General features: G+C 37.4%; 4 protein-coding genes, 2 long non-coding RNA genes and 2 pseudogenes across 10 annotated transcripts; 4 read left to right on the plus strand and 4 right to left on the minus strand.

Moving 5' to 3' along the window:
- The first annotated feature begins 3,288 nt into the window (after window positions 1–3,288).
- LOC103951969 (cold-responsive protein kinase 1) lies at window positions 3,289–7,272 on the plus strand. Of its 2 annotated transcripts, none has more exons than XM_009363471.3 (7): window positions 3,289–3,547; window positions 4,158–4,300; window positions 4,445–4,557; window positions 4,686–4,896; window positions 5,112–5,346; window positions 5,902–6,052; window positions 6,586–7,272. In XM_009363471.3, the coding sequence occupies exons 2-7, from the start codon at window positions 4,228–4,230 to the stop codon at window positions 7,027–7,029; spliced, it is 1,227 nt and encodes a 408-aa protein (XP_009361746.2). In that variant the 5' UTR covers window positions 3,289–3,547; window positions 4,158–4,227; the 3' UTR covers window positions 7,030–7,272. The 2 variants fall into 2 exon arrangements, with proteins under 2 accessions (XP_009361746.2, XP_009361745.2); XM_009363470.3 differs by having other exon boundaries at window positions 3,290–3,547; window positions 4,442–4,557.
- Window positions 7,273–11,086: 3,814 nt separating this feature from the next.
- Window positions 11,087–19,425, plus strand: LOC103951968 (dnaJ homolog dnj-5). Of its 4 annotated transcripts, none has more exons than XM_048569754.1 (10): window positions 11,087–11,360; window positions 11,525–12,181; window positions 13,871–14,000; window positions 14,869–15,356; window positions 15,577–15,657; window positions 15,780–15,884; window positions 17,485–17,598; window positions 17,726–17,809; window positions 18,290–18,361; window positions 18,751–19,425. In XM_048569754.1, exons 2-10 carry the CDS (start codon window positions 11,861–11,863, stop codon window positions 19,015–19,017), a joined length of 1,662 nt encoding a protein of 553 aa, XP_048425711.1. In that variant the 5' UTR covers window positions 11,087–11,360; window positions 11,525–11,860; the 3' UTR covers window positions 19,018–19,425. The 4 variants fall into 4 exon arrangements, with proteins under 4 accessions (XP_048425711.1, XP_048425712.1, XP_048425713.1 ...); XM_048569755.1 differs by having other exon boundaries at window positions 11,538–12,181; XM_048569756.1 differs by lacking the exon at window positions 11,087–11,360 and adding an exon at window positions 12,432–13,118 and having other exon boundaries at window positions 12,040–12,181.
- Window positions 19,426–19,826: 401 nt separating this feature from the next.
- LOC103945942 lies at window positions 19,827–21,647 on the minus strand (annotated as a pseudogene).
- Window positions 21,648–22,507: 860 nt separating this feature from the next.
- Window positions 22,508–25,863, plus strand: LOC103946056 (G-type lectin S-receptor-like serine/threonine-protein kinase At4g27290). The gene is made up of 7 exons (XM_048569731.1): window positions 22,508–24,024; window positions 24,147–24,281; window positions 24,398–24,552; window positions 24,630–24,840; window positions 24,921–25,158; window positions 25,252–25,402; window positions 25,567–25,863. Exons 1-7 carry the CDS (start codon window positions 22,683–22,685, stop codon window positions 25,861–25,863), a joined length of 2,529 nt encoding a protein of 842 aa, XP_048425688.1. The 5' UTR covers window positions 22,508–22,682.
- LOC125470530 lies at window positions 24,430–27,756 on the minus strand. The gene is made up of 3 exons (XR_007252823.1): window positions 27,686–27,756; window positions 25,691–25,941; window positions 24,430–24,541 (listed from the first exon to the last, which is right to left on the minus strand). It is a non-coding gene; the product is annotated as an uncharacterized LOC125470530 (long non-coding RNA).
- A 3,988-nt stretch (window positions 27,757–31,744) lies between these two features.
- On the minus strand, window positions 31,745–32,321 carry LOC108867152. The gene is made up of 2 exons (XR_007252924.1): window positions 32,137–32,321; window positions 31,745–32,026 (listed from the first exon to the last, which is right to left on the minus strand). It is a non-coding gene; the product is annotated as an uncharacterized LOC108867152 (long non-coding RNA).
- A 58-nt stretch (window positions 32,322–32,379) lies between these two features.
- Window positions 32,380–33,840, minus strand: LOC125470550. The gene is made up of 3 exons (XM_048569776.1): window positions 33,825–33,840; window positions 32,462–32,994; window positions 32,380–32,418 (listed from the first exon to the last, which is right to left on the minus strand). The coding sequence occupies exons 1-3, from the start codon at window positions 33,838–33,840 to the stop codon at window positions 32,380–32,382; spliced, it is 588 nt and encodes a 195-aa protein (XP_048425733.1).
- Window positions 33,841–37,763: 3,923 nt separating this feature from the next.
- Window positions 37,764–46,572, plus strand: LOC103946058 (annotated as a pseudogene).
- Window positions 46,573–53,486: the final 6,914 nt, after the last annotated feature.

Below are 53,486 nucleotides of genomic sequence, written 5' to 3' on the forward strand. Positions count from 1 at the left end.
TTTTGAACTTTTGACATGTATCATTCTTCTCCATTAACGTGGATGCTATTCAAAGTCATGAGATTACTTTTCCAAATATAAAGTTTTCAGATTCCTTTTTTGGGTTTTTCATTCGTCAATATCTTGTGTATTCCTTTTTCAAGAAAATAAACAAAGGTTTTTGACATTCATCATTCTTCTCCCCCACCCCCCACCCGCCCAAAACAAACATGAACAACATGCTCCTGTTCAAACTTCGAAATCGTGTGTACATATATAATCATCATATGGTGATTCAGTAGTTTGAAAACAAATTTCAGATACATATTTTACACGTGTATATCTTGTGTTCGATTCCTAAAACTAATTATAATTATATTTTTACTAAAAATTGATTTCAAAACATTTTCGTTAGTAGCTTTTACGTCATTTAAAGACACTTCCTATACGGCTGAAATGTGAACGATGAAGCCTTCAAGAAATAGAATTCAAAGTCTTCATATAAAAAACCCTTCGACATAAAGAAAAAGTCTCCGCTAAACCCACTTGATCATATTTTGTACAGCTTCTAGGTGGGACTGGGACCCGGTACTTGTACGGACAATACAAAATGTCATTATGCAGATTCCATGACACTCAATACAGGTCCCATCTCGTTCATTTTGAGGATTTATAAAGACCAAATGTATATTGATTATAAAATTATATTAGTTTACACTAGAATATGAATTCATATAAAGTGTGCGAGAAAATTTTTTATATTTGTTTTTGAAATAGAAGGAGAGAGGAAGGGAGTGATAGAAAATGTGAGAGGGGGAAGTGTTTTTTTTTTTTTTTTTCTTCCAATTTATAATTAGAGATATGTTAGGATCACATGTAGATGAGGCTTTGAAAAAAAAAAAACAAAATTTGCTTGTACAAAGTTACATTTCTGCCCTATATTTCTTATTCATGTTCTGTTTTAATTAGAGGGTTAAATTGGTAATTTCATAGGGTTTTGGTTGGCAATAAGTGTTTTATTAATTAGTAGAGATTCAAAGGTTTGAAATATTTTAAGTTGGTTTTGTTTTATTAAGTTGTCAAATATGTTAAGACTTTGAATCTAAATTAATATAATTTTGTAGCTAATGTGCATTTCATATGTTCGCAAAATAAAGACCTTAGGAGAGCATGACCCTATACAATGAAGTCCACTTAAACACGGTTGGTTCAACAAATTCTCTCCTTATTATATCTTTGACAATTTAACCATAATGAAACCATCTATTTATTTTAGATGGCTATCTCTGATATTATGTTTTTTTATTTTTATTTTCTTTTAGGAAACCTTGAGAATATGAGCGGATGTAAGCATTCGATTCAAAACTAATTAAAAATAAATGGAACTATTTATATTAGGTAGGATTTCATCTTTAACGTTTGCATGTGGGCCAATATTCTATTGGATAGGGTGTTGGGTTTTTATGCATGTGTCCTGAATTCAAAACTCCCTCCTCTTCTAAATTATTATAATAGTTTTGAACCCTCCCTCCTCCTCTAATAATAGTAAAATTTAAAGGTTACTCATCAAATACAAGACACATAATAGTATATAGCCGATGAAAACGTCATTGTCTTTGTGTGCTTTCGCACACGTTAAAAGTAGAAGCCTATAATAAAGAGCTCAAAGGGTTTTTGATCACTTGATTCAATGCAGGGTTGTCTCTAAGATTTTGAAGACTCTGTGTGAAATTAATAAAAGGGCCCCTATTTAAGATAGGTTAAAAAAAAAAAGGTAAAATAATGTATTAACGCTAGAAAGTAATCACTTAAATCAAAACAAAGTTTAGCACTCACTAATTGCAAGTTTAAAAATATCATTAATAATAAATAAAAAGAGTTACAGACATAACGTTCACTAAATAATCAAAAGCAGTTCAATCTTAAATAACCAAACAAGAAAAAAAAACTTCAAAAACTCTAACTTTAAAGTTTCACTTGAATATATAACGTTATTATATAATAAATTGAAAAATACCATTTTTTAAGGTGTTATTATTGCCATAAAAAGTATCTCATTGTATTCCAAATTTTTATATTTAGAAAGGAAAAAAAATTAAAGCTTATAAGGAATGCACGATGAGAATTTAAAGTGCTAACAAAAATAATTTTTAAATATAAAACATTATTACATATAAATATCAGGTGACAAAAATTTTAGGGGCTTCTTTAAATTTGGAGTACTGTGCGATTGCACCTTTCGCTTCCTCTCAATGTCCCCTCTGATTCAATGTCAATTGTATTGGGATTAATTTTGCTCATATTCTTAACTACTTACTTGTTCTGAAGGCTATTAGAATAAGGAGGTTGGATTTGGAGCCAACTCGTTCAGGTTGGGGCATGGGGTGAAAAGATAGGCTTGCTTATGTAAGTTCTATTTGCACGTACAGTCGGTGTAAAGGAGGTGCACCCATGAAATGCTAGACAAAATTACTATATTATATCTTCTTCTCAGATTTTAAACCATTCTTTCTGTACAGTTTAATAAAATATCGCTTTTAATAAATAAAAATAAAAATAATTTATTATTATTATTTTTGTTCACACACGATATTATCAACACTAAGTGGGTTGGGAAGTGGACTAAGCTTTACACTGGGCTAGCTCTAATAATGTGGTTCAAATTCATCTTTGGCAAGAATCCAACGATAGACCTCTTATCTATATGAAGAGAAATATCACTAAACTGCAATACAAGTGACAAATAAAGTTTTTTAGTTAAAATAATATCTGACGTTGACATAACTATTCACTTTAGTCATTAAGATTTGAAATCAATACAAGTAATCTCTGAGTTTGTTCACTATCAATCATTTTAGTCATTATGTGAAAATTCTCCATTAATTAAACGACAAAAATGTCCTTAATTTTTGTCAAATTATTTTGGTCTATTGTTTATTAAATTGTGTGTTTTTGTTATTGTTGTCCTTATTTAACAAAATTTTTCATGAAAATGTTAAAATAATTGATGGTAAACAACTCAGGGTTATGCTAATTTCAAGTCTTAGGCACCAAAATAAAGAGACGTCTCTTCCCTCTTTTTTTTTCCTTCTCTTCCCTCTCTTATTTGAACGATCACGGTCAAATTACGTTAATGTTTTATATTAATTTTTTTTTATAAAAAAAAAATAAAATAAGGAATGTAAGAGGATAAGATGGAAAAGGACCAGCGCTTGAAGCTTGACTTTCTGACAATTTCCAATCTTCTTCTCTTGTACTTGTTCGGTTGTTCCCATAAAAAATTAAAAGTAAACGGCACCAGCAATAGCATACACGCCACGTACATGGCGAATGCCATTTGGTTCATATTTTTTGACAAAATTGAAAATTCAAAGGCGTACGCAAACCAAACCAGACTCTGCCGAGACTTTCTGTGTCCTCACCCTCTCACATTCATTCACCGTACAAAAAAATCCAAATATTTGCTTTCTTCTATTTCATCTTCTCCAAACCCCACAATTCTCTTCCAACGCCAACGACTAACAAGCAGCCAAGATCCTCTCTGTCCTTCTTTCTCTGAGCTCCTCAGGTGATCTTCTCTCCTGGGTTCTTTTAAATTTTCGATCTTTTTTTTTTTTTTCTGGATTAATTATTTGGGTAGATGTTGATCATTTGTTTTCTGGGTTCTATCTGTTTTAACTATTTGAGGTGTTTATTTTGCTGTTGCATTTTTGTTAAGTTTTGGTTTTGCTTAAAGTTGAAACCTTTTCAGTCCATCAAACATCCAGATTGACTGAACATCTTTGTCATAGTTTTGATTGATCCGAAAGGGAAAAATGATTTCAGTGTGGATGCATTCTTGGTTCTTTCTTGTATGCTTGTTTCATTCTGTTCCTGTCAACTCCATGGCTTTTCGAATTCGAAACACTGGTTGTAGATTGTGTGTGTTTCATTTTTATCTTGTTTTTGCATTTCTTACTGTTATGGTGTTATGTGAAGCCATACTTTATCTAGTTCGATCGAGACAAGGACAACTCTTTATTTGTCGAGATTATTAGTTCAATGTTAAAGTTTTTGGATTTGGAGCAATAAGTAATGTTGTTTGAAAGTTTATATCCTACTCAAAGCCTTTGATATTTCATTTCGATCCAATTGTGCTTCTGTATAACATGTGTTCTTACACCGGTTCAATGTGGCAGGTCCTGAAGTCGTTTTGTTTGAAGCATCTGTTAACGGTTGACCTTTTGGTAATTGGCGTCTCTTACATTTATGGGTTGTTTTTCCTTCTTAAGCGGTAGAATTGTGAACAAATCAAGAAAACCCGGTTCTGATATTGATGAAGGTAAGCTGAAAGCTTGATAATTTTAGGTAGCATTACTCTTATGAGATTATTGTTCATTGGCATGGTTATCAGAATCAAATGTCCCAAAGTACTTTTCTTATATGCCTGCCTTAAGTTCCTGAATAAGGTTTTTTGTAACAGAAGTTTCTGGCATTCACAATGTTAAACTATTCACTTACAAAGAGTTGAGAATCGCAACTGAAGATTTTAGTCCAGCCAATAAAATCGGCGAAGGTGGTTTTGGTTCTGTCTATAAGGTAAACTCGGATTTACTGTTTTAATATATGTTTTGTATACAAATATTGCATTTGGTACATAATTGAAACATTCTTTCTCCCCGACATTGTGAGTGACGTCCATTTGAATTGTTATTGTGAATAATCAGGGCCAACTTAAAGACAGAAAATTTGCTGCTATAAAAGTTCTTTCAGCTGAATCAAGACAAGGGGTGAAGGAGTTTTTGACTGAGATTGACGTGATCTCAAAAATAAAGCATGAAAATCTAGTTGAGCTCTATGGCTGTTGTGTTGAAGGAAACCAAAGAATTCTGGTCTACAACTACCTTGAGAATAATAGCCTTGCACAAAATCTTATTGGTAAGTTATTAGCTTTGTTCTTGAGCTGAAATTGGCATTTACATTTGTGCGTGTGAATGCGTGAATGCGTAGTTAATGTGCTTGGGTACGATAAAGGATCAGTTCTGCAATTTCTGTATCTTACATCCAGAGGTGTATTTCCATCAGTATTGAATCAGTCCTTTCCTGAGATCAATTTATTCTTGAAACTTAGGTTGTTAAACTGTTCATTCCAGGTGGAAGCAGTAATCTCCAGTTTAGTTGGCGAACTAGGCGTGAAATATGCATTGGGATTGCATGTGGGCTTGCCTTCCTTCATGAGGAAGTACGTCCACATATTATTCATAGAGATATCAAAGCAAGCAATATTCTCCTCAATGAAGACCTAATGCCTAAAATTTCAGATTTTGGTCTTGCAAAACTTATCCCTCCCAACATGACCCATGTTAGCACACGTGTTGCAGGAACAATGTAAGCTGTGATGTCTCTCTTCCTTTTAGAATTGAGCAATTGAAATTCAAACCTAACATCTGTTCTATAAGCATAACTACAAATTTTGCCTTCCTTTGTGTTTGCAATTGTGAATCGCATAAAACAGTGGCCAGTTAGGAAATCAATAGATCTTTTGTCCTCCACGAAATGTGATAAACAGAATATCATCTTGTTTACAAGTTTACAACAACTTCTTTATTCTACTTTTTGGATTTTTACCGTTCTGGAAAGAAAATAACTTTTGAATAATAGTCATGCTATATCATTTCCTTGCTAGTTTTGTAGCAGATTCTACTTGTATGACCTTCCTTTTGTTGGTACAAGAAGCAGACGATACCATAATAAGTAAAAATAGGCTTCAATTTATCTATAACTGAGTAGGTTTAGTCATTCGCTTCAATGTCCCTACAAACTACTCGTACTATTGGATTAGGTGTTTAAATCTTCCTTTGGATGTCTACCTATCTCTTTGTTGATCTATTATAATCAAAAAGATTTTCTGTCTTGTAATCAAATCTATATTTCTGGTTTCAGAGGTTATTTGGCACCAGAATATGCAATACGTGGGCAATTGACAAGGAAAGCAGATATTTATAGCTTCGGAGTGCTCCTAATGGAAATAGTCAGTGGCAGATGTAATACAAATACACGACTACCAATTGGCGAACAGTATCTGCTTGAAAGGGTATAAATTTCAGATATATTCAGTCCTTACAAGTTTTTGCTTTCAATCTTGTTTAAGTAAAACGCATTAAATGAAAACTGCATGTGTCATGTGATTTTTGGTATTGTTTCTGGACATTTTTGTTTGTCCGATAAGGCTTCTGAAGTTTATTGTTTGCATTTGCCTTCAAGTTGTTTGTTGACAATGTTGGTGGACAATGTTGTATGATTGTATGAAATGAAGTTGTTCTACAAGTTCTGTGTTTCTGTGAGTTGCGTGTTATAACATCTTCATTTCATACAATCATAGCCATGTTGGCCTTGTATTACCAAGGGTACTGCAAGGGTTTGTGATGAGGGAAAAAGCTGATTTTTTTAATAAAATGCTTTGTAATAACTCATTGTTTTACTTGTTTCACTCGTTGATTCAATTATATCATATCGATTTCTGCCTAAAATTATGCTCGAATTCTTGTTTGTATTGAGTTATGCAGTGCAGATAACCAGTCTATTACCTTACACCCTATTAATGACAAGTGCCTTCTTGTGTTGCAGACATGGAAACTCTACGAACAGAGGGAGCTTGTTGGGCTAGTAGACACATCACTCGGCGGTGATTTTGACGCTGAGGAGGCTTGTAGGTTTCTAAAGATCGGTCTCCTCTGCACCCAAGACACTCCGAAGCTCAGGCCATCCATGTCAAATGTGGTCAAGATGCTAAAAGGCGAGAAGGTTGTGGACGACAGGATAACAAAGCCAGGCTTAATATCCGATTTCATGGATCTCAGAGTACGAGGCCCTCATGACACCAAGCCTAGCGCAGAGACGACAACATCTTCCTATAATGCGTCCGCTGGCTCAGGCTCAGACAACCAGTACAATTCAACCTTCTCATTAGCATCCTCAGCTGCTGCTACCACCACCACCACCTTAATTTTGAACTTGTCATCGGAAACCTCAGCCGCTAATACCAAGAACTTCAGCTTCCGCACCATATGACACATCCACACAAAATTTGATTTCATGGATTTTTATCCTATGCAGTTTTTTACAGCCGGCTGTATTGTGTTTCTCTCTTCTTTTTCAGCTAGACCCATCGAGCCGGAGATACTCCTTTGTAAATGTGATCATGGCTTGGTAAGCCAAAAAGTTTTGTAATTTGTTCTTGAAATGTTGATTATTTTAGTTTCGGGTGTCGTATTTTGACTCGGTAATAGAGTATACGCAAGTACTCTCTCTTTATTAGATTGTCTTAACGTTATATTTATCGAATCACGTCCAAATGTGCGGTTCTAATTCACAGTCTAATAGTATCACACGAGCTAATCTTGCTCTCTAGCCCAATAATTCTCAAAATACCCTTCACATGACGTTGTTCTAAAGCTGACAAAAAAATTAAATTAATAAAGAGACGGTAGGTAAGACAATATAATTATTGAATGCAGATTGTAAAGAAACATGAAGTGGTTGGAAGAATGAAAACCCAACCAAACAAATGGAAGAAGATTGAATACTAGACGAGGTTCACCAAAAATAATAGGTGGTTACTGAAAGCGAAACAGCTTGTGTAAAAACATTCGGACCATGAGATACGAAACTCCCAGTATTTTAATCTTACCTAATTTCATGTTAGTCGTACTTGTAAGGCATGCCTACTAAGACAATTTTATTGAAATTTCTTTCGCTCAAAGCACCCTCATGTACTTCTAAATCCATGCATGAACTAAAATCACATGCCTAACTTACCTAAACATCCTTTGTAAGTATCAACCCGCTATTGTCAAATAGATTTCAACACTCAAATCTCCCATGGCGAACAACAATGACGATGGAGATGGCGACGACTTACAACATTGGTAGTGTTAGCTATGAACTTGCGTTTGACATAAAACAATACAAAATGTCAATGATTTTTTGTTGTTAGCTACTGAATACGCGTTCAATATTTGCTTGTTAGCCATTTTTTCAGTACAAGAGATATTGTTAATCTATTTCATACTAAAGAGAAGGGAGGAGAGTTTGAACCTTATACACAGTGAGTTGAAGATAAATACCCTAACCATCAATATAAGAGGTGTAATTTTTTGCCAAATTACCATACCAACCGTGCCATACTAAAGTTGTGCCAAAAAATTTGTACCATTGGTAATGATACGGTATTTGTACTGTACCATACATTTTCGGTACAGTAATGGTATTTAAAACCATTACCAGTGGTATACCGTATCGTACCACTATTATTAATATTATACCATTTATTTATTCATTTATATATATAATTAAATATTATTATCATTATATATGCACTTTATATATATTTTTTAGTCATTTATCCAATCATCTCAACCTCTAACCTCTACTTTTCCAATAAAAAAACCTAAGCTTTCTTGTTCTGCGACTTTTCATCTTTTCACTCATCTAGCTATCGGCTTCATCTATGTTGCCCCCCTTCTAGCAACTCTCTCTCTCTTCGCAATCCATCTCATCTTCTCCTTCATCAAATTGGGATGTTTTTCTCTCTGGCTTTGTCTATCAAGTTAATTTTTGTATAATTTTAAAGAATGTAGAGATGAAATTTAGGAATCTTTGTACTATTTTTTTTAAGGATGTTTGGTTCTTTCAACAATTCTTCCATCTATTTACTTCTTGTTTCTTAAATGAATTTTTATAAAATTCTCATAATTAAATTAAAATTTTTTAGAAACCCAAAGAGAGTGGCCGAAACAAGTTTGGGCCTTGAATTGGATTGAAAAAAAATCAAATTTTGGCCTAAAAGAATGGTCCAAAACAAAGTGGTAATTACCATTACCATACCATTCCAATCGAACTATTTGTCATGCCGAAATTTGGTATACCAAAAATTTGATATGGTAATGGCAATAGATTTTGTTAAAAATTTAGTATGATAATTGATATATAAGTTTTGGTACGGTAATCATACCAACCCAATACAATCCATCACCTGCTGTTTGTTAGCCATTGAATACGGTACAATTTTCGGTTGGTTCCTAACTTCCTACTGAATATAGACGCCTATGTTGCACTTTATTATTTTTCATAAGAAAATAAATATTAAATAAAGTGACTACAGTCAGAACTGCAGTCCTACAAGATTTAGTTTTACTCTGTAATTCAATTGTTTAGCCAAAAACAAGTGTGTGTTTTGATTATTTTCAGTTGCCACCAAATTTTAAAGACCTAAATATTGATTTCATGGTAAATATACTAAATTTTTTAACTAAGAAAATTTAAGGGTTTCTTTTTTCTTCTCTTGTTGAAAGCAACTATAGAACCAAAATTTTGAGGAAAAAATTGGATAAAACGATAAGAAATAAAAATTTTCAATTTTTAAACTAATTAAAGTAATATCTAACACATCCACTGCATAACAATAAAAATACTAAAATAAAAATTAGAATATCTTCAATGTAATTGTTAATTTGATAGCTGACGTGATAATGTCAAATTTTGTCTTCTTCCAACTTATATGTTATTTATTATAAATAATATTTGTAGCATTCATTTTAAAAAATAATTAATTAACATAAAGGGAATTGTTATTGGCACTCTAAAATTCTTATTCTACATTCCAAATTTTCTATAGTTTAAAATTTATAATTGATACATCAATGAGACACATACTATAAAATAATTAAAAAATTTATTTAAGAGCACATTACTCAATCTCATATGTTAAAGTTGACACCCTCACTTAGTACTACGGTCTAATGATATTCATCTTCATTTGTAAGTGAGAGATTTTAGGTTCAACATTGGCCAAAGATGAATTTGAACCATATTATTGCTAGCTCATTATGAAGCTTAGCTCATTCTCTCACCCCTTAGTGTCGATAATATCGTTTGTTAAAAAAAAATCAACATCAAAAAATTCATTTGTTGCAAGTGATCTTTTTATCACAGTGATGAAAAGAAATTGAACCTTCGCATATCAGTAGGGATGACAATTCTAACCGTTAAACCCGATAATCGTGGATAACCACCCGAATGGATTGGATTTGGATATGAAAATTCAGGTATGATATGGATATGAGGAAAAACCATGAACTTTATTCAGTTAGGGTTTTGGATATGGTTATAGGGATCCCCAATCCGTATCCGTCCCTGAATATATATATATTTGATATATAATATAATTTTATTCAATTTACCGAACCTTCCCTATACTAATTCATTATGTATGCATCGAACCCTATACTATCTTTATTATGCACCAAACATCATGCATGGGGCATACCAACAACCTCATCAATTCAATACACTTATAGTTATACTCAATCAAATTAATTCATTGAATCATGTTATATATCAATTATTAAATATTACAAGTTTATCATGAACAACTTCAAATATATTGTTAGTTTTTTGTAATTGAATGTTGCTATTTAATGACGGTAGTATCTACTAAAATTTATAACGTGTCAATTGGATAAATATAATTTTTTTTTTTGTTTTTTTTTTTGATGAAGATGGATATAACCGATAACCGATTGAAAATCCGTTATCCAATGGATATAGTTATGGATAATCACCGATGATTAATTTGCGGTTATGAATATGATTAATTTTCATGGTTATATGGATGAATATAGTATTTTCGTCCCTAAATCAAACCGTTACAATCTCTATATATCAGTTAAAACTTTTTTCTACTGCGTTCCATTCAATCAAAAGATTTGATACCTTCTTTGAATATAAACCACACACTACAAAACCTATTTTTTTCTTTGAGGAATAAAAAACAGTGGCGTCAAGTGGGTTCGAAATTCCAGTGGGTCATAATAATTATGATAAAAAAAGAGGTCACAAAGTGACGAAAGTGACACAAGACAAGTTCAAGTAGGAGAGTGTCTTCTCCTTCTTCCTGTGCACCCTCCTTCACCCCCTCTGTCTCTCTCCCTCTTTACCTTTTCACATTTTTTTTTTACTTTTTACATATTTTTTATTAATTTTTATTTGTTGATTTTTTTCAATTTCTTTGATGAAAAATTAAAAAGATGTGGAAAAATAGAAAAGGGTGTGTCACACCCCTTCAAACTATTTCTTTTTCACGAGCAATGCCTGCAAAAAGATAGGGTTTATCTCTCCCTCTCTCCCTCTCTCTCCACCCCTCTCTCCCCGAATCCCCTAAAGCATCCGCCTTTAAGGCTCCAACCCCCTTTTCTCCCCTGTCGGTGGTTCAATCAACTCCCTCTCTCTGTGGGTTTCCGCCATAGCCAGCTCTGCAGCTCAATCTCCATCTCCCCCATTTCAATTTGTTCCGGAAGTGACTGATGCAGCAGCAGCAGCAGCAGCACAAGCTTCTATTTTTGGTATGTGAATTGGGACTACTTGCTGTGGGTTTTCATAGACACAGATATTCGCGTCTGAAAAGCTAGTGAGACATTATTTCAATAAAGCGGAATATTTGCGAATTTTCTATCCGTGCTTTTTAGCTTTTGAATGTCTGGTTTTTGGTTGCCTTATTTATTGTAAGCTTGCATGTGAAGCAATGCGGGAGCTGACTCACTTACTGAAAGAAGAACGTGATTGAATTTACTTGTTGGTTTTGGTTCGGGAGGTTGGGGATTCTAGATCTTGCTCCAAACCCGTGAATTTCAGCTGATTTTACCGCTTTCCAGCTTGATATTTTAGCGGATCAGGATTTGTGTTGCTCTCGGTTCTATGGACTCCATTGATGATTTAGGATCCCAGAGTTTGGGTTGTTACCAATTTCGGTTTCCAGTTTCGAATCTATGGTTATAGATATCAGGGTCTGTATTCGACGATAATCTGCTTCTCTGGTGAACCCACAAGTTCATAATTTGTAGTGATGGAGGATATAGGGTTGTTTAGACAAGCTTGGAAATGGCTGCAGTCACAGAAACACATTTATTCACGATCCGGAACTGCGATCGGTGGGTGTGGAGATAAAATCGGGATGTTTGTAGAGCGGCATTGGCCGTTGGTGTGCAGTGGGTGCGCCAGGACAGGGAGGTTGTTGATCCTGTTGTTGATTTATTGGTGGGACTGCATCATAAGAGGTTTTCAATCCTTTATTGGGTTGGGTTCTGCAACATTGCTCCTTATTATGTGGAGTTGCTTTCTCAGTTTGACTTCAATTTCTTGCCTGGTTTATGTACTTCTTAGTATGGTATGTTTCCCTGGTATTTCCTTTTTTACTCTTGAGCATTTAGTTGTTGTTTTTTATTCAATGCTTCGTCTTCTATTACAGCCGTTTAATTTGATTATTAGATGGGAAAGATATGCAGCAATATCAGAGCCATAAAAGAATTATGGATCCTTTAAAGTTATAACTGGTTATAAAGTCTGACAGATGTTTTCTTATAAGGGTAGCGTAGAAGTAATGTTTTTCATGGACAGTTTATGATGTGCAACTTTAGTGCTTAGGTGTTTCTGGAGAAGATTTTAGGAGTGCAAAAAATGATGAAAGGATAGGCTGCAACACTGGTGAATGTTTGCTCATGAGGTCAACCAGGACACGTAAATATCAAGGTTGTAGGGTATGTAGAATTGCAGAAGCTTGGTTTAAGAATTCAGGTTCCAGGTGTATTGTGAACTGAATATTTCAAGTTTGACGCTGTCTTATCGAAGACTTAGCAGAAAATACTTAAGGTTGCCAGAATAGGGTCTTAAATGGAAAAAAAAAAAAAAAAAAAAAAAAAATACACAAAAGAAAGTATTTATCAAAGGGTGGTGCTATCCACACGCCTATTTTTACCTCTCACACACCCATCTCAATTGCCGGTGATCAAATGAATTGAAGAAGATCAATTGATGAAAATTAACAAGGGTGTGTGAGAAGTAAAAATGGGCATGTGAATAGCGCTACCCTTATCAAAAATCTAACGAATAATCTAGAAAATTTTCATACTTTAGTGCTTAGGTGTTTATGATGTGCAGTGTAGACGTAATGTTTTTCATGGACAGTTTATGATGTGCGACTTTAGTGCTTAGGTGTTTCTGGAGAAGATTTTAGGAGTGCAAAAAATGATGAAAGGATAGGCTGCAACACTGGTGGATGTTTGCTCATGAGGTCAACCAGGACACGTAAATATCAAGGTTGTAGGGTATGTAGAATTACAGAAGCTTGGTTTAAGAATTCAGGTTCCAGGTGTATTGTGAACTGAATATTTCAAGTTTGACGCTGTCTCATCGAAGACTTAGCAGAAAATACTTCAAGTTGCCAGAATAGGGTCTTAAATGGAAAAAAAAAAAAAAAATACACAAAAGAAAGTATTTATCAAAGGGTGGTGCTATCCACACGCCTATTTTTACCTCTCACACAGCCATCTCAATTGCCGGCCGTCAGATCAAATGAATTGAAGAAGATCAATTGATGAAAATTAACAAGGGTGTGTGAGAAGTAAAAATGGGCATGTGAATAGCGCTACCCTTACCAAAAATCTAACGAATAATCTAGAAAATTTTCATACTTTAGATACCAATATATAGTACTTGTGCATTGGATTAGGTTTGTAACTTTGTGGAACATGCATAGTGTTTTTTCCTAGAATTACTTAATGCAGAGCGACATAACTTAGAATAATGGATAGCCATGAGATGACAGTAGTGAATTTTTTTCGTTAAGTTTGTGGAACCATCATAGTGTTCTTTTCTTAGAACTACTTAATGCAGGGTGACATAATTTGGAATAATGGATAGCTATGAGATGATAGTAATGGTTTTTTTTGTAACTCAAACATACATAATTATGGTATATTTACTTATTTGACAAAAAAAAAAAAGAAGGTATATTTACTTAAATTATTTACATTGCTACAGAACAAACTGTGACTTACAGTTGGGTCCAATATTTCAGGGAGTTGCTGGAGCTGCCATCCAGTACTTGGGTTACACTCCAGGACTTTTTATTGTAGGGATCTTCGCTATTCTGATTTTATGGATGTACGCTAACTTTTGGATAACAGGAATCTTATTTATAGTTGGAGGTATGCTAATTTTTTTGTGAAATCTGAATTATAACATGATGCAATACAATATCCTTTTGACTTCTATGTGGCTATCATTGTTCTCACTGTACCCATGTTGCCGTTATTTGTGCTCTATGAAATATGCCAGGGTGCATATGTACCACACATAAATGAATATGTACCTAAAAGAAGAACATGAACAAAAACAGTTCTGGCATCCATAGTTGAGTTTAGCAGCCATGCTGCAATCTGTTGGATGATAAATATGTATCTAGGAATAACGCAAGAACTGAGGAGATATCCTTAGCCTTCTGACCGCATCAACCTAGAAGATTGTAATTTATCTTAGAAATCATCCTACCAAAACAGATTATAATAGAAAAAGTTTTTAAGTTCAATTATTTATTTTATTAGAGAAACTGTCGACGAACTCTTATTAATGTTTCAATTTGAAATAGAGGATGTGTGAATTGTATAAAATTTTGAGAATTAACTCTCTTTTAACATAGTGAGAGATTCATAATGCTGATAAGATTTGTCCCTTGATGTTCTCATGTTGCTGAGTAGGTGGCTAATGATATAGAAATAGATACTTGTGATTGTCATAGTGGGGAAGGTAATATAGCAGAGGGGAGGCACCAGGCCTGAACAAAGAAGTCAAAACTTTAAAGCTCTTGTGTTCTTGTTTTAGAACATGTGTCTCGTGCTTTTGCTATTTCCTTCATTTAATAAGTGTCCTCATGTGTGGGCAGTTTTGTACTAAACAATCTTGGGCAATAGTTCCAAGACTTAAGCATTTAGAGGTCATATAAGTGGATCAGCATTCTGATATATAGTGGCTTTTCTATTGATTTTGAAAATACTAAAAACTCTATTACAAATGCAGGTTATTTGTTCTCCCTAAATCATGCACGGTTGCTGGTCTTGATGGCAACTGTTTATGCTATTTATTGTGTCAAAGTTCAAGTTGGATGGCATGGTGTAGTTCTCTCAATAAACCTTGCATTTTTCTCTAATGATGCATTAAATTATATGCTCCAATGGTGTGATAAAGTGAGCGAAAGCACACACTTTGAAGAGCAAAAGCAATCAGAAACAATTATGGAGGATGATTTTTCTGGGGAATGTGAATACTCTGTTCCTACTGATGAACCTGAAAAGCTGCACTCATGTAACTCATCTAGCACGCCAGCTACTTCAACTGTTATAAATGACCGAATAGAATCTTTCCCTATTAAGGTGGTCAAAGAGGAAAAAAGTTCAGCTGATGAAATGAAAAAGATTTTGGACAGTATTGATCATTATGAAGCACTAGGATTTCCTCGCCACAAAAAAATTGATGCAGCAATATTGAAAAAAGAATACCGGAAGAAGGTGGATATTACCTTTCCTTTCTTTCTTCTGTTTCATCAATGGGAGCACTCTGTTTTTCCCTCTTATTCTAATTATGAATTGTGAAATTGTTTATGTGAAGTAGAGGAAGTACTTTATTTTTACTATTTGACTAAGAAGTGGTAGCGTTAGTGTCTGAATACAATTTTGAAGAATCTGATGTGCAATTGAGTTATATTGTGTGTGATTATCTCTTGTATAGGCCATGCTTGTGCATCCTGATAAAAATATGGGAAGTGCATTAGCAAGTGAAGCGTTTAAGAGAGTTCAATGTGCATATGAGGTAATTATACTTGTTATTCGAGTTGTATAGTAATCATTGCATGTCTGAAATGAGAATTATAAGACCTAAATAATGTCTTCCTTGTGATTCTGTATGTGCCTGTCACAATGACGCATTTTTAGGTTCTCTCTGATTCCACAAAGAAAAGAGACTATGATGAGCAGTTGCGGAAGGAAGAATCCAAGACTAAGAGTGTGTGCCAGAAGTCCTATAGTACTTCACATCAGGTGAGCTATGTTATTTGATTGTAGATTTAGAGCTTGTTTGGATTTGCTTTTAAAATGACTGAAAGTGCATTTGGTAAAATTATTTTTAGAACTAATCTTTGGTAAAGATGCAAGTAAATCCTGAAAAATTACTGAAAGTGCTTCCTAGAAGAAGCACATAACTAATGCTTCTTACAGAAAGCACTTTTAAGTGCTTTTGGAACCCAAAAATATTTTCTCGAAAAGCGCTTTTAGTTATTTTAAAAGCACATCCAAACGAGCCCTTAGTTGTTTAGTGTCATGCACTTTCCTGAGATTTATCTGATTGTCATTTTGATGGAGGTCATCAATAACTAAAGATACGAGAGCAGTTATAATATTTCTAGAGTTAATCTCAGTTTACTACCCTGAAGTTTCTTGGTTTTCAACATTTGGTACATTAAGTTTTTTTTTCATCCCAGAGCGGTACTAAAGTCATAATTTTAGGACACATTCATACATTTGGTGATGTGGTGTCCATGTGGAGAATGACTGGATACCATGTGCCAATTTGGGCGCATGTAGCTATTAAAAATTAAAAAATAAAAAAAATAATTTTATTTTATTTTATTTTTTTTTTTAAATCTGGGCAGCGCTGAACTCCCTTTTTATATCCACCCAACCCTTTTCACTTTATTTGTCCCTATTTGGCACCTGGGATCTGAATCCACAACAAATGCAGAAAAAAAAAAAATCCAAATCAGATCAAATCTTGCATAACAGATGGCAGAACGGAGGCCATGTTAAACACAAAAATCGAAAGAAAATTTGAAAAGATTAAAAAATGGGTTTGGCTGCTGGGTTTGTGCTCCCCACCACCGTCTTCTCTGGCCTCTGGGTTTTGTTCTTCACCGCCGTCAAATCTGGTAGGTGTGACTCTCCGGCCGTAAATCTGGGTTTTGTTGACCACTGGCCGTCAAATGGGTGGGGTTGGGGTATGGTGGTGAGGGAGAGGTGGTTTGAGTATGGAAGGATCAGGGGAGAGAAGAGTGGAGTCAAAGAGGGAGGGGGAAGGTTGGATGTTCGGGGGATCGAAGAGGGTTGGGTGGGCGCAGAGGAGAGAAGGGAGGGTTGGGTGGGTGCAGGAGGGAATGGAGGGAGGGTTGGGCTGCCCAGATATTTTAACCCTTTTTTTAAAAATATTTACATGGGCCCATATTGACATGTGGCGTCCAATCAGTGTCCATATGGGTGCCACATCACCGATTGATTTATCAGTAACCTTAACGGATGTATGAAAGTTTCCCAAATTTATGACTTCAGGTACCACTCGGAATTAAAAAAAAAAAAAATTTGATGTACCAAATGTTGAAAACCAAGGGTAGTAAATTGAGATTAACCCATATTTCTATATTGTCTTAGTAATTGCGAATTCAAAATATATTAATTAAATTTTCTGTGGTGCATAATTTCCAATTTATATCAATTATGCAATGTAGAAGAAGCTATCTTTTTTTGTAGCAGTCTGCATTGTACTTCCGCATCTTATTGCCCGATGATAAATCTGTATTTCACTGGGTCATTTTTCTGAGTCAATTTACTGCTTTTGGTATATAACCCCTATTTAATTGTGTATAAGCAGGATGGTCCAGATTATTTTTCTGAAGAGTCGAGACGTATACAGTGCACTAAGTGTGGAAATTCGCATATATGGGTATGCACAAACAGAAGCAAAGCCAAGGCTAGATGGTGTCAGGTCTGACATTATTCTCTATTTGTTGCTGTTCTTTTTAACTAATTTCAGTGTCAAATATGTTACTCTTCTCATTTTTTTCGCATCATTGCTGTATGCATCTGATGTATTGGATCCATTGTGCAATTAGGATTGCTGTCAATATCACCAAGCAAAGGATGGAGATGGATGGGTTGAGTACAAAGGAACTCTAGTATTTAATAGGCCACATAAGGTATTTTACACAGTACTTTTCGTGTTATTTTTCCAAGCTTAATTGTGTATACCTTGAGAGTTTTTACCTGAACACCTTTTTCTCACCCTATGCAAATGGTTCTGCTGTCCTCACATGCATTTATCAATGCGTTAAACAACAAAACAATTTTTCACTGAAGTGTGAGTTGCATGTCAGAACTGCAGAAATGACTATATAAATAAGGGTAGGAATTTGAGAGTTAGAAGTTCAGAATTCAAATGCTTAAATGGTGCTCTCGTGACTTTCAGGGATGAGATCCATCTTTCAAGGGCTCTTGTGACTTTCACATGGTTTCCCTGTTTCTATAATGCATGTTAATATCTTCATAACACTGATTTGCATGATTTGTTAAGCTGAATCATTTCCCTCGTTGCAGACATGTACATTTAAGCATCCCTTGTGATTTTTGTTGTCTTTGTTGGTTTTTATTTTTTTATTTTTTTTTCTCTTTTCATTTAGGTGGAAATACCGCGGGCCTTTGTCTGTGCTGAGAGCAAAATCTTTGATGTGTCTGAATGGGCTATTTGTCAGGTAATGGTTTTAATCAGGATATAATATCTAAGTTCTGCAAGCTTGTCCTTGTTCTACTGTCTGCATGTTTTGTACCCTATACAGCGGTGGAACCGCAAAATTACATGAATCAGGCAAATTGCCTGAAAAGCATCATTCTTATTTAAAACTTGATCTCTTGAAAGTATTCAAATTTGAGTAGAACAGTGAGCGAGCGGACCCAGTTACCTGGCAGACATCCTGCTGAACCTTGTAGCACAGAAGACACTATATTGGAAGGACTTTTAATTGTTCCTTGGACTAAGAGAACAAGTACCCTTGATCCATTATTATGTTTTTGGTGTGCATCTCTACTTTGTGCCAGGGAGAAACGAGATTGATATCTTATCGCTTCAACTTGTTCCATGCAGGGAATGGCGTGCAGGCCTAACACTCATAGGCCTAGCTTCCACGTTAACATGGTTGGTTTGGAGAAAACTCAAAGATCCAACTCAAGTAGATTCCCATGGGATTTGGATGCTGAAAAGATGGATGAAGATGAAGAAGAATTTGAGGAGTGGCTTCAGCAAGCTCTGGCCTCTGGCCTCTTTTGTGAGTCCTCTAAACGCCGAAAGAGCTGGAGTCCATTCAAGTTGCCCCAGAGAGTGAAGAGGCAATCGCGAAGAACGTCATGCTGAGCAGCTTAAGAGGGCTATGCCGGAAGATGTTCCCATCTCAAGAAAGAGCAAATGATTTTTCAGGATGTAGTGAGGATTTGTCAAGATACTGATTAATAGGTTTGTTGCTAGTGTCACCAAACGAAGGTTGGTGCTCAACAAAGAAGGGTAATGGCTTAGTGTCTTGAAAATTAAGACCAAAGATTGACACGCTTTGTATCTCGACCCAAAGGGTTAGTGCCCGATTTCCGGCATAAGAGCTCAGGTTTTTGTTGCTCTTGTTGCACGTTTAGTTTAACCCCATACTTCCAATCACATCTGACATATGTTAATCTCAAAGTGTTCTACGGATGAAAAGCCACCACCAACTGTTCCCCTTTTTGTACATATTTATCTTGTCAAATAAAATTTGTACTCCGTTTAGTTTAAGTGTTACTTTCATGGAATGCGTAATGGAGTTATTCTTTACTTTCATTGTGTTTGATAACACATTCGGAAATGAAAGTATGTGGGCTCTACGTTACCGTGCATAAAGGAGTTATTCCGATTTTTGACTTTTCTATCCCCAACTTGTTCAGTACGCGATTTTTTCCGTCCAATTAAGTAAACATGACTTTTCCTATTCTAAATTCGTCAACATGTTATCATTTCCAATTTTGGACTTTCCTATCCCCAACTTGTTCAATTTGCGATTTTTTCCGTCCAATTAAGTAAACATGACTTTTCCTATTTTAAATACGTCAACATGTTATCATTTTATCGGCTATTCTCCACCAAAGAAGAAAAACAATCTATATCATTGTCAAACAAATAGGAGATTGTGCTAGCAATGTAGGAAACTTAGAACTTATAAAATTAATGATCTGTAGTACTAGAAAACTAGCGTATAGACATAACACTTCCGCCTAATCTCAATCTTACTCATAAACAAATTTGATTATTTCTTGTTTATATCTATGATTCAAAGAAAGGGTGACTCGGATTCCAGGTAGGAGATCATACTTCATATCGCTTGCGTTCGGAATCCAGTAACAAATCTATTAACACCAGCAAAATCGGGAACTACGTTCAAATTTCAAAAGCTGCCTCCAGCATCGTTTTCCATGTACTCTACAAGATACTTGCGCACTGCTCCTCGCCATTTGTCTGCAACATCATAAGATTGAAGGGGAAGAGAGTTTAGATCAATTACAAACTAGCTGAAAACAGTAAATGCATATCACGATGTCTTTCTCATGAGGCACCTCGTAGTTGCAATTTGGAAACACAGAGTGTTTTGCTTTCACTCGGACCTCATTTTTACTTTCTAAAGTTCTAGCAAAGCGAGGAATGGACGGGATCTGAAGCATAGACTACACAATTCACGGCATACAAACCAGTTTTTAACCGTCTATTTTGATTGTAACTTCAGCTGATCTCTATCAACATATAAAGTACAAAATAACTAACTTTTGAAAGGCAAATGATAACACTTTTAACATTTAGCAAACGCAAAAATAGATACCTCGAACGCAAAGAATCCACCAGGTTTCAACATAAAAGCAGCACCTTTGCAATGATGTAAAGGATCATCCATGCCATTGATACCACCGTTCAATGCAACTCTAGGTTCTATTGAAAGTTCAAATATTTGGAACTTCCATCTTCAAGTTACTTGGCAATCAAAACACACTTGTTACCCAATTCACATGAGTTGATAGTATCATTTCCTTATAACTTATCGAATGTTTAAGAGCCTATAAGTCGCCACTCAATATTTCACTTCATAACACAGCATGAGATGTAAATAGATAGCATATGAACTCAACTATCATTCTTGTGAGTTTGTAATCTATCTAAAGTCTTTAACATTGACCAAAATATGGAAGTTGACGTTCATTTCTAATTTCAAGTACCTTGAATCTCGTGAGTTATCGGTTATCAAATCCAAGCTAATCATATGAACCAAATGCATCCCCAGTACATTAGCACTAAATCTTTAAACACTAACCTGCAAACCATACCTCTGCACATTAAAAGCTGCAAACCCTAATTGCCGCGGGACTCAAATCTGTAGCAATGACTCTCCCACCACTCCCCAAAACCCTCGCAATCCCAATCGCAATTGCGCCGCTCCCCGTCCCCAAATCAGCCCACAACCCCTCCCTCAACCCCTCATTCCCCAAAACCACATCCCCAACCAAACCAACAATGAGCTCAGTCCCCGGCCTCGGAATCAAAACCCCTTCTTCAACACACAACACCAAGTCCCTCCAATGCTCGCACCCGACAACATACTGAAAAGGCCTCCTCTCCTCAACCCTCTGCTTCCACAACATATAAAGCTCCTCAATTTCCACCCCCAGCCTAACGCTTCCCCCATTGTTATCAACATTTTCGGGTTCTTCAATTGCGTCCTCCATGAGCCGTTTGAGCTCTCTACGCAGAAGGGTCGAGTCCGGACCGTTGTCCAAGTCGACGAGTTGACCCAACAGAGGAAGCGAGGGTGTTGGCCCAGTCGTGTCGGAGGCGGTGGCTGAGTGGGTGGGCGGCCGTAGAAAGAGAGGGATTTGGGGTATTGGGGAGGTGGGTGGTGGTGGTATTGAAGAAGAAGAGCAAACGAAGCGGTGGAGGTTTGTGAAAAGAGAAGGTTTAAGGAATTGTGATTTAAAAAATTTAAATTAATACGCGTTAATAAGCGGACGATGACTTTCTAGGCAAGAAACGACATGCCCCGTAGGTTTATTAGCTTTATTTTAGGCATGGAACGACATTCCACCCGATTGCATTTTATGCTTTGTTTGTTCTTTTTCCTTTTTGTAAGACTTTGTAATAGTCAAATAAAAGATAGTTCGATCTTTCGATTTACGTTCTCAAAATTTTAATGTTTAATAGAATCACAATTTGTTTATTTATTTGATAATTGTTAAATGACTAAATGATCTTAAAATTGGTTGATTTTTAGTAGATTTGACCTTTGAAGAATGACTTAAAAAATCTACAGTATGAACCATTGTGTAACATTGCACGAGGAAAAAGAGAGTCAGTAATGTAGAATAAAAAATTTTCAAATAAGAAGATTGTTGACATTCCTGTTTAAAATTTGAACACATTTCTCTTTTGAGATTTGAACTCGTAACCTCTTCAAATAAACTGAAGACAAGATGCTATCAAATGATGGTTTGCATAACCCTATGGTTTGAATTTCAACAATTCACCATGGATGTCATTTATTTTTAACATGTAGAACTTTGACATGTATACAAATACATTATTTATATTCTCATATTTAATGACTAAACTTGGTACAAAAAAGTTGGTTCCCTTTACCCCAATGATACGGTTACGTTTGTCCTTTTTAGATTCGACGATGAAAGATTTAACGGTCATGAGATTTTATGAGCCGGTCCATTATATAATTTCCGTTAATTGATAATAAATGAATAATAGTTTCATGTCAGCCGAGAGAGAGGTATTTGTCATATGAATTTCTTTGATTATCCACCGTTGGAGATGTGATCAGTGTTATTATCAACCGTCAACTCAATTTAGTCTAAATTGTCAATAGTCCATTACTTACTTTCCTAACCAAAGGGGTTGGGTCAATCACGAAACCCAAGTCCTTCAATTTACTTCGATATTTCCATTTCTCTGCATAATTTTTTGTATTAATTTCTTTGGATAAAGCATGCAATCTCAGAACAACGATGCAAGCCTTGACAAGTTTTTTTATGTGCTTGTTCTTCTTATTCTCCCTCCTAAGAATCTCAGCTGCAACTGCACTTGTCACGATCACTCCGAGTGGATATCTAAGAGATGGCGAAACTCTGGTTTCAGTAGGTGGAAGCTATGAACTGGGATTCTTTAGCCCTGGTAAATCGAAAAGTAGGTACTTGGGAATATGGTACACTTTTTCTACTGATGCAGTTGTGTGGGTAGCCAACAGAGGAACACCACTTGGTGATTCTTCAGGACTTTTGAAGCTCACTGAGCAAGGAGTTCTAGTCCTCCTGAATAGCTCAAACAGCATTGTGTGGTCATCGAATTCATCAAGAATTGCGGGGAATCCTATATCGCAACTATTGGATTCTGGAAATCTTGTGGTACAAGATGGGAAAGAAACTAACCCCGATAACTTCTTGTGGCAGAGTTTTGACTATCCTTGTGACACATTCCTACCGGAAATGAAGCTTGGTTGGGACTTGGTTACCGGTTTTGAGAGGTCTGTATCGTCTTGGAATAGCACAGAAGATCCTGCTCCGGGAGAGTTTTTGGCACGAATGGATCAGCATGGCTTACCACAATTTTTTGTTATGAAAGGAGCTAAGATACAAGCCAGAGGAGGGTCATGGAATGGCCTTTTTTTTACAGGATACGGATACGGTGTCAGAGAACCAAATCCAATCTCTGGGTCTGAATATTTGACAGAATACGGATATGGTGTCAGAGAACCAAATCCAATATCTGGGTCTGAATTTGTGATGAACAAGGATGAGGTCTATTATGACTACAGGCTCGAGAACATGTCAACGTTCTCGAGATATGTATTGAACACATCAGGGGTGATAGAGCGGTTCACATGGTTGTACCAAACACACAGTTGGGAACTTGCCTTATTCCTAACAGGTCCGTGTGAAAGTTATGCCTTGTGCGGTCCATTTTCTAGTTGCACTATCAACAGTAACTCTGCAATATGTGCATGCTTGAAGGGATTTGTACCAAAATCTTTGAAAGATTGGAATTCGGGATATTGGTCTGATGGATGTGTTCGAAGGACTCCGTTGGCCTGCAGCGATGGAGATGGCTTCGTAAAGTATAGTGGGATTAAATTGCCAGACACATCTTCCTCATGGTTTGATAAAAGCATGAGCCTGTCGGAATGCAGGGGATTATGTTGGGGAAACTGCTCATGTACTGCGTGTGCAAATCTAGACATCAGGGATGGAGGAAGTGGCTGCGTGCTTTGGTTTGGTAACCTCACCGACATAAGAGAATTCACTCTTGGCGGTGGTCAAGACCTCTATATACGGATAGCAGCTTCAGAACTAGGTACGTCTTCGACCTTTATCTCCAATTATGCAAAGTAGGGTTTAAATGAGTTAGTGTTAGAACCACAGTTACTACAACACTACGAGATCACATGAAAAGTTTGTTTTATACGGATATTTCAGATCATGTTAAGAAAAAGAGCAATTTCAACAAGAGGCAGCTACTTGCAATTCTCCTCAGCTCTGCAGTTTTTCTCATGGGATTGCTAATAGTTGGAATAATATTGTACATACGGAAGAAGAAACTCAGATGTGAAGGTAACCATTTTCAGACACATTAAAAATGCATTAGACAAGGTAGTATTTAATTTCGATAGTGTAGCTAACTGTTCGCATCTTTTTGTCCACGCTGAAGAGATCTCCTACTATTTCAGGACACAGAAGAAAGGATTGCAGAGACGAGTATCTCAGAGAAGACGGGGAAGAGATGGAGTTACCACTGTTTGACTTGACCACCATAGCTAAAGCCACTGACAACTTTTCAAGCTGCAACAAGCTGGGAGAAGGTGGCTTTGGACCTGTGTACAAGGTAACATAAATTCATGCAATCAAAATTAGCTAAATTACTGTACAAATTTTATGTCTTTTCGAAATGATGGTCCACAGGGTACACTGCTAGGAGGAAAAGAAATTGCAGTAAAGAGGCTTTCAAAGAATTCCGGACAAGGAATGAGAGAGTTCAAAACTGAAGTTATACTCATAGCCAGACTTCAGCATCGCAATCTTGTTAAGCTTCTCGGTTGTTGCATTCAAAAGGACGAAAAAATTCTAATATATGAATTCATGCCCAGCAAAAGCTTGGACTTTTATATTTTTGGTATGATCCTTCATTTTCAACCTTATTTACCTAGGATTCAATGTGCCATTGAAATAACAGGCTTAAAGTTTTTTTTTCAGATCAGGAGGGACAAAAATTGCTCGACTGGCCTAAGTGCTTCCACATTATCGGTGGAGTTGCCCGAGGGCTTCTTTATCTTCACCAAGACTCTAGATTAAGGATTATACATCGAGATCTGAAACCTAGCAACATTCTGCTAGATGATAATATGAACCCGAAGATTTCAGACTTCGGCCTGGCTAAAACATTTGGTGGTGATCAAAGTCAAGCCAACACAAACATAGTGGTTGGAACCTAGTAAGCATGCTTAGATTTGTTTTGTGATTTATAATTTTCATTGTTCTGTTTTTGAAATTCTTTCTGACTGGTCACTGCATATTTATCTGGCAGTGGTTATATGTCTCCAGAATATGTAGTAGATGGAATCTTCTCGATGAAATCTGATGTGTTTAGCTTTGGAGTCATACTGATTGAGATGTTGAGTAGGAAGAAGAACAGGGGATTTCGTCATCCAAATCACGACCACAACCTTCTTGGACATGTAAGTATAACAAACAAGGTGATGGTATTTTACTTTAAAAAGAAGAGTGAATTAGACGGTGCTCTTCGAAGCACGGTCTTCTAATGACATGCATTTAACAGTATAGAAGGTCTGCAGCAAAGCCCCGCCACTAACATATCGTACATGTTTCAATTTGTTTGAAGGCATGGATACTATGGATTCAAGATAAACCACTAGAACTGATCGATAAAACGTTTTGTGATTCGTGCAACATGTCTGAAGTGGTAAGGTGTCTTCACGTGGGGCTATTATGTGTGCAAAGAGTACCTGAGGATAGACCAAGCATGTCATCTGTGGTTCTGATGTTAAGCAGTTGTGATGTCTTGCCGCCTCCAAAGCAGCCTGGTTTTTACACTGAACGAAGCATCCATGAATCACCAACAAGGACGCTTCCATGTTCAGAGAATACTTTCAGCACTATGATGATAGAAGCTCGGTAGATCATCATTGAAGTGCTTGTTAGTCCTTCAGTCTACCATCACAAAACGTGTTCGGAAGGTTGACATGAAGCTTAAAGTCTTTGCTGGCAAACAATGAGACATGCAATTATAACTCTGCAAGAAAAGTTTAGCGATTCCCAAATCATAACAAAGAATTGATTTGGGGTTGTTAGGTTGTTGAAGAAAATTGAAGTTATAGCTAATGTTGTGTTTATTATTTATTAATTTTAAAATTGTTCCTTAGAACAATGTTAGCAATGGATTCTTATGGTGCGTTGAATCAAGAGAAATCTAGTTGTGCATTGGATTTTTCACTCTTGGGACAATCAAAGAGTGAATATTTTCCCACGTTTTCTCGTGAACCAAACGGAGCGCTTCGAGGTAGCCTAAACTCACAATTTGGGTTACACTTGGGCTGTTTCATTTCGCATTGGTACTTCTTCATTTAGCATCAATATGTTTTAATTTAGGTTGATATGATTTAGTTTGTCTTCGATAGCTTTCATTTGGCAATGGTATGCTTCATTTGGTAATCGATATTTTTTTATCAATACACAATAAAAATATGATTGACATAATATATATGTACCAATCAACAATACATATAAAATTGCTTTAAAGAATATGTATAAAATCAAATGTACCACAACCCAACAGAAATGCAACAATCCATGTTATTTACGAAATCTTTACAAAAAAAAGTTATTTACTAAATCATACATATTACCAGACCAAGATATAGATTAAAAATGAAAAAAAATAGTTTGATAAAAAAAATATAAAGACGTCCATTGTCACGCCCCGATCCCAAGATACATCTAGGATCGTGACGTGACTGGTACTTGTACATCTATTATGCCTTGCCTCTGAGACATGACCGAAAACACAAATGAAAGGTTCAACAACGCAATAACTTTTTCTTTTATTTCATGGCTGCATCTAACCTTTGTGTTAGACTACCTACGTACCCAAAGACGGGATCAAACCATTCGTAATTCACTTTTTAATTTAATTTTGTCTTTCCAAGAAGAAACCACAATTACCAATATCCACCAACCAAATCTATTCAAACACAGCCAAATTCCATTACCTTTAATTAGCAACCTAATCGATTTCTACTAAAGTTACTCAAAACGGGACTTGAATTTCCAAATTCGATGTCCGCAACCCACATTCACTGCCGCACATATTTTTATTTTATACACTAGGTTGGAGTGCAAAAGACATTTTCAAAGTGCTAAACACACTACTTTTAATCAAACTACTAATCTTTTCCTTGATTATGATTTTTTGTCAGGTTACTAATCTTTTCCTTTTCTTTTGGTGGTTTTCTTCGAGTTATCAAAAGTCATGCCGCCAAGCTGCAATATCATTAAATTCTAACTCTAATAAATTTTTGCTAGTCATGGAGGTATCATGTATATTAATTATTAACGAAGCATGCAAAAACTGAATGTACTTCACCATATTTTTCTTGACATTACATTATTTTGTCAGAGAAATCGATCAAGTATTGGGCTTACACAGGATGATCAAATATGATATATATCTCCTTCATGTAAATGGTAAAAGACTCTCCAACTTACCGAGCATAATTGGAACGAACAACTGAAAAATCAAACAATTAATTTCCAGATACTCGCATCCAAGAAAGAAAACAACGAAAGGAAAAATAGAATGATCACCAACCCAGATAGTTGAAATTATCAGTATCGAGTGAATTATGCAAACAAATGATCGTCATGCTAAAAATCTAAACGAAATAATAAAATTTATCAATTAATTTAAGAGAAAAGTAAAGGGGAATGGAAGAATTGCCTACCTCCTGAGTTTGGAGAGAAAGAAACGCAACAGGGGGAGAGAGAGCAGCAAGTTAGATTAAGGAACTCCCCCGATCCTTATATGTATATTCCACATCGTCCAGGGGAGTGATCCTTATATGTATATTTCCATCCCTACCTAGCACGAGGCCTTTTGGGAGCTCACTGGCTTTGGGTTCCGTAGGAACTCCGTGTAAGCAGTACTATAAAGAATCAAACTGCAACTGCCTAGCAAACCAACACGACACTAGGATTACCATAAACATATACGCATCAGCAACAGAAAGACCATCCCGTGCAGTGCAAGAAACCAACTTACCTGGAGGTATCGCCATTCTGAGATCAACAGATGAAGTCTTCTACTTCCAATACTCGTTAATGCTTCTCTCTAAGTGAATAGGGTTTTAGATCTTTCGGAAGCCTTAGTGTGGAAGCAGGGACTTCAACTATTTATACAGTCATTCATCGATAGAGATCTACTCAGTCCAGCCTATTAACAGAAGGAGTGTTGATCTCTATCTCTAAGAGTTTTAGTCCCATCATGACTTGATATACTAGTGTATATCAGATAAGGATCGAAACTAGGACAGCTGCAATACATGTAACTCCATGACTCTTATCGCATTAGGGCTCTCAAACTTCCTGTGTTTCACATAACCAGTTATGCGCCACACAAGTAGTTCAGTTGTGATCTCATTGTCATTCAAACAAGGTTTTACATTCTCCCACTTGAATGTCAATGATATGCCTCAACACAATAAGAATCACGATGATCATTGAGTTCACAAACAAAATCTGCAACTGATCCTACTCAGTGACTTGTCATTTTTAAGAAAAATATAGGACCACAGAAAACAAAGCACGCATTGCTTGCACTTTGCACTCTGTGATCACATACATATTTATCATGAAAACACTATGTCACCTTTACGAGTCATGATGTTGAGAACTGATAATTTGTACCGTCAGATATCAGTTCCACATAACAAACTGAAATGATTCCAGTACCAAAGTAGTTTGTCAAAGCATAATCAGCTATTCAAACAATTCAATAATAAATAACAACTGTCACAATAACAATAAAGATAACAGCAATAAGACCTACGTAGTTCATGGAGTGCTTACTCCCACTCATTAGCAGAATCAAAGAGTTCTTTCACTCCCATGTTGAAAACATGTTTCTTGAATACTCCCACTGGTAAGGCCTTTGTCATCGGGTCAGCTACCATTAAGCTTGTGTGGATGTACTCAATTTCGACAGTCTCCTTCTTCACTTCATCTCTCACTTTTAAGTACTTAATATCCATCAATCTACTAGCATATGACCTTTTGTTATTCTTTGAAAAGAAAACTGCAGCTTTGTTGTCACAATACAACTTGAGGGGCCTGTCAACATTGTCAACGATTTCCAATCCTCTCACCATGTTTTTGAGCCAAACAGCTTGTTGAGTTGCTGCATAGCACCCTATAAACTCAGCTTCCATGGTTGAAGATGCAATACTCTTCTGTTTTGCACTTTTCCACGATACTGCACCATTAGCCAACAGGAAAATGTAACCATTTGTCGATTTTCTGTCGTCCACACATCCTGCCAAGTCTGAATCTGTGAATCCCACCAACTCCAGCTTGTCCACATAACTGTAAGTTAACATGAAATCTCTTGTTCTTTTAAGATACCTCAGTACCTTTTTCGCTGCAACCCAATGTGCTGTACCAGGATTTGATTGAAACCTTCCTAGTACACTTACTGCAAAAGCCAGGTCCGGTCTTGTGCATACTTGGGCATACATAAGACTCCCTACAAGAGATGCATAGGGCTTATCCTTCATTCCCTCCTTCTCTAATTCATTTTTGGGACATTGATCACTGCTCAGTTTGTCTCCTTTGCCAATAGGCAATTCACCATTCGAACACTTGTCCATATTGAATCTTTTAGTGACTCTGTCGATGTACTGCCTTTGGGAGAGACCAAGAGACTTCTTAGCACGATCTCTAACAATTTCTATTCCCAAAACGAATCGAGCTTCCCCCAAGTCCTTCATGTCAAAGTTTTGAATGAGCATACTCTTAGTTGTCTGTAGTAGAGACATATCGGAGCTAGCTAATAATATATCGTCCACATACAACACTAAGAATATAACCTTTGACCCAAGAACTTTCAGATAAATACACTCATCCATTTTGTTTTCTTGAAACCCTGAAGCTGCCATTACCTGATCAAATTTCTTATTCCATTGCCTCGAGGCTTGTTTTAAGCCGTATATAGACTTATTCAACTTACAAACCATCGTTTCTTTCCCCCTTTCAACAAATCCAGGTGCTTGTTGCATGTATATATCTTCTTCAAGGTCTCCATTCAGAAATGCCGTCTTGACATCCATTTGGTGAAGCTCTAAATCAAAGTGTGCCGTGATAGCTAGGATTATTCTCATGGAATCTTTGGTTGAGACGGGGGAAAACGTTTCATTGTAGTCAATTCCTTCCCTTTGTGTGAAGCCCTTCGCTACTAGCCTTGCTTTGTGTTTGTCAATGTTGCCTTGTGAGTCACGTTTTGTCTTGAACACCCACCTGCAACCAATGATTTTTGTTGTTCCAGTTGGCTGTGGAACTAGACTCCACACATTGTTTTTCTCCATAGATTCCAGTTCTTCATGCATGGCTTGTTTCCATAACGTTGATCGTGCACTTGATATTGCTTGATTGTAGGACAAGGGATCATCTTCATCACCTATAGTGTGTTCTGCCTCATTTAGATATACGAAATCAGGCAATAATACTGCTTTACGTACTCGCTGTGATTTGCGAATATTCGATTCCAACCTTGTAGTGACTGGAGCATTTATGAGATCTTCTTCAGTTGTTTGTACAGGTGCATGTACTTCACTTTCTTGGACATTTGCACAGGCCATGTGTCCCTCATTTGCTGTCTCATCTTCATAGGACATATGTAAGCTGCTATGAAGAGGACGTGGCTGCATGGGAATACTGAGAGTGGATGCGTGCTGATCAGGCAACTCACTGTCAAGTGGGATTTCTTCAAAATCTGGGGATAGAGCTGCTGAGTTACTGTAATCAGTCTCATCCTCATCTTCAAGAAATCGTGCATTATGTGTTTCCATGACCCTCGAGTGACTGTTAGGGCAATAGAATTTATACCCTTTAGACTTCTCAGAATATCCAATGAATTGGCAACTGATGGTTCTTGGATCAAGTTTCTTCTCTGTTGGATTATAAAATCTGGCCTCGGCATTGCAACCCCATACATGAAAGTGGTTAAAACTCGGTTTCCTTCCAGTCCAAGCTTCGAATGGAATCTTGTCCACTGACTTGCTTGGTACCCGATTCAATATATAGTTTGCAGTTTTCAGTGCTTCTCCCCAGAGAAACATTGGAAGCTTTGAATGTGCAAACATGGATCTGATCATGTCCTTTAGGGTTCGATTTCTTCGTTCAGCAACTCCATTTTGATGCGGAGTCCCAGGTGTAGTGTACTGAGCCACGATGCCATTTTGTTCAAGATAAGTTGCAAAAGGTCCTTTGTGTTGTCCTGCCTCAGTGAACCTGCCAAAATACTCACCACCTCTATCGGATCTTACAATCTTAATGTGTTTGTCCAGTTGTTTTTCAACTTCCAAATGAAAAGTTTTAAAACATTGCAAGGCTTCAGATTTTTCAGAAATAAGGAAAATATATGCAAAACGTGAAAAATCATCAATGAAGGTTATGAAATATGATTTTCCACAGATGGTTTTAATTGGGAAAGGTCCACAAATGTCAGTGTGTATGATTTCTAATAGACATTGGCTACGGTTTGACCCTATTTTCCTAGTATTAGTGAGCTTTCCCTTAAAACAGTTAACACACTCTTTAAAATTGCTGAAATCAAGTTGTGGCAACAAGTCTTGCTTTGTAAGTGTGATGATCCTTTCCTTAGAGATGTGCCCCAACCTTTTGTGCCAAAGCATTGAGGTTTTTGCATGGGAGAGCACTTGTTTAGAACCAACACTTTGAACATTAAAACATTCAATCTCATAAGTACAATTCATTTGCCACATATCAACTTTGAGATTAGCTTCACCAAGCAATTTATTCGAGTCATTTGAATGGAAAAACTTTACACTTTGACTGTCACCCACAAATGTAAAGCCGGACTTAACTAACTTAGATGCAGAAATTAAATTCCTTCGCATGGAAGGTACATAAAGTACTGGACTTAATTCTAAAATAAAGCTAGAGGAAAGAACTAATTTGACACTTCCTATGGATTCGACAGCAACTTTGCTCCCATTCCCCACATAGACATTGTAGACTTCATTGTTTATCACCCTTGTTTTTGAGAAGCCCTGCAAGGAATTGGTTATGTGAATAGAACAGCCCGTGTCAAACCACCAACTATTAGGAGGAATATAAACTAGATTGGACTCAACACACACAAAAACATTTATTTCATTACCTTTCTTAACAAGCCAATTCTTGAAGCCATTGCAATTCTTTCTTAAGTGACCTGTTTCTTTGCAAAAATAACACTCCTTTTCTTTCTCAGTTTCGACATTAGCAGTTTTAATTTTATAAGATCCTTTAGAGATGATGTTAGCATTTTTAAATGAAGAAGAAATTTCTTTCTTCTTCTTCTTACCAGCAGCCATGGTTGAACCTTGAGCGAAGTCCCTTTTGCGTTTTTCTCCTTGTACAAAATTCACATCAACTGATTTGTCACTCCTGAGCCGATCTTCTTCTTGTGCACACATAGTGATCAGTTCATCAATGCCCCATTTAACCTTCTGAGTGTTATATGAAACTTTGAGCTGCCCATATTTTGAAGGCAGGGAGTTCAAAGCCATATGAACTAGGAACTGATCAGTCATGGGTACTTCAAGGTCTTTCAACTTTTGAGCAAGATCAACCATCTTCAGAATGTGTTCCCTGACACTTCCCTCACCATCAAATTTCATTGAAGTAATTTGAGTTAGAAAAGTCCCAGTTTCTGCCTTGTCAGACTCTTTAAACTTTTCCCCAACTGCAGCCAAGAAGTCTTTTGCATTATCTTGTTTTGGAACACCTCCCTTAACTGATGGAGCCATTGCTTTCCTCATAATCATCAGTGACATCCGATTTGTTCTCTCCCACTTCTCAACCTTTGCTTTATGATCTGCCGTGCTCTCTGCAGTGATAGCTGCAGGTTTTTCCTCTCTTAATGCCAAATCGAGATCCATAAGCCCAAGGACCATTTCAACATCCTCTTTCCACTTCTTGTAGTTAGAACCGGTCAAGGTCTCAATATTGTTGAAATTGAGGGATGTCATGTGAGGAGCTGGAAAAACCAAACATTAATTTTAACAGTTGTTAGTCATCTAAGTGTTAATAAACAGATGGAAAATGATACTTAATCTTTTCCTGACACATGATCGTATAAGCACAGCATCATCTTTGGACAGAAGCCATTCATACTAGATTTGCATAGCCAAAATATTGAATACAAGGGCAGTTTACACAACTTCAACACTTTTGAGCAGATGAAGAATGTAATCTTGTCAATTCAATACTTCACTATACATTGATTCATTTGTTTAACTTGAATAAATAAACACTTTTGAGCAGATTATCATTCATTTAATACAGATGAATCACATGTTTGACTCTTTAGACAACAAGCCAAAATCAACAAACTAAACACTTTTGAGCAGATTAGATGTTGAGATCCTTGTTTACGATTCAAATCTTATTTGTCCGTTTGATTTTGATAAATAGAATATGAATCCAAAAGTTCTTCTTGGTTGAGTATTCCAGTATCGTAACTATTTTTAGATGATCTTCTCTGCACATGAAAGCAAACACAACTGGAGGTATCCACAGCAATAGTTGATTACATATAGTGACCATGCAAACAATTGTCAGTATGCAGCGGAAGCATTTAATGACACAGGATCAAAACATATTTGCATGTATTTATATCGAGAGTTAACCATATATTGATTAAGGAACCCTAGCCATGTTGGGTTGGCTCTGATACCACATGTAAGCAGTACTATAAAGAATCAAACTGCAACTGCCTAGCAAACCAACACGACACTAGGATTACCATAAACATATACGCATCAGCAACAGAAAGACCATCCCGTGCAGTGCAAGAAACCAACTTACCTGGAGGTATCGCCATTCTGAGATCAACAGATGAAGTCTTCTACTTCCAATACTCGTTAATGCTTCTCTCTAAGTGAATAGGGTTTTAGATCTTTCGGAAGCCTTAGTGTGGAAGCAGGGACTTCAACTATTTATACAGTCATTCATCGATAGAGATCTACTCAGTCCAGCCTATTAACAGAAGGAGTGTTGATCTCTATCTCTAAGAGTTTTAGTCCCATCATGACTTGATATACTAGTGTATATCAGATAAGGATCGAAACTAGGACAGCTGCAATACATGTAACTCCATGACTCTTATCGCATTAGGGCTCTCAAACTTCCTGTGTTTCACATAACCAGTTATGCGCCACACAAGTAGTTCAGTTGTGATCTCATTGTCATTCAAACAAGGTTTTACAGTTAAGCGAGAAGAGGGCTTGAGCCATCCCATGATGGGTGACCCACTGGGAAGTTGCTCGTGAGTTCCCAAAAACAAAACCGTGAGGGAATGGTAAGCCCAAATCGGACAATATCGTGCTACTGTGGTGGAGCGGGCTCCGGAAGTGGTCCCGTCCGGGCCGGAATGTGACACCATGAACAATTTGTAACCAGGATCCAACATTTTACTTTGATTCAACATGCCATTAGCATTAAGCTCAATTTTTATATAGTTTTGTATCATGACACTTGATGCACTGGACCAAGTTCCCAGCAGACCGAAAAATTTCTCCCTCATAAGAGGCACATAACATACAAGTACGCAAATAAACAAGAAGAAAAAATCCATGCCTAATTAGTAACAACCACCCAACCTATTTAATTCTGACCCGAAACAGGATAGGCCGCTTATTAGATTAGTTACAATAAACTTCACTATATGCGCGCATAAAGGTCTTGGACAAAAATGCAACAAGAAATACCGGTATTCCAGATATATTTATTAAATTTTGTATGGTGCATAATTTCCAATTTATATCAATTATTATGCAATGTAGAAGAAGCTATCTTTTTTTAATAGCAGTCTGCGTTGTACTTCCGCATTTTATTTCCCGATGATAAATCTGTATTTCACAGGGTTATTTTTCTGTGTCAATTTACTGCTTTTTCATTTAACCCCTATTTAATTGTGTATAAGCAGGATGGTCCAGATTATTTTTCTGAAGAGTCGAGACGTATACATGGGTATGCACAAGCAGAAGCAAGGCCAAGGCTAGATGGTGTCAGGTCTGACATTATTCTCTATTTTTTACTGTTCTTTTTAACTAATTTCAGTGTCAAATATGTTGCTTTTCTCATTTTTTTCTCATCATTGCTGTATGCATCTGATGTATCGGATCCGTTGTGCAATTAGGATTGCTGTCAATATCACCAAGCAAAGGATGGAGATGGATGGGTTGAGTACAAAGGAACTCTAGTCTTTAATAGGCCACATAAGGTATGCAAATAGTTCTGCTGTCCTCACATGCATTTATCAATGTGTAAAACAACAAAACAATTTTTCACTGAAGTGTGAGTTGCATGTCAGAACTGCAGAAATGACCATATAAATAAAGGTAGGAATTTGAGAGTTAGAAGTTCAGAAGTGCTCTCGTGACTTTCAGGGATGAGATCCAGCTTTCAAATGTTTGAAGAAACTGTTACTACATTCAACCCCATCTCGCGAAATGCGTCCAAACCTTGTCTAGGCACCCCGCAGTTAACATAACAGGAACACAAAGTGGTCCAAGACACCACATCTTTCACCCCCATCGCATTGAAAACCCGTCCCGAATTGAATTGCATCATCGTGAAGCTCCTTAGCATTTCTAACATCACCAAGAGCAGCACACGCCTTAGCAACTGACAGAAGCAGAAGATTATCAGGCACAATTCGCCGAGCTCTGAGCCAAGCATAAAGATTTATGGATTCCTTGAGGAACCCATGTCGCGTGTAGCCTGATATGAGCACGGTCCACGCACGCAGGTTCGGGAATTTGATTGAACAGGCGGCGTGCACGTTGTTAATCGCCGGAATTACGGTAGATTTTCAAGAACCTAAGTGTAGAAATTTTCAGGTCGACGGGCCGATGACCCACTCCAACAACACCGATACTGTCCCCACTTAACCACCTGTACAATCCTCAGGTGTGGGGTTTTATCACAAAAGACCTCGATGTTAGTTAGAGAAGGGTATTTCTATTTAAAGCACTCTTCTCTTCTCCCTCTATCCGATGTGGGACTGGGGATTCCAACACGGGGATTCCAACACTCCCCCGCACGTGAGACCCCACTTATGGGTCACACGTGAATTTCCACACATCGGCAACCACGTGGAGCCATGTCGGGACTCACCCAATCACGTGGGGCCAATGGGGACCCACCCAAACACGTGGCATCTTTGGCCTACGTGGACAATCATGCGGGGCCAACGGGGACCCACCCAATCACGTGGCAGTACGGGCCCGCCTCCTGGCTCTGATACCATGTAGAAATTTTCAGGTCGACGGGCCGAGGGCCCACTCCAACAACACCGATATTGTCCCCACTTAACCACCTGCACAATCCTCAGGTGTGGGGTTTTATCACAAAAGGTCTCGATGTTAGTTAGAGAGGGGTATTTCTATTTAAAGCACTCTTCTCTTCTCCCTCTGTCCGATGTGGGACTGGGGGTTCCAACACTAAGGCTCAGGTGAGGCGGGACGTGGGTGGGTAGCTTTGAAAGCATGTAATATTTATTGTTTTAATGGCTTTTGCATCTTGTAATGTGCGGGGAGACAACTTCATTTTTCAAGTGCTTTTGAAAAGCAGTTGAGAAGTACCGTTTCTTCGCGCCAAGACAGGTAATAAACGACAATGACTGTAACTGGGTGAAACGACACGCTCCGTGGGTTTATTAGCTTTATTTTTAAGGAACTAATAAAAAATGCTTGAAAATTTTGAATTTTAATGATAAAGACAAAATAAAGGGTAAAGTGAATAGTACCAAGATTGACTTTTTGGTGTAAAAATGTGGTTTTTTGTTAAAGTGAATAATACCGTGGGCTTTTCGTTAAAACTCCTTTTTTTTTTGGCATGGAACAACATTCCACCAGATTGCATTTTATTTTGTTTTGTTTGTTCTTTTTCCTTTTTGTAAGAGTTTGTAATAGCCAAATAAAAAATAGTTTGAATTTTCTATTAAGTTGTTAAAATTTTAGTATTTAATAAATATTATAGTTGGTTTATTTATTGGATAATTGTTAAATGACTAAACGATCTTAGAGTTTGTTGAGTTCTTGCATATGAGAAATGCGAAGGAGACTCTCAAAATTGGAACTCTCTATTGACTCTCTACCACCTCATATTTTTGGCACAATGTTATATAATGTTGACATGAGAATTAAAAAGTGACTTAAAAAATTTACTCTTTGAATCATGGTGCAACGTTGCATGATAAAAAAGAGAGTCAGTAATGTAGAATAAAAATTCAAATAAGAAGATTGCTAGCATTCATTTTTAAAGATTTGAACACGTAACCTCCCCAAATAAACTGAAAACAATATGCTAGCAAATGATCGTTTGCATAACCCTTTGGTTTGAAATTCAACAATTCACCATGGATGTCATTTAATTTTGACATGTAAAAATTTGACGTGTGTACAAATACATTGTAACAACAGTCATAAGAATTTATGAACATGTCCATTTTATGATTTTCGCAGATGTATAATAAGTGAATTATTGTTTCATGACAGCTGGGAGAGAGGCAATTGTCATATGAATTTCTTTGGCAATCCACCATTGAAGATGTGATCTTATTATATCAGCTGTCCCTGAATTGTCAACGGTCTATCTTTCTTTCCAAACCAAAGTTGTCGGGTCAACTAAGAAACCTAAGTATTTTAATTTTTTTTTCTAAGTCTTTTAATTTACTTTGATTTTTCATTGGGCCAACGGTCCATCTTCTCTGATAATTTTTGTATAAATTTCTTTGGATAAAGTATGCAATCTCAGAATAACGATGCAAGCCTTGAGAAGCTTTTTTATGTGCTTGCTCTTCTTATTCTCCCTTCTAAGAATCTCAGCTGCAACTGCACTGAGCACAATCACTCCGAGTCAATGTATAAGAGATGGCGAAACTCTGGTTTCTGTAGGTGGAAGCTATGAACTGGGATTCTTCAGCCCAGGTAAATCGAAAAGCCGGTACGTGGGAATATGGTACACTGATTCTACTGATGCAGTTGTGTGGGTAGCCAACAGAGAAACACCACTTGGTGATTCTTCGGGACTTTTGAAGCTCACCGAGCAAGGAGTTCTGGTCCTCCTTCTCAATAGCTCAAACAGCATTGTGTGGTCATCGAATTCTTCAAGAATCGCGGGGAATCCAGTGTCGCAACTCTTGGATTCTGGAAATCTTGTGGTGCTAGACGGAAACGAAACTAACCCGGATAACTTCTTGTGGCAGAGTTTTGATTATCCTTGTCACACATTTCTACCGAAAATGAAGATTGGTTGGGACTTGGTTACTGGTTTAGATAGGTATCTCTCGTCTTGGAAGAGCACAGAAGATCCTGCTCCAAGAGAGTTTTCGATACGAATGGATTATCGTGGCTTACCACAACTTCTTCTTATGAAAGGAGCTAAGATACAGGCTAGAGCAGGGTCATGGAATGGCCTTTATTTGACAGGACTAGGATATGGTGTCAGAGAACCAAATCCAATGGCTGGGACTGAATTTGTGTTGAACAAGGAAGAGGTCTATTTTGAGTACAGCCTCCGAAACATGTCAGTGTTCTCGAGATTTGTATTGAACCCATTAGGGGTCGGAGAGCGGTTCCCATGGGTGTACCAAACACGGAGTTGGGAACTTGCCTCTACATTCCTAGCAGATCGGTGTGAAAGTTATGCCTTGTGCGTGATAGAATTTCTGATCTGAATAAATAATTCACACACACTTACAGGCCTTACGGGAAGGCTTTGTTATATACACTACAACATACAAACTTTACAATTTAAAATACAACTGACTGTACGCCACACATGCAGCAGCACAGCAACAGCACACAACAGCACTCGAAGCAATAGCACAGCAATAATAAAATGTCCTCCCTGCTGTCCATGAGTCAGCAATCACATGTCCTCCTTGCTATCTTTCCTTTATGGCAATGATGACTATAGAGCTGGATTCTTGTAACTCGGACTTGGTCTAATAGCCCCCCGCAAGCTGACAGGCCGAGAAACAACTGGAAGCTTGGACACCAAAAACTTGAAACGCGAGGAAGACAAGCCCTTTGTAAACAAATCAGCGAGTTGATCTTGAGAACAAATAAAATGTATCAGAAGCTGCTTTCGAACCACCTTCTCACGGACATAGTGATAATCGACCTCTAAGTGTTTTGTCCGCGAATGAAATACTGGATTGGAAGCTAAGGCTATGGAAGAGACATTATCGCACCATATGTGGGGAAAAAGAAGATGCAGATGAAGGTCTTTGAATAATGACCTGAACCAAGATAGCTCAGCAGCCGTGTAGGCTAGTTGCCTATATTCAGCTTCTGTACTTGACCGAGAGACAGTCTTCTGTTTCTTTGAGCTCCAAGACACCAGATTGGACCCCAAATAAATACAAAAACCTCCTGTAGAGTGACGGGTATCAGGATTGCCCGCATAGTCGGCATTAGAAAAAGCATGCAGTTGCATATCTCCAGGTTTATAAACAAGACCATGATCATACGTGGCCTTTAAAAATCGCAGGATACGTTTCACTGCCATCCAATGAGTGTCCTTGGGGGAGTGCATAAATTGGCACACCTGGTTAACAGCATATGAGAGATCCGGTCTCGTGATGGTTAAATATTGCAACGCACCAACGACACTACGATATTGCTCAGGATGTTTGTAGGGTTCACCAACATAAGCACTCAATTTTTGGCCTGCAGAAACTGGAGTGGAAATTGGCTTGGCATCTTTAAACTTCGTTCGCTCAAGCAAGTCCAGAGCATACTTGGATTGAGTCAAATGCAGGTTGTGACCAACGTAAGTAGCTTCAACGCCCAAGAAATAACTAAGGGGACCCAAGTCTTTCATGGAAAACAAAGTGCTAAGCTTCGTGATCAACCATGCCATTTGAGTAGTGTTGTTTCCTGTGAGCAATATGTCATCCACATAAATAAGCAAAATCAAATAAACTCCTCTTTGATTAAAAACAAACAAGGAGTAGTCACACATGGATTCTTGGAACCCTAACTGAAGGAGAAACTCAGAAAATCGTTGAAACCAGGCCCTAGGCGCCTGTTTTAAACCATATAAACTACGTTGCAGTTTACAAACATAGTTAGGATACTGGTTATCAACAAAACCTGGTGGTTGCTTCATGTACACATCCCCATTCAAATACCCATGCAAAAATGCATTCTGAACGTCCAATTGTCGAACATGCCACCTCCGTGAAACTGCCAGACTCAACACAAGTCTAATGGTACTATGCTTGACAACTGGACTAAAGGTCTCTGTATAGTCGATCCCGGATTGTTGATGAAAGCCATTAGCCACAAGCCTAGCCTTATGGCGCTCAATCGAGCCATCTGCACGCCGTTTAATCTTGAAAACCCACTTGTTTGGCAATAAGTTCATGGCACAATGGTAAGGCACAAGAGTCCACGTACCACAGCACTGCAAGACACTGAATTCTTGAGCCATTGCATTCCTCCATTCTTTCTGCTTTATGGCCTGACTAAAACATGTTGGTTCTGCCACCAGAGTGTCAGTATTAACATACAAAGCATATTTCGGGTTTGGCTTTTGTATCCCAGCTTTAGACTGAGTGGTCATAGGATGGATGAGAGGGGGGTCAGGAATCAGCACGGGATGACAGGGTTGTGACGGAGTCGGGTTCACAGGGACAGCAGCAACTATTTCTTGCTTATCTTGGTTTGGGAGAGGTTCACGAGAACTGGAAATGGGGGCAAGATTGGGAGTAGGAGCAGGTGATTCATTTAGTGGTGGAGTATCTGGGAACCTAGTTGTAGTGGCGGGTTGGACATTGGGTGGGGCTAGACTGTGGTTAGTTGGTGTACCAGGGAGAGGATCTGAAAAATGAAAAAGAAGCTCAGAGGATGGAGAGATACCTTTTGTGCAGACGTTTTCCTTGAGAGATGTAAGTTCTTGGAAGGGAAAGGAATCCTCATCGAATAATACATGGCGAGACAAATACACTCGTCTCGTGGATAAATCCAAACACTTGTATCCTTGGTGATTCAACGAATATCCTAAGAAAACACATGACTTAGACTTGGGTTGAAGTTTGTGTTTGGCATAGGGTGTCAACCAAGGAAAACATTTACACCCAAAGACTTTAAAGGATGCATAAATCGGTTTTCGATGAAATAGCTTTTCATATGGAGATTTGTTTGACAAAACCTTAGTTGGTAGCCTATTAATTAGATATGTGGCTGTCAAACAGGCATCAAACCAATATTTGTCAGGGATGTGGGCATGGGAAAGCATGACAACACTAGTTTCGACTATGTGGCGATGTTTTCGTTCTGCCATTCCATTTTGCTCAGGATGTTTAGGGCATGAAAACCGTTGGGAAATACCTTGAGTTGCAAGAAACTGTTTAAAGGCTTGACTCTTATACTCACCACCTTCATCACATTGAAGGGTTTTAATGAATGTGTTAAACATTTTTTCAACCTGCGCCTTAAATGTAACAAAAATGCCAAAAACTTCAGATTTGTTTTTCATGGGAAAAATCCAAGAATAGCGAGAATAATCATCGACAAACAAAACATAATAACAAAAACCTTCAATTGATAAAACTGGTGAACACCACACATCGGAATGCAAAAGTTCCAAAGGAGAGTGAGACACAGACTCAGACTTGCTAAAGGGAAGTTTGGTACTCTTGCCCAAAGGACAAGAATCGCAAAACATTACATCGGCAGTACCATGACTTGGTACTTGATTATTTGAAATTAAAAACTTAATAATTGAAGACGCAGGATGACCAAGACGAGAATGCCATTTTTTGGCTGAGACTCTAACACCTAAGAACGTTGAAATAGGATACTAGGATAATCCACCGCCACCTGGAAATGGGTATAACCCATTCTCACATCTCCCTTGGAAAAGCGTCTTCTGGGTCTTGAGGTCCTTGACAAGGAAAAAAATTAGGAAATATTAGTAGGTAGCAATGGTTATCAAGAGTGAATTTATGGGCAGAAATAAGGCTGGTGGAGGCGGATGGACAATGAAGGATATTGTTTAGTTTAAATGAGCAAGCCTTAGTACTGATTTTATTCGAACCATAATGTTTAATGGAAATGCCAGTATCATTACCTACACCACCGATATTCTCATTACCATTGTACTCCTTCGGATTTACCAGATTTTGAATATCAGGAGTGACATGGGCATTAGCTCCTGTGTCCAGTAACCAGGTGCCATTTTGTTGTCGATTCAAAGTAATTGGTGAAGAGGCCATAGCAGTAAGACATTTGGTTGGAATACGTCCTTCATAAGCACCATTCATGCGCTGATAACAATCTAAAGCAGGATGGCCAGGCTTACCACAAATTTGACAAGTGATTCGCTCTCCACTTGTATTGAAGCGTTCCCCATTAACGGCAGGATTACGCTGATTAGTGTTGCGAGGAAAGAAACCTCTCTGGTTGATAGGAGAAGCACCACCTCGATTGGACGGAAAGCCACCACGTCCATTTCCACGAGAACGTCCACCACGTCCTCTTGCAGCTACAAAAGCATTGACTGGAGTAGCTTCCACCACAGGTACAGCTTGTTCCATCATGCGCTTCTCCGTGGTCAAAAGGAGGGCTTCAAGGGTTGGGTACGTGATCGGAGTATCACGTGCCTGAGCTGCATTGACAGTCATCTCGAATGCAGGTCCAAGGTTATTAAGAATAATTTGAACCAGTTCATTATCACTTATTGGTTGTCCGGCGAGAGCAAGATTATCGGAAATAGCATTGACACGATCCAAGTAATCAGCTACTGAGAGATCGCCTTTTTTGGTCAGGAGCAATTCATTGCGCAGAAAGAGAATGCAATTCTGAGAAGTGGATGCGTAACGCTGCTCAAGAGCCTCCCATGTCGCACGAGATATGCGTTTACTGGCAATAGTTGCTAGAACGAAAGCAGTCAGCGAGCCATTGATCCAACTCAGAACCATTTGATCGCGTTGCACCCATGTAACATACTCCGGATTGACAGCAGTATTTCCAGCCAAGTGTTTCGGAGGACAGTCCAGGAGAGCCGTCGACGTAACCCATCAGGTCACGACTCTTCAGTATTGGCAAAATTTGCGCCAACCATAGAGGATAGTTGGCACGATCAAGCTTAATATTCACTATGGTAGTCATGGAAGAGGATAAGGGATTGACGAATGAAGTTGCAGGAGGGGGAAGAATAGGGTTGATATTATTAGTTTCAGCCATGGAAACAGTGATGCGGAAGAAAAAAAAAACAAGGATCTTTTGTCGTTAGACAGAAAGGCTCAATACCATGATAGAATTTCTGATCTGAATAAATAATTCACACACACTTACAGGCCTTACGGGAAGGCTTTGTTATATACACTACAACATACAAACTTTACAATTTAAAATACAAGTGACTGCACGCCACACATGCAGCAGCACAGCAACAGCACACAACAGCACTCGGAGCAATAGCACAGCAATAATAAAATGTCCTCCCTGCTGTCCATGAGTCAGCAATCACATGTCCTCCTTGCTGTCTTTCCTTTATGGCAATGATGACTATAGAGCTGGATTCTTGTAACTCGGACTCGGTCTAACAGTGCGGTCCATTTTCTACTTGCAGTAGCAATGGTAACTCTCCAAAATGTGCATGCTTGAAGGGATTTGTACCAAAATCTTCGAAAGATTGGAATTCGGGATACTGGTCTGATGGATGTGTTCGAATGACTCCGTTGGCCTGCAGCGATGGAGATGGCTTCATAACGTACAGTGGGATTAAACTGCCAGACACTTCAACCTCGTGGTTTGATAAAAGCATGAGTCTTAAGGAATGCAAGGGATTATGTTGGGGAAACTGCTCATGTACTGCGTGTGCAAATCTAGACATCAGGGAGGGAGGAAGTGGCTGCGTGCTTTGGTTTGATAACCTCACCGACATAAGAGAATTCACTCTCGACGGTGGTCAAGACCTCTATATACGGGTGGCAGCTTCGGAACTAGGTACGTCTTAGACCTTTGTCTGCAATTATGCAAAGTGGGTTTAAATAAGTTAGTGTTGGAACCACAGTTACTGCAACACTACGAGATCACATGAAAAGTTTGTTTTATATGGATATTTCAGATCATGTTAAGAAAAAGAGCAATTTCAACAAGAGACAGCTACCTGGAATTCTCCTCAGCTCTGCAGTTTTCTCATGGGACTGCTAACAGTTGGAGTAATATTGTACATACAGAAGAAGAAACTCAAAAATGAAGGTAACCATTTTCAGACACATTAAAAATGCATCAGATAAGGTGGTATTTAATTTCGATAGTGTAGCTAGCTGTTCGCATCTTTTTATCCATGCTGAAGAGATCTCCTACTATTTCAGGATACAGAAGAAAGGATTGCAGAGATGAGTTGTTGAAAATCAATGTCAAAGTTAGGTATGGAAAATTAGGCAATGTTAGGCATGGTTGAATAAAAATAAATTAGGTGCAATTAATGTGTTTTGTGTGGTAATAAATAATCTTAGTTTAATCATTTGGTTTGCTATAAATACCCAAGTTCTCAAGCATTGTAAATCATCCAAGGAAAAACAAAGCCTAGAGCTAAATAAGAAAAGCTTTGCTAATTAGTTTGTTTTGTGAGCTTTCTTTAAGAGTGTGTTCTATTTTCTTCTTCTTGGTGTTCTATTTTCTTCTTCTTGGGATCATTAGAGTTATCTTGGATACTCTTCTTATTCAACATGAGTACCTCGGAGAAGACGGGGAAGAGATGGAGTTACCACTGTTTGACTTGACCACCATAGCTAAAGCCACTGACAACTTTTCAAGCTGCAACAAGCTGGGAGAAGGTGGCTTTGGACCTGTGTACAAGGTAACATAAATTCATGCAATCAAAATTAGCTAAATTGCTGTACAAAATTTGTCTTTTCGAAATGATGGTCCATAGGGTACACTGCTAGGAGGAAAAGAAATTGCAGTAAAGAGGCTTTCAAAGAATTCCGGACAAGGAATGAGAGTTCAAAACTGAAGTTACACTCATAGCCAGACTTCAGCATCGCAATCTTGTTAAGCTTCTCGGTTGTTGCATTCAAAAGGACGAAAAAATTCTAATATATGAATTCATGCCCAGCAAAAGCTTGGACTTTTATATTTTTGGTATGATCCTTCATTTTCAACCTTATTTACCTAGGATTCAATGTGCCATTGAAATAACAGGCTTAAAGTTTTTTTTTTTTTTTTTTTCAGATCAGGAGGGACAAAAATTGCTCGACTGGTCTAAGTGCTTCCACATTATCGGTGGAGTTGCCCGAGGGCTTCTTTATCTTCACCAAGACTCTAGATTAAGGATTATACATCGAGATCTGAAACCTAGCAATTCTATTAGATGATAATATGAACCCGAAGATTTCAGACTTCGGCCTGGCTAAAACATTTGGTGGTGATCAAAGTCAAGCCAACACAAACAGAGTGGTTGGAACCTAGTAAGCATGCTTATATTTGTTTTGTAGTTTATAATTTTCATTGTTCTATTTTTGAAATTCTTTCTGACTGGTCACTGCATATTTATCTGGCAGTGGTTATATGTCTCCAGAATATGTAGCAAATGGAATCTTCTCGATGAAATCTGATGTGTTTAGCTTTGGAGTCATACTGCTCGAGATGTTGAGTAGGAAGAAGAACAGGGGATTTCGTCATCCAAATCACGACCACAACCTTCTTGGACATGTAAGTATAACAAACGAGGTGATGGTATTTTACTTTAAAAAAAGAGTGAATTAGACGGTGCTCTTCGAAGCACGGTCTTCTAATGACATGCATTTAACAGTAAAGAAGGTCTGCAGTAAAACCCCCCACTAACATATCATACATGTTTCAATTTGTTTGAAGGCATGGATACTATGGATTCAAGATAAACCACTAGAACTGATCGATAAAACGTTTTGTGATTCGTGCAACATGTCTGAAGTGGTAAGGTGTCTTCACGTGGGGCTATTATGTGTGCAAAGAGTACCTGAGGATAGACCAAGCATGTCATCTGTGGTTCTGATGTTAAGCAGTGGTGATGTCTTGCCGCCTCCAAAGCAGCCTGGTTTTTACACTGAACGAAGCATCCAAGAATCACCATTGAGGACGCTTCCATGTTCAGAGAATACTTTCACCACTACGATGATGGAATACTTTCACCACTACGATGATAGAAGCTCGGTAGATCATCATTGAAGTGCTTGTTAGTCCTTCAATCTACCATCACAAAACGTGTTCAGAAGGTTGACATGAAGCTTATAGTCTTTGCTGGCAAACAATTAGACGTGCAATTATAACTACGCATGAAAAATATTTATGATTACAAGTTTGGTAGTTCCTAAATCATAACAAAGAATTGATTTGGGGTTGTTAGGTTGTTGAAGGAAATTGAAGTTATAGCTAAAGTTGTGCTTATTATTTATTAATTTTAAAGAATTGACATATTTGGCTAATATCATATAGTATTAACAAGAAATATGGCCCGCGCGTTGCTGCGAGATTAGAAATTGTATGAAAAAATATGTTCTAAAGCTATAATATATTGTTAGGGAATGTTAATGTTATCTACACTAAAAGATGTTTGAGTTTTTTGAAAGAATTTTTACATGAAGCGCATAAATTGGGTGAATGAGCTCTTGGAATTCTTTGAACCACTCTATGAATAGCATTACCTATGAATGATTGATTGTGTAACAAAAATTAGTAAAGGAGTGTAATAGATGAAACTTTCATATGTATAATTCAAACTTCTACACATTTATCCATACTTTACCAATTGTTAGAAACCGCTAAGTAACAATTGGTATCACATAATTGGTATGCTATTAAACATAATGAATTCCGTGAAGCAAAAAAATGATATGCAATTTTAACTTACAATGCTAAGATAACAATTGTAGATCCTGGAAACTATAAAAATCCATCCAATTGAGAGACAAAATTCAATAGTTATGGGTAAAGTGAATATGGAACCATGAATGTAAGTTATATCATGAGTCGATTTTATACTATATATTTAACCCTATTCTTGGTATATTTTGGTTACTATTTTGGTGAGATTTTGATGCTTTGCTATGTGTTTTTAATGTAGGACATGCGAACTTGTTTGGAGCATAAAGTAATCAAACGGTGGAATTTTTTTTGAGTGATTCCAATTGGAGCCAATTCGTGAATCTGTCAAGAAGGTTGTGTCAAAATTTCATAACTTTATTCCGAAGCATCTTGTCGTGACAAATTAATTTATGCCCAGCGTGCAGTGCTGGCAGATTGGGCCGCAGAGCTTATTTGTGATTTTTGGGCTGGAACATGATGGATTTTGGATTTAGGCTCTTCTTGGAACTTGAAGAGGAGGTCATAATCTTTAATTTGAGTCGTTTTGGGCCTGTTTTGAAGCCCTAAATGTCCAGAAACGTGGTTATTTCTGTGTTGGGCAGATTTCTTAGTCATAATGGAAATGTAATTCCTATTATCATTTTATTATTTCTTTTCCTAGTTTTTAGAAAACCTTTTTCTAGGAGGGTTTTAATTTGGGGTAGTATAAATAAGGTTTTTAGCCATTAGGGTTCAGGACGTGACATTGAGAGAATTTAACAAACCCTTGGAGAATTTTAGACTTTTTACCTACAAGGTGTTTTCATTCTTTTTCTAATTAATGATATTTTCTCTGATTTTTATTATGAGTGTCACATCCCGAGCCGGGCCGGACCACTTCCCGGGCCCGCTCCACCACCGTAGCACGATATTGTTCGCTTTGGGCTTACCATTCCCTTACGGTTTTGTTTTTGGGAACTCACGAGCAACTTCCCAATGGGTCACCCATCATGGGATTGCTCTAGCCCCCTTCTCGCTTAACTTCAGAGTTCCTACGGAACCCGAAGCCAATGAGCTCCCAAAAGGCCTCGTGCTAGGTAGGGATGAGAATATACATTTAAGGATCACTCCCCTGGGCGATGTGGGATGTTACAATCCACCCCCTTTAGGGGCCCGACGTCCTCGTTGGCACACCACGGTCAGGGTTAGGCTCTGATACCAAACTGTCACATCCCGGCCCGGGGCGGATCACTTCCCGGGCCCGCTCCACCACCGTAGCACGATATTGTCCGTTTTGGGCTTACCATTCCCTCACGGTTTTGTTTTTGGGAACTCACGAGCAACTTCCTAGTGGGTCACCCATCATGGGATTGCTCTAGCCCCCTTCTCGCTTAACTTCGGAGTTCCTACGGAACCCAAAACCAGTGAGCTCCCAAAAGGCCTCTTCTCAATATGCTCTAAGTAATTTGATACAATTTTGGTCGGAAGGTTCCCTGAAATTGGCGCTGGCTTCTTGTGATTAATAATTGTAATTTCACTTAAGATGAACACCATGTTTTAAGGGTTGCATGATTTTTCAACGGGTTTTCATAAAACTTAATGAGTCTCTCATGTTCATATTTGATCTGAACGTTCGGACGGATTACATGTTAGATATACGTTATATGTTGGAGGTTCCAAATAAGATATATATTAGGAAAACCTAACCTTCAAAGTGGCATGTGTAGATCATAAGTAATTGGTAAAAAAATGCATAAGATTGCTAGGTGATGGTGGAACCTTAGTGCTTTTATAAATTGATATTTTAAAAAAATGCTTCCTTTTCCTTCAGCTTTAATATTGCAGATTGTTTTATTTTTATTAATTAAATTCGTTTTATTAAATTAGGTCATAAAAATCAATCATCTCACATTTCTGCATTACAATAATTAATTGGAATTTGGTTTGTTTCGAATTATTTAATAATCCATGTAGAAAACGACCTTGTGAAATCCGCTTATACTACAATAACCTTATCATTCTTGGAAGTATTATAGGAGTTTTTAACCCTTTTGCGTGTGTGGTAAAATCCCTATCAATATACTTGACAAATTTGCAAATTCATTACAATTTATAACAAAATACTAAAACTCAAGATCTTAAATTCATAAAATATCCAAAATTTGATAAGTTTGTCAAACTAAGTATTCATCACAACAATAGCACTAAAATTGAGTTCTTTTGTTTGCCAACATTTTTCCAGCTACCAAACAGATGAAATTATAGATAATGAAACATCAATTCAATTAAAGACATTGAATTGAATCCAATCTCTATGACAACAAAGAAGACAAACAATTGATGTCGTTGTAGGTCATTTTAAATGAAACAAAGAACGTTGTCCTACATAGTTGGACGCAGGTAGCTCATACGAAATCTATCATCTATGTATCCTGCAAAACATTACGAAAGTAGTAAAAAATAATCCTCACAAATGACAGTAAAATAATAAGAAGATAGACTTGTACCAAACGCACAAACAGGACAAATACATATTAAGGGGAAAATAACCCAGAATAAAAAGATGAGGCTTTTCAAAGCATACCAAATAGAATCACCAAGGAATTTTCCAAAGCATTACGTGATTTTTTGTCTATTTTGGTTCAATGGTTCAGGCCACATGGAAAAAAGTTAGATTGGCTTTCAAACCGCATGCTTCATCCATTTAAAAGTAGGAAAAAAGTCAGATTTTTAGTTGGTTTACATAATTTTTTATAGAAACTCTTAAAATGAGTTAGACCTGAATCGGATTTGTAACGAAAAAGTTACGTTCCGTTAAAATACGTTAATTATGGGTATTTTGTACAAACACTTACAAATTTATCAGTGCTTGAAACACTGTAGGGAGACAGATTTTGTACATTAAAAATTGTACAAAATCCACCAATCCCTTCATTAATTGGTGGATCCGGTTCCCTTCACCAATCAAATCCCTCAAATCCTTCTCCACCACTCACATCTCTTCCCTTTCTTACCTCACCAATCAGAAAGCAACTCTCACTCTCTCTCTTCCTTCTCTCCCTCCCTCCCGAAGTCTCCCATTCTCTGTAATCGCGATGAACAAGCAGCAAAACTCGCACATCGAGCCCAAAAACCGCACCATTGTGTTCATCTTGACTCCACGAACACAACCATACCAACCAAACTCGAAACGGACGAGTTTTGACTCGCAAACTCAGAAGGTCCTAATCGGATGAGTTTTAGATCGATGTGTTTACGATCAAAATTTTCCAGTTTTTGACGAGTTCTGATGGCGGCGACCGACGAGGATCACCGAAGAAGATGACGGAATATTCTAACGACGTCAGGTAATGTCGTTAACTTTTGTTAAGGATTTAGCAGAAAATTCCATGGAATATTCCTAACGGCTGTTAGGCCTCCGTCAGCTCTGCATGCGCATGTGGCCATGCCATAAACGGGGCGTCCGGCGTCCAAAATTTTTTCTGAAAATTTGTGTAGGTCCGAGACGTTGAGTAGATTGATTTCATATATTTAAACCCTATGTTTGAGCAATCTGCGGAGGTTTTATTTAAGTTTCCATTTATGTGTTATTAAACTAAGTTAATTAGTAATTTCATATATAGGGGAAATGTATCCCGAGGGTGTATGAGGTCAAGCAAGGCTCCGAGGCTTCGTTTTGAATACGTATCTGTGAGTGGGCAATTTGTTTTTATACCTATATATAGTTATAGTTTCCAAGAATGCGTATGTACTTCATTTTTACGCTTATATTGCCAAGTATTGTTATTGTGATATTAAATGTGATAAATGCTGCTATATGGTTGGGATATTATTGTCATGACATTCATTCATATTTGTATATGCTCATCTTGCTGCACCCCGGTGTTAGCACTCTGCCCCAGGGCTAGACCTTCACGTGTATGTTCACATTCGCATCGTTTGCTCGCCTTGGATCCAAGTTAGGTGCGAGTTCTGTCGTACAAATTGCATTAGGCAATCTTGACTCGTATGTGACCGTGCTTTTGCACCAACGTTCACATGATCATAGTACTAGAGCGTATTGATTACACCCAGTCCTGTTCGTGTCAGAAATTATCTATACGAACTCGTGTGTCAGCTTAGATGGATGAGCACTTAGTTATACTTGATTATCACATGATTATATTACTGCAGCATTTGATATATCATGATTTGGCACATTTCTGGTTATATTGTTGTTGTACTTTTGTTACTTGCTTACGTAGTATGTTTTATGGAAGCTATACTTGTTTTACAGCGAGGGGTTACTATGTTAAAAAATAAAGGTTTTCTTACAAATGTTGTTGCTGACCCACTTAACTTTGTTTTCTCACACCTCCGGGATTAGTAGCTGTGCTTATGTGTAAACGACGATTCTAACAAATCTCAGGAGATGGTTATCTTCAGTGGTATAACCCTCGTCCTATTTACTATACTATTTTATGCTCTGATATCACGTGTGAAATGAGTTCAATCCCGCTCATCCGCGCACTCTTTTGACTAGGTACTTTTAGGTTTAAATTTATTCACATCCTTTTTCCACTACACTACACTTTATGACTTCGTCACCTTTTAGGTGTCGGTCAGCACAACTCGATTCGGAGTTCAAGTGGACATTCCAGATCAGGGTGTATCAAACAACATTATAAATCTCATCAGAGGGTGTGTTAGACAACATTATAAATCTCCTCAAAATAAGTCATCAAAAAGAGTCAACATTTTTTTATGGCAATATCAATCCACCCCACTCATTTTGAAATGGCATGTTTGATTCATTCAAAAGTAGGAAAAAATAAGATTTTTAGTTGGTTTATATAATCTTCCATGCAAAGCCCTAAAATGCCATGCTTAATTCATTCAAAAGTAGGGGGGGAAAAAAAAGAAGGATTTTTGAAGTCAAATTACCCCTATTTTGGTTCAATGGTTCAGACCACATGAAGAAAAGTTAGATTGATTTTCAATCCGCATGTTTCATCCATTCAAAAGTAGGAAAAAAGTCGGATTTTTAGTTGGTTTACATAATTTTTTATAGAAACTCTTAAAATGGCATGCCTTGTTCCTTTAAAAATATGGAACAAAGGGATTTTTTGCAGTGAAACTATCCTGTTCAGGTTCAATGCTTTTGGCAACATGGACAAAAGCTACATTGATTTTCAATTGCTTTCCCTTCACATGGCTACAAACCAGCAAATTTCCAATTGCTTTCTCAAATAATTTATACGTATATTTGCCTAAGGGTTCAGAGCCTGCAAAGCAGAATTAAAACCAACGAAAAAAAAAGGCAAACAACTCTAAAATGCACATCTCAAGCACCTGGAACCGCATATAAAAATGAACACACCAAACCAGCTTTACACAGTTTTTTAATCATTTTTCTTTGTAACCAATTTCTTTATCATTGTTTATTATTTCTGTGCCACAAATCATGGGAAAATAATCCTTGCTGGATTTTTTTATGAGGATCCTAGGATCCCCTAAACGTCCCCTAATCGTGATCGTTCATTATACATTATGCGGTCAAAAATTATCTCAAAACTTAATATTTAATATTTAAAATTAAATATAAATAGTACCTAATGAAAACTGATCGCACGATGTACGATTAACGGTTACGATCATAGAATTCCAAATCATGTACTTGTGTTTAACTCCTGACATTTTTTTAATCTTTTTTTTTTTTTTTTCCAACAACACATTACATTATCATTTTAATATGTTTTTGTGCCACAAAACCTTGCGTGTAACTTTGGAAAACTAAGAACAAGGTCAAAGAGACCCGGCTGGAGGGAAGAGGATCCTCTCCTGAGATCAGGATGGGGATCCAAACAGGAAGTTCTCTAAAAATTATAATAATTGTAACCGTTGAATTAAATTTGAATGGCTCGAATTTCGTGGTCAGGAGGATCCCTATCCTGTGCTCAGGAAAGGATCCTCTTCCCGTCTAGAGGCCGGCGGCACAACCACCAACCAAAAGGACGTCAGATAGACAAAAGTGTAGAATTATGCCATTGAAAATGACAGAAGCTGAGAAGTGATCGACAGGTGGAGACGGAAAAAAAAGGCTAATAACAAAGGAATTGGAGGGTATTTTCGCCCGTTTACTATTAATAAACAGTAATTTTTTGTTGAGTTTTAGTATATGTTATTATTATATTGTTTAGACATTATTGATACTATGTCTATAATGTGAGTACATTGTCTATATGTCCACAATGTTGTCAACAATAACTATAGATTGTTGATATGTTGTTATAATTATCGATGTTCTCTACAATAGGTATGTGTTGTTACAATTATCGTTATATGCTAAATATTTCGTCTGCACTATCCACAATGTTGATATCCTCAAAACCTAAAATTGTTCCTTAGATCAATGTTAGCAATGGATTCTTATGGTGAGTTGAATCAAGAGAAATCTAGTTGTGCGTTGGATTTTTCACTCTTGGGGACAAACAAAGAGTGAATATTTCCTCACGTTTTCTCGTGAACCAAACGAAGCGCTTTAAGGTAGCCAAAGACTATCTCCAAAGAAGATGTCAAATATGTCAAATATGATTAAAAGACATTCAAGTGTTTTCCAATGGACATGCCATATATGATGTTCCATGAGAGTCATTTGACTCCTTACTTTTTAGCTACCTTTTTTGATAACAAACAAAGA

Source organism: the organism of the source record quoted next, unplaced genomic scaffold, assembly GCF_019419815.1.
Source record: "Pyrus x bretschneideri cultivar Hongxiangsu unplaced genomic scaffold, Pyrus_bretschneideri_v1 Contig50, whole genome shotgun sequence".
Taxonomy (NCBI): Eukaryota; Viridiplantae; Streptophyta; class Magnoliopsida; order Rosales; family Rosaceae; genus Pyrus; species Pyrus x bretschneideri.

What these genes read in the sequence shown, in the direction of transcription:
- LOC103951969 (XM_009363470.3), top strand. Translation starts at nt 4,228, where the DNA reads ATGGGTTGTTTTTCCTTCTTAAGCGGTAGAATTGTGAACAAATCAAGA. An exon ending in CGGTTCTGATATTGATGAAG is followed by an intron (nt 4,301 to 4,441) that starts GTAAGCTGAAAG and finishes TTTTTGTAACAG; the next exon opens with AAGTTTCTGGCATTCACAAT. An exon ending in CCTTGCACAAAATCTTATTG is followed by an intron (nt 4,897 to 5,111) that starts GTAAGTTATTAG and finishes TGTTCATTCCAG; the next exon opens with GTGGAAGCAGTAATCTCCAG.
- LOC103951968 (XM_048569754.1), top strand. Translation starts at nt 11,861, where the DNA reads ATGGAGGATATAGGGTTGTTTAGACAAGCTTGGAAATGGCTGCAGTCA. An exon ending in GAGTTCAATGTGCATATGAG is followed by an intron (nt 15,658 to 15,779) that starts GTAATTATACTT and finishes ACGCATTTTTAG; the next exon opens with GTTCTCTCTGATTCCACAAA. An exon ending in CTGAATGGGCTATTTGTCAG is followed by an intron (nt 18,362 to 18,750) that starts GTAATGGTTTTA and finishes TGTTCCATGCAG; the next exon opens with GGAATGGCGTGCAGGCCTAA.
- LOC125470550 (XM_048569776.1), bottom strand. An exon ending in TTTCATATAACACTCAGAAG is followed by an intron (nt 32,419 to 32,461) that starts GTTAAATGGGGC and finishes TGTGTGCACAAG; the next exon opens with AAGAAGATCGGCTCAGGAGT.
- LOC103946056 (XM_048569731.1), top strand. Translation starts at nt 22,683, where the DNA reads ATGCAAGCCTTGACAAGTTTTTTTATGTGCTTGTTCTTCTTATTCTCC. An exon ending in GATAGCAGCTTCAGAACTAG is followed by an intron (nt 24,025 to 24,146) that starts GTACGTCTTCGA and finishes CGGATATTTCAG; the next exon opens with ATCATGTTAAGAAAAAGAGC. An exon ending in ACCACAACCTTCTTGGACAT is followed by an intron (nt 25,403 to 25,566) that starts GTAAGTATAACA and finishes ATTTGTTTGAAG; the next exon opens with GCATGGATACTATGGATTCA.